Source organism: Primulina tabacum, chromosome 18, assembly GCF_025594145.1.
Source record: "Primulina tabacum isolate GXHZ01 chromosome 18, ASM2559414v2, whole genome shotgun sequence".
Classification (NCBI taxonomy): Eukaryota; Viridiplantae; Streptophyta; class Magnoliopsida; order Lamiales; family Gesneriaceae; genus Primulina; species Primulina tabacum.
Window position 1 is genome coordinate 11,138,503 of NC_134567.1, and position 72,089 is coordinate 11,210,591.

A 72,089-nucleotide genomic window follows, 5' to 3' on the forward strand; every position below is an offset into this window, starting at 1 on the left:
CATTATAGGTATTTATTTGTGGAAGTGAAATTATTGCTGCGGAACTGTTGGCTTTGAGGCATTGCCACAGGCTTGGTTGTCTCACTTTCGCAATCTTTTTTGTCCGTTAGTTGCAACCCAATGCCCTCTAAGTGTTGGTTATTCACGTCTTTGACCCTCTGTTTTTATCCGGTTTAGCCCAACAGAAACTCAACCGTAAAAAAACAACTGTTTTTGTTTTATTCCCTTTGTGTACGCATGCCCACAATAGCATCCGTGCATGTCCCACGAGAACGAATAAAAACTATAATTTCCATTTTGCATGTGTTTATCTTTCGTCGAATTTCAGTTTTAATTTAATTTTTTTTATTCTAGTTATATTTTTTGTTGAAAATGATGATTTGATAATATATGTCTTAGCGTTATATTGGTGTTACATTAATGTCATTTCAAAAAAACTAAAATTACCAACAATAAATAAAAATTAATGGACTGAAAATGAAATTTGACAACATATACGATCCAAATCATAAAATTCAAACATAATCGACCAAAAATACATTTTTTTTAATTTAAATTGTACTTTTCAATTTAATTAACGTTCGAAATTCTTTATGTAAAATAATAGTACTTTAAGCCAGGAAAGCTGAGCATATCAGCACCTACTCAAATGAACTAGGACTCTCAGCTCAGCTCGGTCAGTATGAGAATTCTTACATAATAAGTCATGGATCATGTCTTTCTCATTGCCCGATCACTTCGGAACAAAGGGCAAGGCATGAACATTCATCTCACCAAAAGGAGTAACCGAGCACTAAAAGCAAAGTCATCATTATATTTTTTTCTTATAAATACTCATATTTACTTGATCATAAAAGTATGAAATTCACGTAAATTTTTTCACAAACACTCAATATATTTTCTTTGTATTGCACTTCCTTAACATAAACATTTCATTGATTTGAGCGTCAGAGTGACAACGCTGGACTAACGCTCTTTACTTTTAAAATGTGCAGATCATTTAGCTCAGGTATCATTTGTCGGGCCTCCAGCATTCCTGAGAAAGAACACTTTTTTGGCCCGATAAATCATTCACTACTCAGCTCGTCCGATTTAGTCGACCATTATCGTTAATGTCACATGATTCAAATCTCACTCGTGTGAATAATCTAAATAGTTTAAATAATAAATTTTCCACTCGCATAATATTACAAAAATCGTCCAATTCAATTTCCTTCACTAAACTACATTGTCCAACAATACGTGTGTCAGTTTTACATTTATGCTTAAAATTTAATTGGACCTATTTCTACCATTTACGTTCTGAATTTGTTCATGATATTGACTATCACACCATCATTGTTATCTCTTTAAAAATTGTGCTAAATTCTTTGTTGGGTTATAGGTTTTCTTGTGTCCAAATCGCAGCGGAAGTTTAAAAATTTTATTTTGACATTCAAAATATTTGGACACTCGTATAATTTAAATTAAACATAAACATACAAAGGATGTTTAGTATATATCTTTAGTGAACAATTTTCACTTGGCTCCAACTACTCCGGTATAAGCAGACGTAACTCTTGTTGTATAATCCTAGGAATTTTCTTCGATCTACTAATCGGTCCACGATAAAATATTTATTACTTGTAGAGCCCAAAAATCAGTAAACGCAAAACTCATGCATTTATTTAAAATTTTAAATTATTTATTTAAGTTTAAAATGATTTTAACGACGCATGATCTATGAGTTTGCATTATTTTAAATTGTTTATGTTTATGTGATGTACGTTAAAAATGTTTCCTTGAGTTGCATGTTTCAGACGATTATCCGACGCGGGATCGAGGAAAAGAGACCGGCGACGAATTAGGCAATTTTTAAAATTTTGATATTTTATTTCAAGTCAAGAAAGTGTCATTTTAAATGATTTATTAAGTTTTTAGCAATTTAAAAGCCTACTTTAATTATTAGGCGATTTTAAGGTTTTAAAATTTGTTACAGTTTATAAACTGTGTAAATTATTTTAATTAAGGGATTTGTTAAATTAGTGTGGATTAACATTTAATTAGTTTGTTAATTACTAATTAAGAAAAAATTTATCCCCTAATTACCTAAACACATGCACACACACATTCACACAAACAAACACATTTCCTTGGCTTTCTTTTTAATTTTTTTTGAAGAAAACTTAGGGTTCCTAGAATTCTCTTCCTGCAGCCACCTTACCCCTCGATTTTCAGTGATTCACGTTGGGTTTTCTTCAAATAATAGCGCTGCAATTCACCCCGGATCAACCCTCGCATTCTCTCCGCTTCGGTATCGTCGTTTCGATAGTTTTTAAAGATCAAGGCATGTATATTCTATTGTTTCTACATCGATCTCGTCATATTATTTGTTGTGATGTTTATTGTGTGTACAAATTCATGTATGATATGCAAGAGTTTGAGAAAAATTGGTTGGATTAAGTTGGAAACGATTTTTAGATATCAAAACCAAATGTTGCTGTTATTTCGTGTACTGTTCATTTTAGATTGATTTTCTGGAAAAGTTTTCAACTAAACGTAGTAATTTTTGATACCTTCGATTTGACAGTAAATTCGTAATTTTTGGACGAGAAACGAGAGAGTTATGATCGTTTTCGTGAGACTGCTCAAACTGCGATTTTATGAAAACATGTTCTTGAGAATTGTTTGTTGCAGGCTTCGTTGGGAATCGTCTGGTGTTCCTTGCTGTGTAGTTGGTGTCATGTGGTGTGATCAATCTTTTTTCGATGTTTCGTTTCGAGTCGACATGGGTTTGGTGGCATTAGAAGGCATAGGGAAGGGAATGGGTAGAAGATGGATTTTTGGGGTTGAATTCGCGCAGGACTAGAGCCGTAGCGCTTCGCCCTAGGCAGCGCTACAGAGTAGCGCCTAGGAGCTAGTCTGGCACTGCAGCGCTGGTTCTTTGGTTTTTCGGGCTTCGAATTTAGGTGCTATTGTTTCCTTTGGGTAATACTACGTCGTTATGTCCTAGCATCGTAATAGTTAGTTTAGATGTTACGAAGTTTGATTGGGGAACTTTGAACTATGATTTAATCGATGTCCGCGTTTTCCATTGCTTGGCACATTTCTTACTCTATGTCAAGATTGTTTTGGGGTTCGAGTCATGGGTTAGTAAGTTGAATGAACGAGGTCAAGTCCCGAGTGTTTTAGAACGTCATAAGTCAATTGATATTTCGGGTGGTGATCACGACTATTACGTCTAAGTTATGAAAATCAAGTGTATGTAATTGTGTTAGTATGTGCAGCAGTGGCCCCAAGCGAGATCCAACGAATCCCTCAACGCCATGTAAGTATGTTCGATGTGCAAAAGAAAATGTTTTATTTTTGAGGTATGCTAAATGTCTTGTGACCAATTATGAACGGGTTTGGAAGTCGATGAACGTGGCCGGTGACCTTTCCATCCCAGTAAAGCATGATCGGGTTTAGATCAAGATTGAAAAGCGGTAAAGCTTGACCATGGACCAATCTACCCGGTAAAGCATGACCGGGGATCTCATGTATACGGTAGTGGACATTCCTACCAGCCCAATACTGTAGTTTAGTCTAATCAGACGTATTTATGTATGAGTCACTTTCTTTGAAACATATCTCTACGCAAAGATTTTACGATATGATGACACGTCTATGTTTATGCAAGTACGTTCAAGTTTAAGTATGTACGTTGTACTTTAAAGATGCATGTGGTTTTATTATGTATTACTTGTTATTTCTAGTTTATACGTTTAAAGTCTTTAGACTCACTAGACTTGATCGATCTAGGTGAGGACGAGTATAAGGAGAGGAGGGATGTATACCAATGAGCCGGCTCGGTCTGCGCAAGAGGCTAAACCCGAGGACCGCCTACGTTTTAAGAACTTATGCATGTTGATTCAAATACTCATATTTTCATGAGTTTTTTTACAATGTTTAAACGATCACCTTTTTGCAAACTTTGTTTGTAATTTTTTTACTTCAAATATTTTTAGACGAGCAGTTTATCTTTATCGCAATTTGAAAGTTATTCAAGAAAAATTTTATTTTTTCGTAAATTTTAAATTGTTTAAAAGTACGGTACGTTACAGTTGGTATCAGAGCAGTGTTCTTGTAAAGGATTATGCCTACTGCCAGTTGCGAGAAGCTCACGAAGTCACACCTCAAGTCTGTAAGTTTTAAAGTTTTAAATTCTTTTATGTAGTAAGTATCAAGTCATGATTTCATGATGAGCATGTATAATTTCAAATTACGTGTATCTTTTGACATTAATATTATGTTAATGCATGTTGGGTTTACGTGTTGGGTAAATGTTGGAACAGTATGCCTCCTAGACGCGTGGTTGCCCGTGGAGCAAGGATGAGAATAGAGAGCCTCAGGATGGGGAGAGGGCCACTCCTCCTCGTCCATCGCCAGATATGCAGGCTCAGATGCTTGCATGGATGACTCAGTTCTTCGCACAGTTGGCGGGGAACAATGCTGCAGTAGACACAGGGGCGAGGCCCAGACCAGATGCGGTTTATGAGAGGTTTGGGAGAATGGATCCGAAGGAATTCTCGGGAACTACTGACCCGATAATAGCTGAGGGATGAATTAAGTCCATCGAGGCAATTTTTGCGTTTATGGAGCTGCAGGATGAAGACAGGGTCAAGTGTGCCACATTTCAACTGACATGAGACGCCAAACTGTGGTGGGAGAGTGCATCAGTGTCAGTGAACTTGCAAACACTAACATGGAATGGTTTCAAGGAGGTGTTCTACTCCAAGTACTTCACTGAGGAAGCACGCTCCTTCATGACGTTGCGATAGGGATACAGCAGTGTGATAGAATTTTTCAGGAAGTTCGAGAGGGGGTGTAACTTTGTGCCCCTAATTGCGAATGATGCCCGGGAGAAGTTGAGGCATTTTATTGATGGTTTACGGTCGGTCTTGCGTCGTCGTGATGTGAGAGTTGCTGGTAATACTACTTATGCATTTGCCGTGTCGAGATCTTTGGCAGCAGAACAGGACCAAAGGGACATTGAGAATGACATGCAGGGCAATAGGCCTTATCAGGCACCACAGCAGAAACAACAGCGACATCAGTTTAAGAGGCCTTTCCAGGGACAGCAAGGGAAGATTCCATTTCAGGGACCGTCGAAAGGCAAGGGTCCTATTCCTCAGCAGAAAGCTCCACAGAAGCCTGGTGAGTACCCAGTATGCCCGAAGTGCCAACGCCAGCATCCGGGACAATGTTTATGGGGATCGAGAAAATGCTTCAAATGCGGAGCCAGCGATCATATGCTGAAGGACTGCTCACAGTTGAGGCAGCCGACCAAGGGGATAGTGTTCGCCATGCAGGTAGAGGAGGCGAACCCAGACACGACCATGTTGACTGGTAACCTATTTAATTCAACACCGTATTATTTTGCTATGAATGTTTCGAATATAATTTTGAATTATTAGTGTGCTAGCTAGTATTTTTGGTTACTTGTGTAGAGATTTTCTACTATGCTTGAGGCTACGTTCCGTATTTGAGATATAAGTTTTGTGTGCTGTGCTAATGTCTATCAGGAAATATTTTAATAAAGAGAGTAGCCACGAAGGCCTTGATAGATTCCGGGGCCACTCACTCTTTTATTTCGGAGACATTCGCTAATCATCTAGATGTCAAGTCTATTGGACTCGACGTGAGCTAATCAGTGATAGCCCCGTCAGGGGAAAAGTTATCAGCTACTAGCGTGGTCAGAGACATCGATCTTGAATTGCAGGGCCACCTAGTGTATGCCGATTTGATTGTGCTGCCAATACTAGAGTTTGATATTACCTTGGGAATGAACTGGCTGACGAAGAACAGATTTCTGAATGACTTTCAAAAAATGTCAGTGTTGGTAAGACCATTGGGCATTGAGCAGTTTCTCTTTGGGCCGGATAGATGGAGGATTTTCCCTCGCATGATCTCCTGCATGCAGGCACAGAGACTTATTCACAAGGGGTGTCAGGCTTTCTTGGCCAGCATTATTTCTGCACCTGACGTACCCACTCCGTCGGTATCTGATGTACCAATAGTCAGAGATTTTCCTGACGTTTTTCCTGATGACGTCACAGGCCTTCCACCAGAGAGAGAGGTGGAGTTTTCCATTGACCTTGTGCCAAGCACTGTACCAATTTCTAAGGTACCGTACCATTTAGCTCCAGCTGAGATGTTAGAGCTCAAACAACAGATCCAGGAGCTCCTAGATAAAGAATTTATCCCCCTAGTTTCTCACCATGGGGAGCACCAGTGATCTTCATAAAGAAGAAAGATGGGAGCATGAGGTTATGTATCGATTAACGAGAACTGAACAAGGTAAGGATAAAGAACAAATACCCACTACCAAAGATCGAGGACTTATTCGATCATTTGATAGATCTACAATCTGGGTATCATCAACTGAAGATAAAAGATGCAGATGTTCATAAGACAGCCTTCAGAACCAGATATGGGCATTACGAATTCTTAGTGATGCCGTTTGGACTGACGAATGTTCCAGCGATTTTTATGGAACTCATGAATCTAGTATTTCATCCCTACCTAGATCAATTCGTCATAGTGTTCATTGACGACATTCTTATTTACTCGAAGAGCCATGAGGAGCACAATAAGCATTTGGGTACAGTTTTGCAGGTCTTGCAGAGTCGCAAGTTGTTTGCAAAATTCAGTAAGTGTGGATTCTGGTTGGAGAAAGCAGCATTTTTGGGTCATATAATATCTAGCAGTGGCATTGAGGTGGATCCAGCTAATGTGGCAGCAGTTAAGGAATGGGTTGAGCCAAAGAATGCTTAAGAGATCCACAGTTTCCTAGGCTTAGCAGGCTACTGCAGGAAATTCATTCAGGGATTTTCTTCGATTGCGGTTCCACTCACTTCATTGACTAAGAAAAATGCTAAGTTTGTGTGGAACGATGATTGCCAGAAGAGCTTTGATACTTTGAAGCAAGCTCTTATCTCAACGCCAGTGTTAGCCATGCTAGCAGGGCAAGGCAATTTTGTGTTGTACACCGATGCTTCTAAGCTCGGGTTAGGCGCAATATTTATGCAGCATGGTCAGGTTATAGCTTATGCTTCCAGACAGTTGAAGATGCACGAGAAGAACTATCTGACTCACGATCCTGAGTTAGCTGTTGTTGTCTTTGCGTTGAAAATATGGAGACATTATTTCTACTACGATAAATGTCAGATATTCAATGAACACAAGAGCCTCAAATATTTCTTCACACAGAAAGAACTGAATATGAGACAAAGAAGGTGATCGGAGTTGGTAAAAGACTACGATTATGAAATTAGCTACCATCCAGGGAAAGCTAATGTTGTGGCAGATGCTTTGAGCAGAAAAGTTGCAGTCGTAGCACATATATTAGCACAGTGAACTCTTCAGTCAGAGATTCAGAGATTTGATCTAGAATTTTATCCTAAGGGCAGAGCTCCTAAGCGACAATCTGACAATCCAGTCTTCTTTGCTAAACCGAATCTGTAGAGGTCAGCCTTCGAATGAGGAGTTACAGAAATGGAGACTGAAGGATGAAGCCAAATGGAGTGTACTCTACACAGTGTCTGATGGTATTGTGAGATACAGAGGAAGGATATGGGTCCTAGTGTTGATTTGATCAGAGAGGATATTCTAACAGAGGCACATACATCTCCATTTTCCATCCATCCAGGAGGTACCAAGATGTACAAAGATTTGCAGGTTCTGTATTAGTGGCCAGAGATGAAGAGAGACATCCACCGATTTGAATATGAATGACTCACTTGTCAGCAAGTGAAAGCAGCGCATCAAAGGCCAGCAGCAATGCTTAAGCCACTCCCTATTCCTGAGTGGAAATGAGAGAATATCACCATGGATTTCGTTGTTGGTTTGCCGAGGTCAGTCAGAGGATCCAATGCCATTTGGGTTATAGTGGATCAACTTACTAACTCAGTCCATTTCTTACCGGTGAAGACGACTTTCTTCATGACTCACTATGCATAGCTCTATATCCAGGAGATAGTCCGGTTGCACTGGATCCCAGTTTCTATTGTGTCCGACAGGGACCCGAGGTTCACATCGTCCTTTTGGAAGAGTTTACATGCAGCTATGAGGAAGAAGTTGCTATTTAGTACTGCATTTCACCCTCAGACAGATGGCCAGTCTGAGCGAGTGATTCAGATTTTGGAAGATTCGCTGCGAGCTAGTGTGATCGATTTCCATGGGAATTGGGAATCAAAGCTACCTCTAGTGGAGTTTATCTACAACAACAGCTTCCAATCATCTATAGGTATGGCTCCCTACACGGCACTGTATGGAAGGAAGTGCAGATCTCCTGATTCATTGGGATGAAGTCGGTGAGAGATTAGAACTTGATCCTCAGATCGTTCAGTAGACTGTAGACGTGGTGGTCAAGATTCGAGACCGGATGAAGACCGCCCAGAGTCGTCAAAAGAGTTATGCCGACAAGAGAATGAGGAATCTTGAGTTTGTCCTAGGTGATAACATATTCGTAAAGATAATACCTATGAAGGATGTTATGAGGTTTGGGAAGAGAGGTAAGCTGAGTCCGAGATTTATTGGACCATTCGAAATAATTGACAGGGTTAGGACACTAGCTTATCATGTAGCCCTACCGCCGAATCTGGCCAGAGTACACAATGTATTCTACGTCTCGATGCTGAGGAAGTACATAGCAAATCCTTCTCATGTTTTGAGCTATGAGCCGTTCCAGCTTGCTCCGGATCTGTCGTATGAGGAGAAACCCGTCCAAATCCTAGACAGACAGAAGTGGAGACTGCTACTACTTAAATAATAATTCACCCAAGTGTAGGTTGTTTGCAAGTAATATATTTTGTAAGTACGAGATCGATCCTCAGAGAGGTTATTTTGAGTTTAAATTTATTAATTTATAGATTACCAAATGCAAGAATGAAGTTTACAAATTATAAATTTTGTCAAGGCTTGAGGATTTATTCTTGGTTTATGTAATATTGTTTAACTAAAAGTAAAACAAAAGAAACCACCATAAATAATGGTTCCAAGAAAATTAAACACACACATAATATAATATAGTTCCCACTATAGAAAATACCGAATTAACCGATATTTTATATATGGTACCTATGATTATAATTATAACTATATAAATAAATAATTGCATAAAGTAAATGTTAAATTAAATCATTATATTTCATTTAGAACAACCGGCAGAGCCACGCTATTGCCTAAATGAAATATATTGATTTAATAAGTTAGTTGCGGTAAAGTAAAAGTTAGTTGCGATAAAGTAAATGTTAGTTGCGAGAAAGTAAAAGTTAGTTGCGAGAAAGTAAAAGTTAGATGCGAAAAATAAAAGTTAGTTACGATAAAGTAAATGTTAGATTGTTAGATGTTAGTATTAAATCATAATATTTCATTTAGAACAACCGGCAGAGCCACGCTATCGTCTAAATGAAATATTATGATATTATTATATAAATATATATATATATAATAATAAGTGATGAAATATTTATTGTATCAAAATTAAACAACAAATCAAGATAACCACTTTAATGGTATCAAGCATTTGATGTAAATTGATAACAACAAATAATTCATTTTTATATCTACAATAAAAATAAGTTAGCTAAATGAAAAGAAATAAAGAAAGAATATACAAAATATAAACAATCTTACTTCACCAAGAATGCATCCTCTTCACCTTGACATAATAGATTTAGCTTGCCATAAGCTTACTTTTGATCAACACTAAAATATCACTCATAGTTGAGAACATGAAAGAAAATATATTGGAACTTAGAACTTTGATACACACTCACACTATATTTTACAATGAGATAGAATGATTCTCAAGCTAGCACAATGCCTCTATTTATAGGCCAAATGAGAGAAAGGGTCAAAATTTTTATTAATGCCATGTAGTTGCAATAGTATTCTTTGTCTCCTCCAAGTTCAATTCCATGTCCCTTCTTTCAATGCTTTGTTCCACGACTTTAATCACCGAATTTGACTCTACTCAAAACGGCAAACATGTGGGGAATTGTCTGTAGATGAATTTGGCCACTTGATTCACCTTATTTGGTTAAATATTGAAATAGTTATGATTTTTTTACTATATGCTGGTCATAGTAAAAGTAAATTTGTCATCCTTTTGATATTTGCACAATTTGATCATCTTAATGAACTTTTTAGGCAATCATGTCTTCTGCAAAATTGTAGATAATTTCTCAAGGATTCCAAACATGTTTGAGTCACCTCCATTTGAATTTTGTAGCTTGAGTTATCATTATTTTACCAACACGTAGAAAACCTGAAAATAAAACATATTTAGTAAGACAATTAAATAAAAACAAACAATACTAAAATAACATAATTTTATAATTTTAATGAAACTTAAATTTTAAAATACAGGTTTTAACATATAATAAATTATTAATTTTAAGTTTCATCACACCCCTACACTATCTTATTACTAGTCCCTTAGTAATAAAATTTATCGGAAAATCACAACCTAGATTCTTTATTCTTTTTATATATTCAAATACAAACATATTCATTAAAAACAAAATCATATACCGATTTATATATATATATTTTTTCGTTTAATATAATAATATATAATTAGATGTGTTTTTATTCTTATTCTTATTTTCACATAATATATAAAGTAACAATATATATATATATATAATTTTTTTTTAATTTCTAAATTTTTTATAATAATATAGTCAAAAAGATAATTCACATCACCCACCATAACATGTATAATATCAAGAATATTATTGTAAAAGCCTCAACTCCATATATTTTTTTTTTCAGGTCAAAATGTTTAAGGAATAGCTAGTTTTCACTCATGGAGTTAGAATGAATATTAACTCTCATTGAAAAACGCTAAGTATTAAAGCAGACAATTAATTAAACTAATATTGAAAACAAAATAGGAAAATTTACAAAGAATAAAATCCCCATTTTTTTTATTGTTTTTTTTTAAATAACGTGACTGCAAAATTTTACAATAACATAAAATTTTTAATCCAAACATTCTACCATAAATATATATATATATATTATATAAGATGTATATATATAAACATTTATATAACGGATACATCCGACTACCTTTGAAACTTATCTAGCACAAACCAATCTTTTTGTTTTTTTTTTTGAACACAATATTGATGTTTTTAGAACACATTGATAGTACATCAATCAAATCTAATAAAATTACAATGAATAAAGTATTTTGCAGTCCGTTATATATATACTTCTTTTTTTTTCTTTTTTCAATAAATATTTTTTTTAGGGTAGTTATATTTTTGTAATTAACCATTTTTTAATAATCAATAAAAGTTTATTAAATTTTTTATCCAAACATTCTACCATAATATATATATATATATATTATATAATATGTATATATATAAACATTTATATAACGGATACATCCGACTACCTTTGAAACTTATCTAGCACAAACAAATCTTTTTTTTTTTTGAACACAATATTGATGTTTTTAGAACACATTGATAGTACATCAATCAAATCTAATAAAATTACAATGAATAAAGTATTTTGCAGTCCGTTATATATATACTTCTTTTTTTTTTCTTTTTTCAATAAATATTTTTTTTAGGGGAGTTATATTCTTGTAATTAACCATTTTTTAATAATCAATAAAAGTTTATTAATTGTTTTCTCATTTCTCACCACTCACTCACAAAAGATGTGTGAGTATATATTATACTTTTACAAAAGAATTCTTTCAATTATACATGTTAACAACCATACAAACCATATCTTTTAACTATATTCTCATAAAAATTTTAGAAATTATTTTATTTGAAAACACATACAATTATATATATATGAACACATCTATTATATATTTTATATTAATTGATCAAAAAATATATATAAATTGGTACATATGAAAAACTAATTTTTTTTTTAGTCTGTATTTTGAATATAATGAATATTAAAATCTAGTGTATTGTGATTTTCCAATAATTATAAACTAATGCGTCTCAGGTGCATTTTACTGACACCTTACTCGACATTGAACTAAAAATTATTATTATTATTACTATATATAAGTATATATTTTAATTTTTATATAAAAAAACTAACAAAAGAAGAAGAAGAAATTATTCATACCTTAAAGAAAAACATTAAAACATACCGTTGAATCACAAGTTTAGCATAACATGAATTTTCTTTTCTTACTTTTGGATGTTGGCCAATTAAGTTGAGATAAAGATAGATCTGATTCATGACTAAATCCTTGCAGTAAATCAATAAGTTCACCTTCACTTATAGCAGAAACTAACATCCTTCGCGAAGCTAATGAAATAAATCCCTGTTCCACAACATCATCAAGAAACGATAACAGTTTATCATAATAATTGTTAACATTTAACAAATCAATTGGCTTATTGTGGATATTTAATTGTGCCCAACAAACAGTATGAAATATTTCTTCCAAAGTACCGAAACCTCTTGGCAAAGCAATGAAAGCATCTGAATGTTCAATCATTTGAGTAATTCGTTCATACATGTTGTCCACTTTCATTTCTTCTCCTATTGTTGGTCCTGTAAGATTGGCTAAGGAAATCGGAATAATGCCTAAAACTTCACTTCCACCTGCATGCGCAGCTTTTGCAACTTTTCCCATGAGGCCAACTTCACCACCACCATATACCAAATGAATCTTTTTTTACCAAGTGTTATTCCAAGATTTTCTGCTACTTCTTCATAAATTGAATCTTTTCCTGCACTAGATCCACAAAATACACAAATATTTTTGATTTTACTTACCGTGGACGTTGACATGTTGAGAAATATGTTTTTTTGTAATTTTTAGATCATAGCATATGAATTTATAAGCGTAACATGCCAAAAGTCAATATTTGAACATGAAATTATTATTATTAAAAGAAAATAAAAATGACAATATTAAAACAAATATATACAGCGTAGTTGTGATTGTGGCTCACATATTCCTCTGATTTTACGTTCAGTAACGGCTTCAACGCCTTCTATGAGTCGAAGATATGCTTCCCATCCAATTTTCTTATAAATTGGCAAACATGGTCTTTTAACGTCAGATTCCCAAGACGAAATTGTGTATATATATTTGCTTATCTAAATAGATATGCGTTACTACAGTAGGATCTTTGTAAGGCTGATTCCACCGTCCATATTGATATTCCTCCTGTTGAAATTGCCACCATAGTTTAAGAAGTACATTTTGCACGTACCCACTATAATGCGTATCAGAACATCTAGAAAATTATCCAAAGGCTCTTTACTCAGACCATTCTTAATGAATAAAATTTTATCTTCTCTATTCATTGATGTCATTCCAACATTTTTGCATTTTCCCTTACAAGTCCACCTTGCACATTTATGACATCCACCTATACGTTTAGCTCTTCGCTTTTTGGCATATGTGCTTTTACCAAATCCTGGCATATGTTTTATTATTAATTCACTTGTTTCCCCAACCAATCGGACTTTTGTTTCAATTATCAAACGGACATCATTCGATATGCCATATGACATCATCAACCTTAGCCGCTCACATCTAGCTTTATAAATTTTTTTCAACGCATTATCAGGTAAACAAGCAAAATATTTACGAAGATTCATAATACACACATCCATATTATTACTATTATATATATTTCAATTATTTTGGGAAAACTGAAGAAACCGACTTAAACAGTCACGGAGTACCGTTATCCGCCACTTAACCGGGAAATGAACTAGAATCTGCAAAACAAAATGAAAATATCAAACAACTATTGTGGATCATATAAAGGCATAAACTCATTATTAAGAATTTCATTTTCTATAAAAGGCTTAAGTCTTTGCCCATTAACTTTAAACACGTCATTATTTTTAGGATTTTCAATATCAACAGCACCATGAGGTTAAACAAATTTGACTATAAATGGTCCTGACCACCTCTATATTAGTTTACCTGAAAATAAATGCAAACGAGAATTATAAAGCAAAACTTTTTGTCCAATTTCAAATGACTTTCTCATAATATTTTTATCATGAAAGACTTTAGTTTTATCTTTATAAATCTTTGAATTTTCATATGCATCATTTCTTAATTCTTTAAGTTCATTTATTTGCAATTTTCTTAATTTAGATGCATCAATTAAATTAATATTAAATGCTTTAATTGCCCAATAAGCTTTATGTTCAAGTTCAACCGGTAAATGACAATGCTTACCAAAAACTAACCTATATGGTGACATTCCTAATGATGTTTTAAATGCAGTTCTATATGCCCATAATGCATCAGTTAATCATAAAGACCAATCTTTTCGATTTGGATTAACTGTTTTTTCTAAAATTTGTTTTATTTCTCTATTTGCAAGTTCAATTTGACCATTACTTTGAGGATGATATGTGGTAGAAACTTTATGTGTAATGCCATATTTTCTTAATAAAGAAGAAAATGATTTATTTATAAAATGACTTCCCCCATCACTAATTATTGCTCTAGGTATTCCAAATCGGCTCAAAATATTTTCTTTTAAAAATTTTATAACAACTTTATGATCATTAGTTCTACATGCAATTGCTTCAATCCATTTTGAAACATAATCAACAGCGACTAAAATGTACGTATATCCAAAAGATAATGGAAATGGACCCATAAAATCTATCCCCCAACTATCAAATATTTCAATAATTATGATTGGATTTAAAGGCATCATGTTTCGTTTCTGACAGTTTTAACAAGATTTGCAAAATAAATGCGTATCTTTGAATAAAGACGGCCAATAAAATCCACATTGTAAGATTTTTGTAGCTGTTTTATTGGATGAAAAATGACCTTCACATGCTTCAGAATGACAAAATTTAATAACATTACTTACTCCATTGTCGGGTATGCATCGTCGAAAAATTTGGTCAGGACAATACTTAAATAAGTAAGGATCATCCCAATAAAATTTTTTAACTTCTATCAAGAATTTATTCTTATCCTGTGAATTCCAATGAGAAGGCATTTTATTTGTCACAAGAAAATTTACAATGTTAGCAAATCAGGGCATAATAGTAGCATAAAATAACTGATCATCTTGAAAATTTTCATTTGTTGGTATTTCATTATGAGATGATTCAGTGATTATTCTAGATAAATGATTGGCTACAACATTTTTTTTTCTTTTTTTATTTTTAATTATAATATCAAATTCTTGTCACAATAAAATCCACAGTATTAATCTTGGCTTAGCATCTTGTTTATTTGATAAATATTTTATGGCAGAATGATCGGTGTAAACAATAGTAGTAGAACCAATTAAATAAGATCAAAACTTATCTAATGCAAATAATACTGAAAATAATTCTTTTTCAGTAGTTGAATAATTTATTTGGGCACTATTTAAGGTTCTACAAGCATAATAGATTGCATAAGGTTTTCCTTCTTTTCTTTGTCCTAACACAACTTCTATAGCATAATCACTTGCATCACACATTAATTCAAATGGTAAAGACCAATCTGGAGGTTGTAAAATAGGGGATGTAACTATAAGATTAATAATTTTTTTAAAAGCATTTTCACATTTCTGAGTCCATTCAAATTGTGTATCTTTTGTTAAAAGATTTGAAATTGGTTTAGATATTATGCTGAAATTTTTTATAAACCTTCTATAAAATCCTGCATGACCCAAGAATGATCGAACTTCTTTGACCGTTTTTGGTTGTGTTAAATTAGCAATAACATCAACTTTGGCTTTATCAACTTCAATTCATTTTTCAGATATCACATGTCCTAAAACAATCCCAGATTTAACCATATAATGACATTTTTTCCAATTTAAAACAAGATTTTTTTCTTCACATCTTTTTAATACTTCTTCTAGATTTTTAAGACAATTTTCAAATGAGTTTCCAAAAACAGTTATATCATCCATAAAAACTTCTACATATTTATCAATCATATCATTGAAAATACTTAACATGCATATTTGAAAAGTAGCCGGAGCATTACATAAACCAAATGGCATTCTTTTAAATGCAAAAGTTCCGAAAGGACAAGTAAAAGTAGTTTTTTCTTGATCTTCTAATGATATAGATATTTGATAATACCCCGAATACCCATCAAGAAAACAGTAATTAGAATTTCCTGCTACTTTTTCTAGAATTTGATCTAAAAATGGTAGTGGGAAATGATCTTTTCTAGTTACATCATTTAATTTTCTATAATCAATACACATACGCCAACTAGATGGAATCCTAGCTTGTAATAACTCTCCCTTTTCATTTTTTATAACAGTGATGCTGGACTTTTTAGGTACTACTTGTGTTGGACTTACCCATTTACTATCTGAAATTGGATAGATAATTCCAGCGTCTAATAGTTTTAATATTTCATTCTTAACAACTTCCTTCATATGTGGATTTAACCTTTTTTGTGGTTGTTGATATGTTTTAGCATTTTCTTCCAAGTGAATTTTATGTGTACAAATTAAAGGATTCATACCTTTTATATCTTTCAAAGTCCATCCAATTGCATTTTTATATTTTTTAAGTAATTTAATCAAATCTTCTTCTTGATTTGGCAAAAGAGTGGAAGAAATTACAACATGAAATGTTTTATTTTCACCAAGAAATATATATTTCAATTCTAATGGTAAAACTTTTAATTCAAGTTTTGTATTATCATCTTCTTTAAAATTATTTTTAGACTCAAAACTTTCTATTGAAAAAACTTCAGATTGTTGATTTAAGTTTTCTTCTTTTATATTTTCTTCCACAATTGTTTCAATTTTATTATCATATTCATTTTCATTAATACTTGGTTTTTTACATAAATTGAACACATTAAGTTCTAGAGTCATATTTCCAAAAGACAATTTCATTATTCCATTTCGACAATTAATTAAAACATTTGAAGTTGCTAGAAATGGTTGTCCCAATATTACTGGAATTTCATTATGTACTTCTATTGGTTGTGTATCCAAAACAATAAAATCTACAGGATATATGAATTTATCAACTTGAACCAACACATCTTCTACAATACCTCTAGGTATTTTGATTGACCTATCCGCCAGTAAGAGAGTAACAGAAGTGGGTTTTAATTATCCTATATTAAGTTTTTCATAAACTGAATAAGGAAGTAAAATTCACACTTGCTCCCAAATCCAACAAAGCTTTTTTAATTTTATTTTATCCAATAATACATGAAATTGTTGAACAACCAGGATCTTTATATTTTAAACTAGAATTATTTTGAAGAATATAACTTACTTCTTCAGCCAAGAATGCTTTTTTCTTCACATGCAATTTTCTCTTTACAGTACATAAGTCTTTTAAAAATTTTGCATAAGAAGGTACTTGTTTAATAGCATCTAATAATGAAATATTTATCTTCACTTGTTTAAAAACTTCATAGATATCAGAATCACTTTTTTGTTTTTTATGATTTGTTAATGCATGAGGAAATGATGGAGATTTATTTGACTTATTTACTATTTCAGATGATTTATCATTCACCATATTATTCTTAAAATTTAAGGTATCATCATTCTCAAAAGTATCAGGATTATCATCCTTACTCTTTGATTTTAAATGATCCTTGTTTTCATTACTATATGGATCATTAACTATTTTACCACTTCTAAGGGTAATAACAGATCTTATTTGATCAATTTTTTCATTTTTAATTCTTGATTTTGATTTTTAGGATTAGGTTGAGGTTGAGATGGAAATTTTCCTTTTTCATGAATATTAAGTGCAGATGCAAATTTTGCAAGAGTTTCTTTCAAATCACTCATAGATTGACTGTTTTGAATATTGATAGACTCTTGCTTTTGGATAAATGCATGAATTACATCTTCAAAGTTTTTTCTTGGAGGTGTAACATAAGGAATATAACCTTGATGATTTTGGTTATTTTGAAAATATTGTTGTGATGGTTGTGCATTATTATCATTCCTCCAACTAAAATTAGGATGATTTTTCCATCCAGGATTATATGATGGTGAAAAAGGATCTAGTATTGGTTTTTTATAACTGTTAACATAATTTTCTTGTTCATGGAGACATTCTTTAAATGAAGGTAATGTTGGACAATCTTTTGTAGCATGATCATGTGTATCACATATATGACAAACAATTTCTTGAATACTTTTTAATTGACCACTCTTTTCATTTCTAATGACTCAATTTTTCTTGCTAAAGATGCAAGTTTAGCTTGAATATATATATCATCTTTAAGATTATAGATACCACCCCCATTTGTTGAATTATTGTTTTTAGTTGTTGGTGGTTCTATTGTGCCTATATTATCCCAATTTTGAGCATTTTCTGCTAATGAATCCAAATATTCCATAGCTTCATTTGGGTTTTTATTTTCAAAAGTTCCATTACACATGAATTCTATCATTTGCCTATCTTTAGGTATTAGACCTTCATAAAAGTGAGAAACTATTCTCCATGTTTCAAAACCATGATGTGGGCATGTATTAAGTAATTCTTTATATCTATCCCAACATTGATAAAACGTTTCTCCTTTTTTTTGAGAAAAAGTTGTAATTTGTCTTTTAAAAGAGTTTGTTCTATGGGAAGGGAAATTTTTTTTGAGAAATTGTTGTTGCATTTCTTCCCATGATCTTATTGAACTTGATCTTAAATTTTGTAGCCATGTTTTAGCTTTATCTTTTAAAGGAAAAGGGAAAAGCTTTAATCGAACTATATCCATGCTACAATTTTGATCATTATAAGTGTTACAAACTTCCTCAAATTCTCTTAGATGCAAATATGGATTTTCAGAATCTAAGCCATGAAAATTTGGTAAAAGTTGAATAATTTGAGGTTTGAAGTTGAAATTAGATGCATCAGGAGGAAAAACTAAACAATATGGGGCACTAGTTCTAATAGGGTTCATATGGTGCCTAAGTGTTCTTAATTGATCATGTTCTTGATTATTATTATTATTATTATTATCATTATCTTGATTATTTGAATTATCATCCATGTTTAAATTATTTTCAGATACTCGAATAAGTCTACCATTTTTTTTTCGACTTTAAATATTCATACAAAAAAACAACACAATATTTATAAATAAAACACAATTAACAAATATAAACTTAATTTATACCTCCCCGGCAATGGCGCCAAAAACTTGCTGCTACTTAAATAATAATTCACCCAAGTGTAGGTTGTCTGCAAGTAATATATTTCGTAAGTACGAGATCGATCCTCAGAGAGGTTATTTTGAGTTTAAATTTATTAATTTATAGATTACCAAATGCAAGAATGAAGTTTACAAATTATAAATTTTGTCAAGGCTTGAGGATTTATTCTTGGTTTATGTAATATTGTTTAACTAAAAGTAAAACAAAAGAAACCACCATAAATAATGGTTCCAAGAAAATTAAACACACACATAATATAATATAGTTCCCACTATAGAAAATACCGAATTAACCGATATTTTATATATGGTACCTATGATTATAATTATAACTATATAAATAAATAATTGCATAAAGTAAATATTAAATTAAATCATTATATTTCATTTAGAACAACCGGCAGAGCCACGCTATTGCCTAAATGAAATATATTGATTTAATAAGTTAGTTGCGGTAAAGTAAAAGTTAGTTGCGATAAAGTAAATGTTAGTTGCGGAAAAGTAAAAGTTAGTTGCGAGAAAGTAAAAGTTAGATGCGAAAAATAAAAGTTAGTTGCGATAAAGTAAATGTTAGATTGTTAGAAGTTAGTATTAAATCATAATATTTCATTTAGAACAACCGGCAGAGCCACGCTATCGTCTAAATGAAATATTATGATATTATTATTATTATTATATATATATATATATAAAATAAGTGATGAAATATTTATTGTATCAAAATTAAACAACAAATCAAGATAACCACTTTAATGGTATCAAGCATTTGATGTAAATTGATAACAACAAATAATTCATTTTTATACCTACAATAAAAATAAGTTAGCTAAATGAAAAGAAATAAAGAAAGAATATACAAAATATAAACAATCTTACTTCACCAAGAATGCATCCTCTTCACCTTGACATAATAGATTTAGCTTGCCATAAGCTTACTTTTGATCAACACTAAAATATCACTCATAGTTGAGAACATGAAAGAAAATATATTGGAATTTAGAACTTTGATACACACTCACACTATATTTTACAATGAGATAGAATGATTCTCAAGGTAGCACAAGGCCTCTATTTATAGGCTAAATGAGAGAAAGGGTCAAAATTTTTATTAATGCCATGTAGTTGCAATAGTATTCTTTGTCTCCTCCAAGTTCAATTCCATGTCCCTTCTTTCAATGCTTTGTTCCACGACTTAATCACCGAATTTGACTCTGCTCAAAACGGAAAACATGTGGGGAATTGTCTGTAGATGAATTTGGCCACTTGGTTCACCTCATTTGGTTAAATATTGAAATAGTTATGATTTTTTTACTATATGCTGGTCATAGTAAAAGTAAATTTGTCATCCTTTTGATATTTGCACAATTTGATCATCTTAATGAACTTTTTAGGCAATCATGTCTTCTGCAAAGTTGTAGATAATTTCTCAAGGATTCCAAACATATTTGAGTCACCTCCATTTGAATTTTCTAGCTTGATTTATAATTATTTTACCAACACGTAGAAAACCTGAAAATAAAACATATTTAGTAAGACAATTAAATATAAACAAACAATACTAAAATAACATAATTTTATAATTTTAATGAAACTTAAATTTTAAAATACAGGTTTTAACATATAATAAATTATTAATTTTAAGTTTCATCAGAGACTTCAGAACAAAGTGACCAAGTTGGTCAAGGTCCGGTGGCTGAATCAATCAGTGGAGGAAGCCACTTGGGAGGCCGAGGCAGATATGATGAATCGCTATCCGGAATTGATTGGTAAGGTTTAATTTCGAGGACGAAATTTATTTAAGTAGAGGAGGAATTGTTGAGCCCAAAAATCAGTACACGTAAAGTCCATACATTTATTTAAATTGTTAAATTATTTATTTAAGTTTAAAATGATTTTAGCGACACATGATCTATGAATTTGTATTATTTTAAATTATTTATGTTTATGTGATCGACGTTAAAAAGGTTTCTTTGTGTTTCTTGTTTCAGGCGATTATTCGAGGCGGGATCGAGGAAAAGAGACCAACGACGAATTAGGCGATTTTTAAAAATGCGGTATTTTATTTCAAGTCAAGAAAGTGTCATTTTAAATGATTTATTAAGTTTTTAGCAATTTAAAAGTCTAATTTAATTATTAGGTAATTTTAAGATTTTAAATTTGTTCAAGTTTATAAATTGTGTAATTTATTTAAATTAAGGGATTTGTTAAATTAGTGTGGATTAAAATTTCATTAGTTTGTTAATTACTAATTAAGGAATATTTTATTCCCTAATAACCTAAACACATGCACACACACATACAAACAATCATGATACAAAACACACACAATTTCCTTGGCTTTATTTTTAATTTTTTTTGGAAGAAAACTTAGGGTTCCTAGAATTCTCTTCAAACAGCCACCTTGCCCCTCGATTTTCAGTGATTCACGTTGGGTTTTCTTCAAATAATCGCGCCGCAATTCGTCCCGGATCAACCCTCGCATTCTCTCCGCTTCGGTATCGTCGTTTCGATAGTTTTTAAAGATCAAGGCATGTATATTCTATTGTTTCTGCATCGATCTAGTCATATTATGTGTTGTGATGTTTATTATGTGTACAAATTCATGTATGATGTGCAGGAGTTTGAGCAAAATTGGTTGTATTAAGTTTGAAACGATTTTTAGATCTCAAAACCAAATGTTGCTGTCATTTCGTGTACTGTTCATTTTCGGTTTTTTTGGAAAAGTTTTCAAGATATAAAACGTAGTAATTTTTGATATCTTCAATTTGACTGTAAATTCGTAATTTTTGGAACAGAAACAAGTGAGTTATGATCATTTTTGTGGGACTGCTCAAACTGCGATATTATGAAAACATGTTCTTGATGTGTTCTTGAGAATTGTTTGTTGCAGGCTTCGTTGGGAATCGTCAGGTGTTCCTTGATGCGTAGGTGGTGTCATGTTGTGTGATCATTCGTCTTTCGATGTTTTGTTTCGAGTCGGCATGGGTTTGGTGGAATTAGAAGGCACAAGGAAGGGAATGGGTAGAAGATGGATTTTTGGGGTTGAATTCGCATAGGACTAGAGCCACAGCGCTGTACCAGGGGTGCTGCAGAGCTGCAGATTCGCCCCAACCAACGCCGCAGCGCTGCACTGCAGTGCCTAGGAGCTGGTTCTTGGGTTTTTCGGGCTTTGAATTTAGGTGCTATTGTTTCCTTTGGGTACTACTACGTCGTTTGTCCTAGCATCATAATAGTTAGTTTAGATGTTACGAAGTTTGATTGGGGAACTTTGAACTATGGTTTAAGCGAGGTCCATGTTTTCCATTGCTTGGGACATATCTTACTCCATGTCAAGATTGTTTCGGGGTTCGAGTCATGAGTTAGTATGTTGAATGAACGAGGTCAATTCATGATTGTTTTAAAACGTCATAAGTCAATTGTTACTTCGGGTGGTGATCAACACTATTACGTCTAAGTTATGGAAATCAAGTGCATGTAATTGTGTTAGTATGTGCAGCAGTGGCTCCAAGATAGATCCAACGAATCCCTCAACGCCATGTAAGTATGTTCGACGTGCAAAAGAAAATGTTTTATTTTTGAGGTTTGCTAAATGTCTTGTGACCAATTATGAACGAGTTTGGAAGTCGGTGAACGTGGCTGGTGACCTCTCCACCCTGGTAAAGCATGACCTGGTTTAGATCAGGATTTGAAAGCGGTAAAGCATGACCAGGGACCAATCCACCCGGTAAAGCATGACCGGAGATCTCATGTGTGCGGTAGTGGACATCCCAACCATCCCAGTACTGTAGTTTAGTCTGATCAGGCACATTTATGTATGAGTCACTTGCTTTGAAACATATCTCTACGCAAAATGATGATGCTATGTATATCCAAGTATGTATGATGCAAGCATGTTTATGAAAAATTTTACGATATGATGGCACATCTATGTTTATGCAAGTACGTTCAAGTTTAAGTATGTACGTTCTACTTTAAAGACGTTAGTGGTTTTATTATGTATTACTTGTTATTTTCATTTTATACGTATTGAGTCTTTAGAATCACTAGACTTGATCGATATAGGTGATGACGACTATGAAGAGACAGAGGGTCGAGACCAATGAGCCGGCTCGGTCTGCGTAGAACGCTAAACCCGAGGACCGCCTACGTTTAAGAACTTATGCATGTTGATTCAAATACTCTGATTTTCATGAGTTTGTTTACAATGTTTAAACGATAAGCTTTTTGAAAACTTTGTTTGTAATTGTTTTACTTCAAATATTTTTAGACGAGCAGTTTATCTTTATCGCGATTTGAAAGATTATTATTATTAAAGAAAAATTTTATTTTTTCGCAAATTTTAAATAGTTTAAAAGTACGGTACGTTGCAGTACTCTTTTAAATTGCACTATAAAAATAGAAGATATTTTGCGTAGAGATAGAACACTAAAAACCGACACAACTCTGAAATTTGGAGTAGCCTAATTTTTCTTTCTTTGAAAAGGGATTTCGAGAGCAGCTTTTTTTGAAATTAGGAAGAGGCAATCTCTATGTTAAGACTTTCGGATGCTATTTTTAAATAATAATCAAAATCATTATTTTATTTCTAGTCCATAATTTACTTAATTAATCTAATTAATTAAGTTAATTAAAGATTCTAAATTAATGCCATTTCATAGCCAATCTTGTTTTTAATACACATATTTATTTGAGAATATCATACATTATTAATAATTTTCTTTGTGCGCAAGTTTTATAAAATTATGGTATTATGAATATTTCCATATTACATAAATCAATACCATATTTTATAAAAACTTAATGAGCATATTTTAAATCAATTAAAATTTAATTTGGTTATTAAAGCCCATTTGAACTTTAATAAATTAACATGATGAGTTTATACTCTTACAAACCCATGGGTTTGTTATTATGATGCACACCATAATTTCGAGATCACCAATATCTAAATTTAGGCAGGTGCACTCCCTTTGACTGTCTTTAGCAGTCATGTTCTCAAAATTTCTATAAGCTTTTATAAACTTTATTTATAAGTTTATCGATTGATCATATCAAACTTATTTCTTATAAATTCAACTCATTGAATTTATTATCTCAACGAGAACAAGTAAAACCAGTACTTGTATGACCCTCAATGGTTCTGGGATACATCTAGCCATGGGTTCCTAACTCTTTGTCATTCATGACAATTTTCTTTATTCGGGCTTACCCTAATTTGCCCACATTCCATGTACCAACATTTGATCACGAGAATGTCAGAAACCATTTTCTGATTAAAGCCATCGAATCATGGTAAGAGCGTCTAGTAGCATCGTCCCATGATTCCCTAGGTATCACTGATAGTGCCTGCAAGAACCAGTCTGTTATTATTAATGCACAGTACGGTCCCTTCATGTCATGTATCCCGATCGAATCTGTAACCATTGGTTCATCAAGGGTTGCATATTATATTCGATAGCTGTGTGATATAATCATGAAACATTAATAGTGTCATTGCATGTACAACTAGAGAATTCTTTCTCTAATGTATATCTCATACTCTGGCCAGAGATTTCATGCACTATTATTTCGTTAGATCACATAGGATATCCACACTTATATATGAGCGGTGAATTCTCGACTACAATGCACTGACTCCTACATATGTAGCAATTGAACCCAACCTCGCCACCTTGTGACCCTCACGGAGTCGGTAAACAAGTCAAAGCACAATCCTAGTATGTAGAGCCTCAGTGTTGTCCCGGGTCGTAAGGACTAATCATGTATAATCACAACCATAAACTTTTCCTCTTGATGAATGATAACTACTTGGAAAGTCTGAGGGAGGGATGTTCGATACAATCATCATATGATTACCCATCTGCATGATTGGACATCTCTATGCCTTTACCATGAAACACGGTACACATCACATATGTTAGTCTCAAGTTTAAGATGCCTTTATCCTTATTTTTAGGCGACTGAATTGACTAAAACGAATTTAAAATATACAGTGTTTATAAATGAGTTTCAAGATCGAATTACGATTCATTTATATTAAAGTATAATCAAGGACTTTATCTATGTTTATTGCATGTGTATATAGATAAAGTAAAATGAAACCATAAAAAGTTAAATTATATTAAAATAAAGACTGTTTATTATACTTGAGTCAATAAATTCTCCAGCCAAATGTTGGCTTACAGGACATCTACTCTAACAATCTCCCATTTTCTCTAGAGCCAACTACCCATAAAATTTAATCTCATTTCTTTGCGATGTTTTTCAAACATTGGTCCTAGAAAGGGCTTTGTAAGTGGATCAACAACGTTATCTGCAGAGGCGACTCTTTCGACTGATATATCTCCTCTTCCCACAATCTCCCGGTTGATGTGGAATTTTCATAGTATATGTTTGGATCGCTGATGAGACCTTGGTTCCTTTGCTTGTTCAACGACACCAGTGTTGTCACAGTATAACGGAACTGGATCAACTCCATTAGGAATAACGCCCAACTCTTGGACGAAATTTCTCATCCAAACTGCCTCTTTGGCTGCAGCAGATGTAGCAATATATTCAGTTTTAGTGGTGGAATCCGCAACGGTGTCTTGATTGGAACTATTCCAAGAGATAGTCACACCATTGAGCATGAATAAAAAACCAGAGGTCGATTTAAAATCATCTATGTAACTTTGAAAGCTAGAATCACTGTAGCCTTCCAATTTGAATTCTCCACCCCCATAGACCATGAACAAGTTCTTTGTCCTCCTTAGGTACTTAAGAATATCTTTCACAGCCTTCCAATGCATTGGACCAGGGTTCGCCTGATGTCTGCTTGTAACATTGAAAGCGTAAGCAACATCAGGGCGTGTTGATTTCATACCATACATGATACTACCAATGGATGACGTATATGGAATATGTGTCATCATCTCTATCTTTTCATTAGTCTTGGGACACATTGCTTTAGATAGAGTAACATCATGACACATTGTTAAGTATCCTCTCTTGGACTCTTCCATAGAGAATCTCTTCAGAATGGTATCGATATAAGTCGTTTGGGTGAGCCCCACATCCTTTTTGTTCTATATCTATAGGTTTATATTCCCAATACATAGGATGCTTCACCCATGTCTTTCATGGATAATTTACTTACTAACCATAATTTAGTTGATTGCAGTAATCCTACATCATTCCCAATGAGCATGATATCATCAACATAAAGTATTAGGAATGTCACTGCACTCCCACTAACTTTCTTGTACATACATGGTTCCTCATGATTCTGGACAAAACCAAATTCCTTGATGGTGTTTTCAAATCTAAGGTTCCAACTTCTGGATGCTTGCTTGAGACCATATATTGATATCTGAAGTTTGCATACCTTATGCTCACTTTCCACTGATATATATCTGTAGAACCCAAATTCAGTACACGTAAAACCCATACATTATTTAATTGTTAAATTATTTAATCAAATTTAAAATGATTTTTTTGAGATGCATGATTTATGAAATTGCATTATTTTAAATTATTTATGTTTATGCGATGCACGTTAAAATGTTTTCTTGAGTTTCATTTTTCAGGCGATTATTCGATGCGGGATCGAGAAACAGAGACCGGCGACGATTTTTGGCAATTTTAAAATATGGTAGAGTTTAGCAATTGTGTATTTTATTTTTATTAAGGGAATTGTTAAATTAGTGTGGATAATATTGTTGGTAACATTTTAATTAAGCAAAATTTTATTCCCTTAATTATTAAAAACACACACACACACACACACCAAAACTCACGCACACACACTTTTTCCCTCACACACACTCACGTAAAACACACACACACATATTTCTTTGTGTTTCCTTCAATTTGTTTTGAAGAAATAATTTAGGGTTCTAAGAACTTCAGCAGCTGCCCCTCTCCTCTCTGATTTTTCCCAGCGATTTTGTTGGCTTTTCTTCAATAAAATCGTGCCACGTTCATCCCGGATCGTCTCTCGCATCCTTCTCGCTTCGGTGTCGTCGTTTCGGTAACTTTAAATATCAAAAGACACGTATATTCTTTCATTCTTGCATCGATCTTGTCATAATATAAATTTTGTTGTTTATTATGCGTGAAAATTCATGCATGTTGTGCAAAGTTTGAGCAGAAATTTGTTGGATCGATTTTGAAACGTTTTTGGATCTCAAAACTCGAAATTTGCTGTCATTTTATATACTGCGATTTTTCGGTCGATTTTCTGGAAAACCTTTCAACAAATAAAACGTAGAAATTTTTGATACCTTCGATTTGACAGTAAATTCGAATTGGATAAGAAATGAGTGAGTTATGATTGTTTTCGTGGTACTGCTGAAACAGCTTTTTTCTGAAAAATGCGTTCTTGATGTGCTCTTGAAGTTTTATTAGTACAGGCTTTGTTGGGGATCGACGGGTATTCGCTGCTGCGTTTAAGTATGTTGAGTATGATGTTGGGATGGTTGTTGGTGTGTTGGTTCGCTTCGATAGGCAATTGTCTCCAATAGAAGTCGTAGAATGCGTTTTAGTGTCAAATGTCGTGTTCACGGATTGGGTTGCGTTGTTTGTGATGCGTAGTTGTTTTGGGTTGTTTCTTTGAGTTTGAATAAGTGCCTTAGCATCCTAGGATGGGTCCTGAGGTGTTGGTTCACGGTCCTTATGATCGAGTGAGTAGGATTAAGTCACAAGTGTAGGGAATTCTGTTTGTTCACAATTCCAGCACCTACATGGAACATGGACCCGAAGCCGGACCCTTACACGGGGTCCGTGCCATTTTTCCTCCAAAATGAGAATTTTCAGCATCTACCCAGACCCTTACACGGGGTCCGTGTACCCCTTTAAAAAAAAATTTTAATTTTTTTTTATTTTTTTAGGGATTGTTTTGGTGTTTGATGTAATGATTTAGTACAATGATTAAACGAGGTCAAGTCCCGAGATATTTAGAACATCATAAGGAAATTTGTCATTATGGGTGTGAGCATGACTATACGTCTAAGTTATGCAAGATATGTATTCGAATTCATGTTAGTATGTGTAGCAGCGGCCCCAATCGAGATCCAACGAATCCCTCAACGCCCAGAAGTATGTTCGACGTGCGAAAGAAAATATTTTTATGTTTTTGAGGTATGCTAAATGTCTTGTGACCAAATTATGAACGAGTTTGGAAGTCGCTGAACGTGGCCGAGGACCTCTCCTCCTCGATAAAGCATGACAGGTTTGGTCAGGACTGGAAAGCAGTAAAGCATGACCAGGGACCAATCCACCCGGTAAAGCATGACCAGAGATCTCATGTATGTGTTAGTGGATTTTCCCTGCCAGGCCAGTACTGTGGTTTAGCCTGAGCAGACGCATTTGTGTATGGGTCACTTGGTTTGAAACATATCTCTACGCAAAATGATGTTATGTATGCTCAAGTATGTATGATGCAAGTATGTTTAAGAAAAGTTTTATGATGATGGCACATCTACGTCTATGATAATACGTTCAAGTTTCATGTATTTTTATGCTATTACGTTCAAGTTTCAAGTATGTAACCCTACTTTAAAGGTGCATGTGGTTTTATTATGTAGTACTTGCTATCTCCAGTTAATATATGTTGAGTTTTTAGACTCACTAGACTTGATCGATGCAGGTGAGGATGACCTTGAGGAGACGAGGGGTGGGGACCAATGAGCCGGCTTGGACTGCGTAGGAGGCTAAATCCGAGGACCGCCAATGTTTTAAGATTTGATGCATGACAATTTTAATACTCTCATTTTCATGAAGTGTTTTATGATGTTTAAACGATTATTACTTTTGGCAAACTTGGTTTTGGTTGTTTTTATTGCAAATATTTTTGGACGAGCAAGTTATTTTAATGCAAATTTGAAAGTTTATTTTGTATTTAAAATTTTTTTTATTTTTCCGCAAATTTTATAATAGTTAAAAGTACGGTACGTTACAGTTGGTATCAGAGCGGTGTTCTTGGAAAGGGTTATGCCTACTGCTAGTTGCGAGAAGCTCACGAAGTCACACCTCAAGTTTGTAAGTTTTAAAGTTTTAAATTCATTCGAGTAATATGTATCAGTCATGATTTCAGCATGTGCATGTTTGAGTTCAATTTAGGTGCATCTTATGATATTAGTATTGTAAGGTTTCGCTCATTTCAAAAAGTGCAGAAATATTTTTTTTTATAAAATAAAAGCTCGCATTTTCAAAATATCATTTAAAATAATCATCTTTATTTTACAATAAAAATATCACAGTTTAAAATGACCAGCATCAAACGTAAACGTAAAGGAGTAAAAATCGTAATAGAAAAATATAACATTTTAAAAAAATGAGTTTAAATTAATCAAACTCATCCAAAATCATACGTAAACATAAACGAGTAAAAATCTTAAAATCATCAACGTATGAAAATATTCATCTCCTCTCAATCTCATAAATCGTAATACGGAAAACATGTGGTCCTCGGGTCGTGTCACCTTACAAGGTCTGCCTACTCAGAGTTCGGCACCTCCAGTCTCCTCATCATTAAGCTAACCTGCATCACACACGCCTAGTGAGTCTAAAGACTCAACACACCTGCATCGTTAATAAAAAGTACATATACCTAGCACACAGCAGTGAAAAATATCATACTCAACATATCTTTCATGAAATTAAAAGCATAATGTAAACGTGTTGTATAAAATCATATCGTATTAAAGCATGTCATGTCATCATATACGTAAACGTGTCGTGTAAAATCATATGCCAACATAGCTTTCATGAACTTTAAAACATGAACGTAAACGTGTCATGTAAAATCATGACGTTTCAAAACAGCTCATCGTTAATCATCATTCATCATTCATCGTTTATCGTTTATCGTTCATCGTTCATCATTTATCGTTCATCATTTATCATTCATCCTTTATCGTTCATCGTTTATCATTGGTGAATTCAGTTCACTAGAAGTGACTATCGTACATCATTTACGATGGATCCATCATACATAGAACCGCGGTACCCGACGGCTGTCGGACATCAGTGACATGATCACCCATCCACTGTGCCTAGGCCTCATCATCAGCATTTACATATACGTCTTAACCATTTACATATACTTCGATAGCCACAACTAATTCCCGTCATTCAAAACATTATCATTTTCATCACTTATAAAATTCATGTATAAATGCAATTTCCTTTAAATTCAAGCATGCAACGTATATTTTTATAAAATCTTAAAAATCGTGAATCATGATGCGTGAACATTTAAAATATCATGAATTTGTGCTCAGGGCGCTGCCAGGACCAAAACCTCACCCCGGGTGCAAAATAATCATTTTGCCCTGGGGAACCCAAAAATTACCATTTACCCCTAGACGTAAAATTTCACGTTTTTTGACATTTTCTTAATTCCAGCGACTCTAACATGTCCCAAATAATTATTTAAGCTTACATGAATTTTCCTATATTTTTATTTCGCCTAAATCGATGACTTATAAATTAATCTTTAATTATAAAATATTAATACGTTTTAATCCCGAATTAAACCAAACCTTATCATAAAATTCCCAAATTAAAAATTTAGACTTCTAATAATTATTTGAACTTAAATATAATTTTTCATAATTTTATTAAGCTTAAATATAAGCGTTTCAATTTAATTCTTTAATTAACATTTCGTGCGGCGACTAAATCTCGGATAAATCCAAAACTCATTATTTTGATCCGAAGCTTACCAAACTCCTAAAAATCTCCCAAAACATATTTAAAAGCATCCTTAGATATAAACTCGAGCCCATTTCATAACTTAACCGAATTGTTTTAAAACTTAGACCGTGGTCCCGGTTTTAACCCGAACCGTCTCGAAACTTAACCGAATTTTACCAAACTTAAAACATGACTTAACAACACCATATCCTACCTGAATCCACCCAATTTGAACCCCTTAGAACCTTAAAAATCCTGCTGATATGCTGCTGTAAATTACAGCCCAAGCACACCTCATCCCTAGTGAGCTAACCCCCCCTTTATTTTGTTCCTAGCCTAGACCCGATGAACCAGCCATGGTTCGGCCTCCCCTAAACCAAATTAGGACTACTCTGGACCCCAAGAACCCACGCCAATCACCTCATGCAAGCCGCAGATCCCTACAACTCGCTATTCTCCCCAAACAACTAAATCAAAGCCAAGCTTCTACCCTCTCGATCCACAGCGCTTGGGATGGTTCCAGCATACATTGAACCCTTCCAAGACTTGTCTCAGACCTACCAAGGTCTGGTCTAAGACTCAGCAAGGTCCTTGCCGTGCTGGTCGAACCCTGCACCCTGAAACACTCAAGATCGAACCAACCGTGGAGAATTCTTCTCTCGTCCCTACACCAGTACACATCCAGCAACTTTCCTACCCCTCGTGACAGCAACTCAACATTACCAGCAGCCTATAGACACTCAAGAACAGCAGCCCCTTGCACCAAAAATTCAGAAAAACGTGAGTAGTGAAACAAAGATGCTAGTATTTGGACATAAACCGATGGATCTCCATGATATGCTTTGGATCGTGAATTCCACAAACAAATAAACATAATACAACATGTATATAACGTGTATGATGCAGCAATAAAAGTACATGGCGTACCTTGGATTTATTTGAACGAAAACATGGAGAAAACACGCGCCGAGGAGTCACCAGATGAGTTTCTTTTGCAAGGAATGGAGATGGCAATATTTCCTTGAGGTTGCTGTTGAGAAAACCGAGAGGATAATGAATTATGAATGGGGTGTCGGCTGGTGGTATTTTAATTGATGTAGGGTATCCAATAATGCCATATTTAAATGGCTAATAGTCAAGATAATGAACATTAGTTATTAATTAAAAAGTTTTAAAGAATTTGAACCCAATAAACTTAAAATTCGATGTATTAAATCCAAATATATTTCCGAAAAATATTTCGTGTTGGAAAGATTTTGAAAATATTAGCCGAACCCTCAAAAATTTCCCCGATTCGCTAAAATTTGCGTACCGATAAAAATTAAAATCTTGCGGTTAAAAATACACAATAAATCCCAATTCTTGAAAAATACCTTTAAAACATCTTAAATTAATATTTAAAAACAAATCATGTAATTAAAATAATTTTCCTGAAATTCTCCGGTCTCCGAGCCTCGTTCGAGCGCGAAATGAAACTTAAAAATCTTTAATGCATATACCTTTAAAATTTCGTGAAATAAATTCTATCATGCAATAGTAATGCATAAAATCCATAAAAATAATTAAACACAAATTAATAAAATAAATATGCATTTTATGCTTTAAAAGAATTTAATAAAATACCAAAGAAATTTAATAACTTGCATGCATGTGGTTTACGTGACCCTTCAAATTTTCGGGACGTTACAAGTATTATGTACTTGCATGTTGGTTTATGTGTTGGGTAAATGTTGGAACAGTATGCCTCCCAGACATAGGATTGCGTGTGAAGCAGGCGATGATAATAGAGAAGCCCAGGATGGGGAGAGGGTCACTCCTCCTCGTCCATCCCCATATATGCAGGCTCATATGCTTGCAGGGATGACCCAGTTTTTCGCATAGTTTGCGGGGAACTAGACTGCAGTAGACATAGGGGCGAGGCCCAGACGGGAGGCAGCCTATGAGATGTTTAAGAGGATGGATCCGAAGGAGTTCTCGGGGAGTACTGACTCGATGATAGCGAAAGGATGGATTAAGTCCATCGAGGTAATCTTTTCTTTTATGGAGCTGCAAGATGCAGATAGAGTTAGATGTGCCACCTTCTTGTTGACTGGAGACGCCAGGCTTTGGTGGGAAAGCGCTTCAGTGTCAGTGAAATTACAAACACTGACGTGGAATGGGTTCAAGGAGGTTTTCTACTTCAAGTACTTCACTGAAGAAGTACGCTCCCTACTGACCAGGGAGTTCATGTCGCTGCGACAGGGAGACAGCAGCGTGGAAGACTTTGTTAGGAAGTTTGAGAGGGGGTGTCACTTTGTGCCTCTGATTGCAAATGATGCCTGGGAGAAGCTGAGGCATTTTATGGATTTGTTGCTGCCGATCTTGCACCGTGATGTTCGAGTTTCTTGTCCTACGACTTATGCAGTTGCCGTGTCGAGAGCTTTGGTGGCAGAGCAGGACCAGAGAGACATTGAGGTCGATAGACAGGGCAAGAGGCCCTATCAGGCGCCTCAGCAGCAGCAGCAGCGACCTCTGTTTAAGAGGCCTTTCTTAAGGCAGCAAGGGAAGAGACCCTTTCAGGGACCACCAAAGGAAAGGGTCCTATTCCTCAACAGAAGGCTCCTCAGAGACCCGGTGAGTACCGAGTGTGCCCGAAGTGCAACCTCCAGCATCCGGGACAATGTTTATTTGGATTGGGAAAATGCTTCAAAGGCGGAGCCAGCGATCATATGCTGAAGGACTGCCCACAATGGAGGCAGCCGACCCAGGGTAGAGTGTTCGCCATGCATACAGAGGAGGCGAACCCAGACACGACCTTGTTGACTGGAAATATTTTCATAAAGAGAGTAGCCACGAAGGCCTTGATAGATTTAGGGGCCACTCACTCTTTTATTTCGGAGACGTTCGACGTCAAGTCTATTGGACTCGACGTGAGCTATTCACTGACAGTCCCATCAGGGGAAGAATTATCAGCCACTAACGTGGTCAGAGACATCGATCTCGAGCTGCAAAGCCACCTAGTGTATGCCGATCTAATCGTGCTGCCGATGCCAAAATTTGATATTATCTTGGGAATGGACTGGCTGACAAAGAACAGAGTTCTTATTGATTTCCGGAAAAGGTCAGTGTTGGTAAGACCTTTGGGCATGGAGCAGTTTCTCTTTGAGCCAGATAGATGGAGAAATTTTCCTCGCATGATCTCTTGCATGCAGGCACAAAGACTTATTCACAATGGGTGTCAGGCTTTCTTGGCCAGTATTATTTCTGCACCTGACGTTCCTACTTCGTCGATATCTGATGTACCAGTAGTCAGAGATTTTCCTGACGTCTTTCCAGATGTGATCACAGACCTTCCACCAGAGAGAGAGGTGGAGTTTTTCATTGACCTTGTGCCAGGCATTGTGCCAATCTCAAAGGCACCATACCGGTTAGCTCCAGCTGAGATGTTAGAACTCAAGCAGCAGATTCAGGAGCTCTTGGATAAAGAATTCATCCTCCCTAGTTTCTCACCATGGGGCACACCAGTACTCTTCGTAAAGAAGAAGGATGGAAGCATGAGGTTGTGTATCGATTACCGAGAACTAAACAAGGTAACGATCAAGAATAAATACCCACTACCCAGGATCGAGGACTTGTTTGATCAGTTGAAGGGAGCTACAGTGTTCTCTGAGATAGATCTTCGATCAGGGTATCATCAACTGTAAGTAAAAGATGTAGATGTTCATAAGACAGCCTTCAGAACTAGATATCGGCATTACGAGTTCTTAGTGATGCCATTCGGACTGACTAATGATCCAGCTATATTTATGGACCTCATGAACCGAGTATTCCAGCCCTACCTAGATCAGTTCATCATAGTGTTCATCGACGATATTTTGATTTACTCGAAGAGTCATGAGGAGCACCATCAACATTTCAGTACAGTTTTGCAGGTCTTGCAGAGTCGCAAATTATATTGTTTGCAAAATTCAGTAAGTGTGAATTTTTGTTGGAGAAGGTAGCATTTTTGGGTCATATAATATGTAGCAGTGGTATCGAGGTGGATCCAGCTAAGGTAGCAGCAGTTAAGGAATGAGTTGAACCGAAGAATGCTTTATAGATCCGCAGTTTTCTAGGCCTAGCAGGCTACTACAAGAAATTTATTCAGGGATTTTCTTCGATAGCAGTGCCACTCACTTAATTGATTAAAAAGAATGCTAAATTTGTATGGAGTGATGAGTGCCAGAAGAGCTTTGATACTTTGAATCAAGCTCTTACCACATCGTAAGTTTTAGCCATGCCATCAGGGCAAGGCAATTTTTTCTTGTACACCGATGCTTCTAAGCTCGGGTTAGGCACAATTTTGATGCATTATGGTCGGGTTATAACTTGTGCATACAGACTGTTGAAAGTGCATGAGAAGAACTACCCGACTCATGATCTTGAGTTAGCTGCCGTTGTCTTTGCGTTGAAGATATGGAGACATTATTTGTAGGGCGAGAAATGCCAGATATTTACTGATCACAAGAGTCTCAAGTATTTCTTCACGCAGAAAGAGCTGAATATGAGACAAAGATGGTGGTTCGAGTGAGTGAAAGACTACGATTGCAAAAGTAGCTACCACCCGCGAAAAGCTAATGTTGTAGTAGATGCCTTGAGCAGAAAAGTTGCAGTCGTAGCACAGATGTCATTGCAGAGATCTCTTCAGTCAGATATTCAGAGGTTTGATTTAGAAGTTTATCTTAAGGGCATGGCTCCTAAGTTGTCTAATCTGACAGTCTAGTCTTCATTGTTTGACCAAATCCGTAGAGGTCAGTCTTCAGTCGAGCAGTTACAGAAATGGAGGCTGAAGGATGAATCCAAGGTCAGTGTACTTTACACAGTGTCTGATGGTACTGTGAGGTACAGAGAAAGGATGTGGGTGCATAGTGTTGATTTGATCAGAGATGATATTTTGACAGAGGCACATGCATCTCCGTATTCCATTTATCCAGGAGGTACCAAGATGTACAAGAATTTGCAGATCCTCTATTGGTGGCCAGGTATGAAGCGAGACATCCGCCTATTTGTGTCTGAATGTCTCACTTGTCAGCAGGTGAAGGCAGAGCATCAGAGGCCAGCAGGTATGCTTAAGCCACTTCCTATCCCCGAGTGGAAGTGGGAGAATATCAGTAAGGACTTCGTTTTTGGTTTTCCGAGGTCAGTCAGAGGATCCAATGCCATTTGGGTTATAGTGGATCGACTTACTAAGTCGGAACACTTCTTGCCAGTGAAGACGACTTTCTCCATGACGCAGTATGCGGAGCTCTATATAAAGGAGATAGTTCGATTGCACGGAATCCCATTTTCTATTGTGTCCGACAGGGACCCGAGGTTTACATCGTCCTTTTGGAAGAGTGTGCGCGCAGCCATGTGGACGACGTTGCTATTCTGTACAACTTTCCACCCTCAGAGAGATGGCCAGTTTGCGAGAGTGATTCAAATTTTGGAGTATTTGTTGCGAGCCTGTGTGATCGATTTCCATGAGAATTGGGAATCGAAGCCACCTCTAGTGGAGTTTACCTACAACAACAGTTTTCAATCGTCTATAGGTATGGCTCCCTACGAGGCATTGTATGGGAGGAAGTGCATATCCCCGATTCATTGGGATGAAGTCGGTGAGAGATCAGAACTTGGTCCAGAGATTGTTCAGTAGACTACAGATGTGGTGGTCAAAATCCGAGACAGGATGAAGACTGCCCAGAGTCTTCAAAAGAGTTATGCTGACAAGTGGAAAAGGGATCTTGAGTTTGCCATAGGCGATCACGTTTTCGTAAAGATAGCACCTATGAAGGGTGTTATGAGGTTTGGGAAGAGAGGCAAGCTTAGTCCGAGATTTATGGAACTGTTCGAGATTCTTGACAGAGTTGGGACACTAGCTTATCATGTAGCCCTATCGCCGAATCTGGCCGGTGTACACAATGTATTCCACGTCTCTATGCTGAGGAAGTACCTAGCTAATCCTTCGAATGTTTTGAGCTATGGGCCGTTAAAGCTTGCTCTGGATCTATCGTATGAGAAAAGACTTGTCCAAATCCTAGACAGACAGGAGCGAAGACTTCAGAACAAGGTGACCAAGTTGGTCAAAGTCCGGTGGCTAAATCAATCAATGGAGGAGGCCACTTGGGAAACCGAAGCAGATATGAGGAGTCGCTATCCAGAACTGTTTGGTAAGTTTAATTTCGAGGACCAAATTTATATAAGTGGGGGAGGAACGGTAGAACCCAAATTCAGTACACGTAAAACCCATGCATTATTTAATTTTTAAATTATTTAATCAAATTTAAAATGATTTTTTTGAGATGCATGATTTATGAAATTGCATTATTTTAAATTATTTATGTTTATGCGATGCATGTTAAAATATTTTCTTGAGTTTCATTTTTCAGGCGATTATTCGATGCAGGATCGAGAAACAGAAATCGACGACGATTTTTGGCAATTTTAAAATATGATATTTTATTTTTAGTTAGTATTGGGGCATTTTAAATGATTTATTTAGTTTTTATCATTTTTAAAGCCTAGTTTAATTATTAACGGATTTTAAGATTTTAAAACTTTTAGAGTTTAGCAATTGTGTATTTTATTTTAATTAAGGAAATTGTTAAATTAGTGTTGATTAATATTATTAGTAACATTTTAAAGCAAAATTTTATTCCTTTGATTATTAAAAACACACACACACACACACACTTTTTCCTCCACACACACTCACGTAAAACAAACACAGACATATTTCTTTGTGTTTCCTTCCATTTGTTTTAAAGAAATAATTTTGGGTTCTAAAAACTTCAGCAGCCGCCCCTCTCCTCTCTGATTTTTCCCAGCGATTTCGTTGGCTTTTCTTCAATAAAATCGCGCCACGTTCGTTCTGGATCGTCTCTCGCATCTTTCCCGCTTCGGTGTCGTTGTTTCGGTAACTTTAAATATCAAAAGGCATGAATATTCTTTCATTCTTGCATCGATCTTGTCATATTATACATTTTGTTGTTTAGTATGCTTAAAAATTCATGTATGTTGTGCAAAGTTTGAGCAGAAATTTGTTGGATCGATTTTGAAACGTTTTTTTGAAAACTTTCAACATATAAAACGTAGAGCTTATCGATACCTTCGATTTTACCGTAAACTTGAAATATTTGGATAATAAATGAGTGAGTTATGATCGTTTTCGTGGGACTGCTCAAACTGCGTTTTTGTGAAAAATGCGTTCTTGATGTGTTCTTGAAGTTTTATTGTTGCAGGCTTTGTTGGGGATCGACGGGTGTTCGCTGCTGCGTTTAAGTATTTTGAGTATGATGTTGGGATGGTTGTTGGTGTGTCGGTTCGCATCGATAGGCACTTGTCTCCATTTGAAGTCGTAGAATGCGTTTTGGTGTCAAATGTCGTGTTAACAGATTGGGTTGTGTTGTTTGTGATGCTTAGTTGTTTTGGGGTGTTTGTTTGAGTTTGAATAAGTGCGTTAGCATCCTAGGATGGGTCTTGAGGTGTTGGTTCACGGTCCTTATGATCGAGTGAGTAGGATTAAGTCACAAGTGTTAGGAATTCTGTTTGTTCACAATTCCAGCACCTACACGGACCCGAACCCGGACCCTTACACTGTGTCCGTGCCCTTTTTCCTCCAAAATACGAATTTCTAGCATCTACCCAAATTTCCAGCATCTACCCGGACCCTAACATAAGAAAATTTGTCATTATGGGTGTGAGCATGACTATACGTAAAAGTTATGCAAGATATGTATTCGAATTCATGTTAATACGTGCAGCAGTGGCCCCAAGCGAGATCCAACGAATCCCTCAATGCCAAATAAGTATGTTCAACGTGCGAAAGAAAATATTTTTATGTTTTTGAGATATGCTAAATGTCTTGTGACCAAATTATGAACGGATTTTGAAGTCGGTGAACGTGGCCGAGGACCTCTCCACCCCGGTAAAGCATGACCGGGTTTAGATCAGGATTGGAAAGCGGTAAAGCATTACCAGAGACCAATCCACCCAGTAAAGCATGACCGGGGATCTCATGTATGTGGTAGTGGTTTTCCATGCCAGGCCAGTATTGTGGTTTGGTCTGATCAGGCGCATTTATGTATGGGTCACTTGCTTGGAAACATATCTCTACGCAAAATGATGTTATGTATGCTCAAGTATGTATGATGCAAGTATGTTTAAGAAAAGTTTTATGATGATGGCACGTCTACGTCTATGCTACAACGTTCACGTTTCAAGTATGTTTATGCTATTACGTTCAAGTTTCAAGTATGTAAGCCCTACTTTAAAGATGCATGTGGTTTTATTATGTAAAGTCCATAAATTTAATTCACGTAACCTGAATGCATGCAATCTAGGATTTTATTTTAAATTATGTGTTTAATTATATTTATTAATTTTATGCATAATTTACATAGTAGTAATTATTTCATAAAATTTTAAAATGCTCATGCATTAGGACTTCTAGATGCATTTCACACTCAAACGAGGAACGAGGACCGGACTGGAGAATTTTCAAGAAAACTATTTTTATTACACGAGTAATTTTTATTAATTAATATAAGATGTTTTAAAGGTATTTTTCAAGAATTGAGATTTATTGGGTATTTTTATCCGCAAAATTTTAATTTTTTTTACGGTACGTAAATTTTATCTCATCGGAGGAATTTTTGAAGGTTCGGTTAGTATTTTCAAAATCTTTCCAAAACGAAATATTTGTCGGGATTGCGTTTGGATTTAATGGGCCTACTTTTAATCTTATTGGGCTTAAAATCTTTTTTTTTTTTATTTTTAATTGAGGCTCATTAGTGCATTTTAATTAACCTAAACTACCATTAAATTAAACATAAACCTACCCTACATCTATTACTTTTCTCACCATCCGACAGCCCCTTACCCTTTCATTATTTGGATGGGTTCAGCTGCATTTGCCTCTTGAAATACAGCTGGTTTTCTTGATTTCCAATCATTCATGTAGATTCATTCAACCGACGTCTCTCCGTTGCTCTTCTCTTTAACCTTCTCGCATAAACGATCAACAGGCACGGTATGTATCTTCTTTTACGCATCATTCACGTCATATATGTGCTGTTTTGCATCTCTCACGTTTTTCATGAATGCTTGCAAGGGGCTGCCTTTGTTGGCTGTTAGAGGACAGATTATGCCATGATTTATAATATTTAAAAGCTGGAGTAAGGGCTCGGTCGTGCGGAAGGGCAGCTATGGGAGGTGTGATCGAGTAGGACTTGTATTGTGGGTAAACTGAGGTTTTAGTGCTTCCAATTATGTGTGGCTCGATCCCAGCCAAGAAGCCGACCTTTTGGGGTCTGTGACGGGGCTGGGTGAAGGCTGGAAGTTGCTGGTCTTGACCTTAAGTGGTTCGACGGGGTAGTACACGGTTGGTCGCGGGCGGTTCGAAGGTGGAGTGGTTTGAGTTGTGGCGCATGTCCGTGAGTTTGGGGGCTTAGGGCGTGGTTGGGTCGGTCCAAGAGGAGGTCCGTGAGCTGGTCTTGGTCCTAGGATGGTTTAGTCCAGGGCTGGTCCATCCCGGAGTCGAGCTAGGAAGGAAATAATCGAGCCTTGTTGGGTTAGTGTTGGGTTAGTGTTGGAAGCAAGTGTGCTGGAAATTTCCAGCAACATTTGAGTTTGTTTCCATGGGTCATAAGTGGTCTGGAACGGAGGATTTAGTGGCTGGTCAAGTGGGTTTAAGTCAAGATTTAAGTTAGAGAAATTTTGGTTAAGTTTCGAGTCGATTCGGGTTAAAACCGGGACCCGGTCCAAGTTTTAAAACAATTTGGTTAAGTTATGAAATGAGCTCGAGTTTACGTCTAGAAATGATTTTAAATATGTTTTGGGATATTTTTAGGAGTTTAGTAAGTTTCGGATCAAAATGATGAGTTTTGGATTTATCCGGGATTCAATCGCCGCACGAAACTTTAATTAAAGATTTAATTGAAACGCCTAGATTTAAGCTTAATAAAATTATGGAAAATTTTATTTAAGCTCAAATAATTATTAGAAGTCTAAATTTTTAATTTGGGAATTTTATGCTAAGGTTTGGTTTAATTCGGGATTAAAATGCATTAATATGTTATATTTATAGATTAATTTAAAAGTTATCGATTTAAGCCAAATAAAAAATATGGGAAAATTCATGTAGGCTTAAATAATTATTTGGGACATGTTAGAGTCAATGGAATTAAGAAAATGTTGAAAACGTGAAATTTTATGTCTAGGGGAAAAACGGTAAATTTTGGGTTCCAGGGGCAAAATGGTCATTTTGCACCCGGGGTGAGATTTTGGTCCTAACAGCGCCCTGAGCACAAATTATGATATTTTTAAATGTTCATGCATCACGTTTATGATATTTATGAAATTATGATAAATACGGTGCATGCTTGGTTTAAAGGAAAAATTACATATATGCATGATTTTATTAAGTGATGAATATGATGGCACGTTTTGAAGGAAGTGATTTAGTTGTGACTAATACGATGACATGATGATATGATTGGAGATATCGTGAGGGAAAAGACCCCAGAGGGAGCCCGTTTACGGGAGAAGGCCCCAGAGGGAGCCCGACGATCGTATTTTCATTGACATGATATGATGATATGATAGGCCAAGGCCCAGTTGACGGGTGAGAGTGTCGCTGGTGTCCCCGCCGCCCAGTACTGTGGTTACACGTAGATGGATCCATCGACTGACATAATGACATGATGATACGAAAGTCACAGCTAATGAACTGAATTCAATTAAAAAGAAAATGTATACGTATATGATGATATGAGATGACATGTTTTAATACGATATGATTTTACACGATACGATTACGTATATGATGACATGAGATGACATGCTTTGACACGACATGATTTTATACGACAGGTTTATGTTCATGTTTTTTTGTTCATGAAAGATATGTTGAGTATGATACTTTTCACTGCTGTGTGCCTGTATATGTACTTGTTATTCCTGGTACAGGTGTGCTGAGTCTTTAGACTCACTAGGCGTGTGTGATGCAGTTGAACTTCATGATGAGGAGACTGGAGGTGCCGAACTCTGAGTAGGCAGTCCCGGTACGGTGACGCGACCCAAGGACCACATGTTTTCCGCATTTGATTATGAGTGTTGTGAGGAGATGAATGTTTTTATATATTGATGATTTTAAGATTTTTATTTGTTCACGTTTACGTATGATTCTGGATAAGTTTATGATTCTGGATAAAATTGGTTATTTTAATCGGCACTATTTTTTTAAGATCATTTTTAAATATTATTTCGAAAATGTGAGCTTTTTTAAAAAAAAAAATTTGCACTCTAAAAATGAGTAGAAGTTACAGTTGGTATCAGAGCAAGGGGTCCTGTATAGGGTTGTGCCACCGCCAGCTTCTGCCGCTCAGTCTTCAAGCCTCAAGTCCGTAAGATTTATGTTTTAAATGATTGTCTGCTATCACCTGCATGTTTACATGATTTATACATTATGATAACTTACTGTTCATGTTTAACTGCTTTTATGTTGAAGAATTTTTTTTTTTAAAAAAAAAATACTAGATTAATTGCATGATGGGTTACGTTTATAAATTGAATTGTATTCAGATATGCCTCCCAGACGCGATCTCAATAATGATAGGCATGATGAGATTCCTGGAGGGGGCATAGGATCGCCACCGCCACCGCCACCGCCAGGGGACCCAGCCACTCGAGTTCTGGAGGGTAAGGCTAGGCTACTGGAGCAAGTTCAACAGGCTCCTAGACCTCAGGTTGATGTTTTTGAGCAGTTTCGTCGGCTCAACCCGAAGGAGTTCGGGGGCACTACTGATCCATTCATAGCAGAGGGATGGATCCGATCTCTGGAGCTACATTTTGAGTATCTGCAGATGGGGGATGGCGATCGGGCCAGGTGCGCCATCTATATGTTGAGAGACGATGCGTCTCTATGGTGGGAGGGAGCCTCTCATGCTGTGGACGTGGCTACCCTTACCTGGGACAGATTCAAGGAACTATTTTATTGGAAGTACTTTCCAGTTGACGTTAGGGGCCGCCTGACGAGAGAGTTTATGAGTCTTCGCTATGGCGACTCAGCTGTGGCGGAGTTTATCCGCAAGTTTGATCGGGGATGTCACTTTGTGCCTCTTATTGCCAGGGATGCCGGACAGAAGCTACGGCACTTCATGGATGGACTGAGACCTACCCTTCGTCGGGATGTGATGCTGATGAGGCCGATGAGTTACGATGAGGCCACTTTCTGTGCCTTCCAGGCAGAGCAGGCGCTTCGAGACATAGATTTTGAGCTGCAGCAGAAGCGGCACCAGCCTCAGTCCAGTTTCCAGCCACAGAAGAAACAGTTTATCGGGCAACCGATACAGCAGGGGCAACAGAAGCCCCAAAGGCAGATTAGGAGGCCACAACAGCAGTAGCAGAGAGTTCCTCAGGCGCCAGGAGCGCCTAAGCCAGATGACGGGAAGCCTTGCCCGCAGTGCGGTAAGTTTCATTTCGGTAAGTGCATGTGGGGAACCTTCAAATGCTTCGTGTGCGGACAGGAGGGCCATAAAGCAACAGATTGCCCTAGGAAAGAGGGCCCCACTACTGGCCGGGCTTATGTGATGCATGTCGAGGAGGCCGAGGCAGCGCCAGATTCGACACTGATTACCGGTGACCATATTGTTTAAGATTTTAAAATTTTCGCATGATTGCTTGGATTTAATGCTTGCTTGATGATTTACTTATTGAGATTGATAACATAGAAAGAATTAGGATGCATGTTCTACCTGATAGAGGCTATGTGCGAAATTTCTGTAATTTAGAGGATTTATTAGTAAAATTTTCAAAATTTTGTGAAGTTTGGGGTTAAATTCGAAAATAAGGTCAGGGTCGTGTTGCCATTTTCGATAATTTGAAGGATCTGGGTGCAATTTTTGAAACTTTAAGGGGTTAATTTGCAATTTTTGATTTTCTGAGGTTGAATTTCGAACTTCTGGGAGTTGATGCTTGAGTTAATACAGTGATTGTTCGAGGATTTTGGATTAAATGTCGATAAGAAGTTCCTTAAGTTCAACTCTATTAGATTTGATGGCATGTTTTGTCGCAGGGAGGATACATATTGCAGGTGTAGCCACGCATGCATTGCTAGATTCAGGGGCTACGTATTCGTTTGTATCCGAATCTTTCGTGAATCGACTAGGAATCATACCAGTGGCGATGAATTCAGGGTTCAGAGTATCGATTCCATCCGGAGAGCAGATGTTCACCTCCCAGTTAGTGAAAAGACTGGAGCTTCGATTACAGAAGTATGCGGTGCACGCAGATTTGATAGTGCTACCACTACCGGAATTCGACATCATATTGGGTATGGACTGGCTATCTTCTCACGGTGCAGTAATAGATTTTCGACAGAGGTCAGTTTATGTTACACCACCAAGTGGGAAGCCGTTTGTTTTTGAGGCATCTAGACATCAACAGATTCCACACGTCATTTCCTGCTTGTGTGCGATGAAGCTTATCAAGAGAGGATGTCAGGCATTCTTAGCCAGCATCGTATCAATGACGGAACCAGTCAGTCAGAGATTGGAGGATGTGGATGTTGTCAGGGAGTTCTCTAGTGTGTTCCCTGAAGATGTTTCAGGTATCCCACCAGACAGAAAGGTGGATTTTTCTATTGAGCTTATGCCAGGGACAGTGCCGATATCTAAGGCACCCTACCGATTAGTGCCTGCAGAGATGAAAGAGCTCAAGAATCAGATTCAGGATCTTCTGGATAAGGGTTTTATTCGCTAGTTTTTCTCCTTGGGGCGCTCCAGTGCTATTTGTTAAAAAGAAAGATGGCAACATGCGTCTATGTATTGACTATCGAGAGCTGAATAGAGTCACAGTTAAGAATAAATATCCACTGCCGAGGATCGAGGATTTATTTGATCAGCTTCAAGGAGCCTCAGTTTTTTCCAAGATAGACCTTCGATCCGGATACCATCAGCTGAAGGTAAGAGAGTCAGATGTGCATAAGACAGCTTTTCGGACGCGTTATGGGCACTATGAGTTTTTGGTGATGCCATTCGGGTTGACGAACGCGCCAGCGATTTTCATGGATCTCATGAATCGCGTGTTCCAGCCATTTTTGGATCAGTTCGTCATAGTCTTCATTGATGATATACTGATTTATTCGAAGAGCAGGGAGGAGCACAGTCATCATCTAAGGACGGTATTGCAGACTCTACATGATAGACGATTTTATGCCAAGTTCAGCAAGTGTGAGTTTTGGCTTGACAGGGTGGCATTTTTGGGTCACATTGTATCTCAGGATGGCATAGAGGTCGACCCCAGCAAAGTAACGGCGGTCAGAGATTGGCCAGTTCCGAAGAGCGTGACAGAGATCCGCAGTTTCTTGGGATTGGCAGGTTATTACAGGAAGTTCATCCAAGGCTTTTCTTCGATTGCAGTACCTTTGACCGCCCTGACGAAGAAGAATGCCAAATTTATCTGGAGATCTGAGTGTCAGGAGGGTTTTGACAGACTGAAGCAGGCCTTGACCACAGCGCCAGTCTAGCTATGCCATCAGGGCAGGGAGAGTTTGTGGTATATACAGATGCATCTAAGCTTGGTTTGGGCGTAGTTCTGATGCAGCAGGACAGAGTGATAGCCTATGCTTCCAGACAACTGAAGGTTCATGAGCAGAACTACCCGACTCATGACCTCGAGCTAGCAGCAGTGGTTTTCGCCCTGAAGATCTGGAGACATTATCTGTATGGGGAGAAGTGCGGGATTTTCACAGATCATAAAAGCCTAAAGTACTTCTTCACACAGAAGGAACTGAACATGCGACAGAGGAGATGGCTTGAGCTGGTAAAGGACTATGATTGTGATATTAGCTACCATCCGGGTAAGGCTAATGTGGTTGCAGACGCTTTGAGCAGGAAGAACACTGTGATTGCCCATGTGTCAGTGCAAAGACCGCTACAGACTGAGATTCAGAGATTTGAACTTGCATTTTATGCCAGGGGCGAGGCCCCGAATCTTGCTACTCTGACTGTACAGCGACTCTGAGAGACAGAATCCGCACAGGGCAGACTTCTGACGAGCAGTCACAGAAGTGGAGACAGAGAGACGAGGCCAAAGACCAGAAACATTATACAGTTATGGATGACATAGTCAGATATAGGGACCATCTATGGGTTCCTGACAGTGATTCTCTTCGAGCAGATATCTTGAGCGAAACCCACAGCACCCCGTACTCCATCCATCCAGGGAGTACGAAAATGTATAAGGATCTACAGACTCTGTATTGGTGGCCAGGCATGAAGAAAGATATTCTGAGGTTTGTATCCGAGTGTTTGACTTGTCAGCAGGTCAAGGCAGAGCATCAGAGACCTGTAGGGAAGCTAAGACCACTCCCTATTCCCGAGTGGAAATGGGAGAACATTACTATGGACTTTGTGACGGGGCTTCCGAGAACTACTGGAGGATTCAATGCCATCTGGGTGATTTTTGATCGCCTCACTAAATCAGCTCATTTCTTACCGATCAGGAAGACATTCACCATGACTCAGTACGCAGAGCTGTACATCAGAGAGATAGTTAGACTGCATGGAATTCCCATGTCCATCGTGTCAGACAGGGATACGAGATTCACATCTGCATTCTGGAGGAGTCTCCATCAAGCGTTGGGTACGAAGCTATTGTTTAGTACTGCTTTTCATCCTCAGACAGACGGTCAGTCAAAGAGGGTAATTCAGATTCTGGAGGACTTACTCCGAGCTTGCATGATCGACTTCCAAGGCAGCTGGGAACCGAAGTTATCTCTTGTGGAGTTCACATACAACAACAGTTATCAGGCATCGATAGGTATGGCTCCATACGAGGCTCTTTACGGGAGGAAGTGTAGGTCACCAGTTTATTGGGATGAGGTAGGAGAGCGAGCAGAATTGGGGCCGGATATTGTCAGACAGACAGCAGATTTAGTGGCCAGGATTCGGGACAGAATGATGACTGCACAAAGTCGCCAAAAGAGCTATGCTGATAAGAGACGGCGAGATCTTGAGTTCGCAGTAGGGGATCATGTGTTCTTGAAGGTAGCACCAATGAAGGGTGAGATGAGGTTTGGGAAGAAGGGCAAGCTCAGCCCTAGATTCATCGGACCATTCGAAATCCTAGAGAGAGTGGGGACACTTGCGTACAGAGTTGCCTTACCGCCAAATCTGGAGGGAGTTCATAACGTGTTCCACGTCTCTATGCTGCGGAAGTACATGTCAAATCCTTCACATGTGCTTAATTATGAGCCACTTCAGCTGACACCACATTTATCATTCGAGGAGAAAGCCACTCAGATTTTGGACAGACAGGAGAAGAGACTTCGGAACAAGGTGATTCAGATGGTCAAGGTCAAATGGCTGAATCATACCGAGGAGGAGGCTACGTGGGAGACCGAGACCGAGATGAGGAGTCGTTATCCAGAGTTATTCGGTACGTTTTAATTTCGAGGACGAAATTTTATTTAAGGGGCGAAAAGTTGTAAAGTCCAGAAATTTAATTCACGTAACCTGAATGCATGCAATCTAGGATTTTATTTTAAATTATGTGTTTAATTATTTTTATTAATTTTATGCATAATTAATACATAGTAGTAATTATTTCATAAAATTTTAAAATGCTCATGCATTAGGACTTCTATATGCATTTCACACTCAAACGAGGAACGAGGACCGGACCGGAGAATTTTCAAGAAAACTATTTTTATTACACGATTAATTTTTACTAATTAATATAAGATGTTTTAAAGGTATTTTTCAAGAATTGAGATTTATTGGGTATTTTTATCCGCAGAATTTTAATTTGTTTTACGGTACGTAAATTTTATCGAATCGGAGGAATTTTTGAAGGTTCGGTTAGTATTTTCAAAATCTTTCCAAAATTAAATATTTGTCGGGATTGCGTTTGGATTTAATGGGCCTAATTTTAATCTTATTGGGCTTAAAATCTTTTTTTTTTATTTTTAATTGAGGCTCATTAGTGTATTTTAATTAACCTAAACTACCATTAAATTAAACATAAACCTACCCTACTGTAAGGCCCGAGAATTTGATTACCGTAATCGAAAATGATTTGGGTATATTTACCGTAATCTGAGATTAATCTGGGATGATTTCTTGATTAATTGAAGTGATTATAGACGGAATGTAGTGGACCGGGAAAGACGAGAACAGACGTGAAACACTTGTGCGAGAGATGTCGAGACACACGCGCCGAGAAATGGTGTCTCGCGCATATGCGCCGAGTGATGTCGCGCATATGCGCGAGCAGTCCTGTAGCCAAAGTTTTGAGACAGAACCTTTGGCGCATATGCGCGGAGTTGAGGCGCGCATATGCGCCAGCAGTTGTGAAGCAGCGCATCGAGACCAGTAGGTCTCGCGCATATGCGCCGGTTGGGGTCGCGCATATGCGCGAGACATGCAGATTAAAAATCAGCCACGTTTCATTGGCATGCGATTTGATATATATATATATATATGTATACAACCGATTCCTTCTTCAGAATTAAGGTAAGAATCGAGAAATAAACTCTAAGGTAGGATTTCGATTTGGGATTGAAGACTTTGGAGATCTGTCCGTCAGAATTTGAATCCCACTTCAGTACTGTGTTCCTATTAACGCAGGCTACAACTGGACGTAAGTTTTGTTACGTTTAGACATGTTCTAAAATTATGATGTTGTTGGAATTGAATACCCGTCATATATGATGTTATTGACATGTTAGACATCATAGAATTGAAGTCAGATTAAGAAACGGACTGGTTATGTAATTGTTATGAATTTTGGAGTCGATTTGATTGAGAATCGATATCAGATTTGTATTGTTATTGAAATTATGAGTTGCATCGATATTGATTATGAGTTCTGGTATTATATCTGTGGTGTTGGAATTGACGGGATTATCGAGACTGTATTGTTATGCCGTCGAAACATCAGTTGATTGATATTGATCAGATTCGGTATTGATTGAGATGGTATTGTGATATCATATGTCAATGGGCATTGATCAGATTATGTTTTGATTTGAGTATTAATCAGAACAGGTTTTGAACTGAGTTATATATTGATATTGTATCTATTCGATTGTCATTATCAGATTGGGTATGGACAGAGTTGACTTCGATACTTCGTCTTCATCGGACCGAGAAGATAAAGGTATAAATTAATGTTGAGTTGGGATTGCACAACTCTAGTGAGGTTTGGCTCGAGTTTCCCTAAATCACATACTTTACCTTATTGTATTGATTTGATTGATGTACTTGTTCTCTTGATTTATAGACAGCAGGTATTAGACGAGTAACCTTGTGACAGAAGTGCCTGATAGTGGTGGGATCGCCACGGGCACATTGCACGATGTCACAAGATAGTGTATTGGCGATTGTGCCAAAGTCTGTCACCGGATGTTTGGCTATCGATGTGGATAGAATTATAACTTCTTCTATTACTGATGATCGATATTATATCGATGTGGATAGAATCGGAGCTTCTTCTATTACTGGTGATCGATACCATATCGATGTGGATAGAATTGGTATTTCTTCTATTACTCGTGATCGATACCCTATCGACGTGGATACAACTGGAGTCTTTTCTATTACTGTTGGTCGATATGGGAATGCTAACTTCTGGAAACCGGGATCCCTAGACTAGGATTGAGTCTAGTCTTAAATGTGGAGTCATGAGTCTAATTGACAGTTATATTGATTTATGTTGATTATGTTCCTGAATATGGTACATATTGATTTATGTTCCTGATGATGGTACATGTTTAGAATATGATTTATTCTTGATGTGGATTTATATTCTGATCTGAATACATGTTAGACATATCTGTTATATGCTTTTATATTATTTTTATGATTGCATGTATACATGATTTATACTGAGAATATAATTCTCACCGGAGTTATCCGGCTGTTGTCTTGTTTGTATGTGTGCATGACAACAGGTGGGATAGGATCAGGGTCAAGAAGAGAACGAGGCTGGACTAGATAGCGTGGAGATCCGGACTTCGAAGCAACTTAGGATTCAGCACTGATATATAGTTGAACCTAGTTGAATTCTTGTAGATAATACAAGATTTGTATATTTATGTTTAATATGTAATTTGAATTGAATTACATTACGTTTCCGCTTTGTATTTAAAAAAAAAAATTTAGACCCTGTTTATTATAATTATTTGAATTATTCCTAAAGACGATTAAGGAATGAATTGGTGTCCGGGTCCCCACAACAGGTGGTATCAGAGCATTAGGTTCCAGAACATTAGGTTCTAGAACTGTAGGTTCTTGAGACCGAGATAGAAGCTAGTGAGCGGGGTAGAATGTGTTTTCTTTCCTGCATGTGATTGCTTGCATGTGAATTACTTATAATGTGGATTACATTGTGTATGCTAGCATGATATTATGTTTACTGCTTTTAAATACATATTACCCGAATACCTGAGTCGATTTGGTAATATGTCTGATTTGAAAATAAATCAGAACCAATTCTCGATCAGAAGGTAAGCTGATCAGAAAGGGACTGAGATTGATTTATCTCATGTGATACTAACCCTTGTGGTAATCAGATATACCTCCAAGAAGAATTCGAGAATTGGGTAGTACTTCGATTGATCAGATGGATGAGACAGAAACTTTGATGGAAACACAGATGAAGAGGTTTCAATCGTTTCAACCGCCGATTTTGAGGGGTACTGAGATTTCCGAAGTGTGTGAGAATTGGTTAGATGATATAGAGATACTGTTTGATTCACTTGATTATCCAATCGAACAGAGAATTAAACTGGTGCCCAATCAGTTACACGAGGTCGCTAGGAGTTGGTGGATTACAACCAAAAGAGTATTAGAACAGCGTTGCTCAACGATTACGTGGAAAATTTTTAAATTCGAATTCTATCAAAGATTTGTACCTCTATCATACCGACAGGATAAAAGTGCAGAGTTTACAAATCTGAGACAGGGTCAGTTTAATGTTGATGAGTATTTGGCCCAGTTTTTCACCTTGCTACATTTTGCCCCTCAAGTGGCTAGAAATGATACAACTCTATTTGATCAATTTATCCAGGGATTGAATCCGGAGATACGCACATTGGTGAATGTGAAACAACCGAGTAATTTTGCTGATATTCTGAATCGAGCCAAAAGAGCAGAAACCGTTCTAAGGCGACAAAAGTAAGCTTCATATGTTCTTCAAACATCGATACCACAAAAACTGCCTTCCAGAATTGAGATTGACAGCAGCAGTGGTGGAAAGAAAGAGCAGTTGAAAGCTCGAAAGAAACAGTTCAAGAAGTTAGGGAGCGGTTCATCTAGCTCCAGTGGTTCTAGCCCAAGTTATACTGGAGTTTATTGCAGGACTTGCGGAGGGAAACATCCCATGGAGCAGTGCCAGGGAGTGACTGGTAGGTGCAATATCTGTAAACAGCAGGGACACTTTGCTAGAGTCTGTCCACAAAAAGGTTCCCGAAGATTTCAGGGAGCAGAAGCATCTGGTGGTAGTGATCGAGGAACAGACCCAGGACACACGTGATGATATAGTGGCAGGTAATAATCTTTTATGATTATGTTGCATATGTATTGATATATACTAATGCATTCCCTACGATTATCTTTGACTGAGTCGTATTGATATATGTTGTACCTGCTGGGTCTGTATTACTGTAGTATTGATCCTTGTACCTTTTGGGGAAAGGAATTGATATCAGTGAATTCTGTGATATATTGTGTACTGCAGTAAAAAGAGAATGAGATTGAATTAGATTGTATTGTACTTGTGTTATCTAATTTTGATTACATTATTGTTATTAACATACTAACAAGTACAGAACTATTATAGATTCTTGCCAGGAGATGGTAAGATTCGGACCTGAAATGGCCGATGAACGAATGATATACGGTAAGGATTCTCGATTTTGAATTCCTTGATATCCGTATTATGTATGATTCGATGATTATCGAAAAGAAGGGAGTAATTCCTTATGTATTCAGTTGATTACTGAAGTTGAGCCTATCTGGAAATGATTTGTCAGTAGCAGGAGAGGTGTTATAGTCGTTCCAGATGAAATCCGGGTTTGTCTTATATCAGGGAGAGCGACTTCAGCCTTGATTTGATATCAGGTATGGATTTCATTTTAGACTTCTGTACAGAATGATATTGATTGAATTGAAAGAATTGAAATGTCAGTTAGAAGATTTACTGCTTGAGAGTTAGAGTTACATCTGATTATGTGTTTCTCTGGGAAATACTTCAATTTGGTGTATGGGTTGATAAATCCTGTGTTCCGAAGTGTTCTGATGACCTTATGTTCGTTTTATCTATGATATTTTGATATATTCGCAGCGTATGATTGATTGAATCGAACAGTTGAAATTTGTATTGAATATTCTGGGAACTGAGATTGTTGTATACAGAATTGTTCGGCTATGAATTCAGATTGCAACAGATTATATTCGGAATCTGTGATATCTGAAGATAGTATACTGATTGATTGTAGCACGGTTGAGACAGTGATCCGATTGTTCAGAACTTGATTTCGATAGTCTGAACAATGTGTCAATCAGAATACCAGGTAGGTAAAGCTTTATTTTATATAATTAGCTGATTTGTTTGTGCCAGATATTTCGAATTATGAATGACATGTATTGTCAGATGTACACAGTAGTGGATTCAGTATTATTCTGGTAACAAGAAATGTGTGATAATACGAACGGACAGTTTTGATGTAAACAAATGAAATCAGTTATGTCAGAATTTGTATTGAAATGTCTAAATCGTTGACAGATGAAGACAGGAAGATAGAAACCAGGAAATTGGTTATACAGATTATCGATTCTTGAATAGAAATATGAGTACATTTCTATGGATCTGGTGATAGACTTACCGAAATCGTGCCAGAATGTACCAGGATGTGGTTATAATTGAACGATTGTTCAAATCTGCATATGTATATAGTACAGGATGACGTACAGATATGACTAGACGACTGAGAGGTAAGTCAGAAAAAGGGGTCAGATGGTATTGAATGCCAGAGTTAATTATATCATACCGTGATTTTTGGTTGATTTAGTACTGTTGGCAGAATGTATAGCATGATTTTTTATCTATGGTTTATAGATTGACGGATAGTCGAAGCGAACTATCTAGATACTGGAGGATATCCAAAAACTGTAGTGCTGGATTTTAGCACTAGTGACTTGAGATCTTGTCACTTTATGAATTATTGTATAATGATAGCTATCAAACGAGTATTGAGATAGCTACAGACGAGACATTGTACAGTGAGTACTGCAGATTTCCGCTGAATGGGAATGATATTACGATGATATCTGAGATTGAATTTGATAAAAGCAGAAATCTTATAAAGAAAATGAAGCTGATTCAGAAAAGAATGAACACCAGCTTCGAATGAACCGATTTGATATGCCGACGACGGATGGTGACGATTGGTATTTAAAGCCAAAGATTGAGTAAATCCTTGACTGGGATAAACAGATTTGATAACAGCTGATGATATGGATTTGGTATGAGCTGTTGATTGGTATATACGGATGTTGTATAGTCATTATTTGCAAGTAATTTTATCAGAATGGTTGGATAGAATGAATTTGCTGAAGTAACCTCTATTATACATTCCTTCTTTATCTGATTTGATTGCTTGTGATTTCGAGGACGAAATCATATCTTAGAGGGGGAGAAATGTAAGGCCCGAGAATTTGATTACCGTAATCGGAAATGATTTGGGTATATTTACCGTAATCTGAGATTAATCTGGGATGATTTCTTGATTAATTGAAGTGATTATAGACGGAACAGAGTGGATCGGGAAAGACGAGAACAGACGCGAAACACTTGTGCGAGAGATGCCGAGACACACGCGCCGAGAAATGGTGTCTCGCGCATATGCACCGAGTGATGTCGCGCATATGCGCGAGTAGTCCTGTAGCCAAAGTTTTGAGACAGAACCTTTGGCGCATATGCGGGGAGTTGAGGCGCGCATATGCGCCAGCAGTTGTGAAGCAGCGCATCGAGACCAGTAGGTCTCGCGCATATGCGCCGGTTGGGGTCGCGCATATGCGCGAGACATGCAGATTAAAAATCAGCCACGTTTCATTGGCATGCGATTTGATATATATATATATATATACGTATACAACCGAGTGAGGATGCAGATTAAAACTCAACCAATGTTGAGTTGGGATTGCACAACTCCAGTGAGGTTTGGCTCGAGTTTCCCTAAATCACATACTTTACCTTATTGTATTGATTTGATTGATGTACTTGTTCTCTTGATTTATAGACAGCAGGTATTAGACGAGTAACCTTGTGACAGAAGTGCCCGATAGTGGTGGGATCGCCACGGGCACATTGCACGATGTCACAAGATAGTGTATTGGCGATTGTGCCAAAGTCTGTCACCGGATGTTTGGCTATCGATGTGGATAGAATTATAACTTCTTCTATTAATGATGATCGATATTATATCGATGTGGATAGAATCGGAGCTTCTTCTATTGCTGGTGATCGGTACCGTATCGATGTGGATAGAATCATAAATTCTTCTATTACTGGTGATCGATATTATATCGATGTGGATAGAATCGGAGTTCTTTCTATTACTGGTGATCGATACTATACCGATGTGGATAGAATACGAGCTTCTTCTATTACTGGTGATCGATACCATATCGATGTGGATAGAATTGGTATTTCTTCTATTACTCGTGATCGATACCCTATCGACGTGGATAGAACTGGAGTCTTTTCTATTACTGTTGGTCGATATGGGAATGCTAACTTCTGGAAACCGGGATCCCTAGACTAGGATTGAGTCTAGTCTTAAATGTGGAGTCATGAGTCTAATTGACAGTTATATTGATTTATGTTGATTATGTTCCTGAATATGGTACATATTCCACAATACGTTTCCGCTTTGTATTTTTAAAAAAAAAAATTTAGACCCTGTTTATTATAATTGTTTGAATTATTCCTAAAGACGATTAAGGAATGAATTAGCGTCCGGGTCCCCACACCTACATCTATTACTTTTCTCACCATCCGACAGCCCCTTACCCTTTCATTATTTGGATGGGTTTAGCTGCATTTGCCTCTTGAAATACAGCTGGTTTTCTTGATTTCCAATAATTCATGTAGATTCATTCAACCGACGTCTCTCCGTTGATCTCTTGCATGCAGGCACAAAGACTTATTCACAATGGGTGTCAGGCTTTCTTGGCCAGTATTATTTCTGCACCTGACGTTCCTACTTCGTCGATATCTGATGTACCAGTAGTCAGAGATTTTCCTGACGTCTTTCCAGATGTGATCACAGACCTTCCACCAGAGAGAGAGGTGGAGTTTTTCATTGACCTTGTGCCAGGCATTGTGCCAATCTCAAAGGCACCATACCGGTTAGCTCCAGCTGAGATGTTAGAACTCAAGCAGCAGATTCAGGAGCTCTTGGATAAAGAATTCATCCTCCCTAGTTTCTCACCATGGGGCACACCAGTACTCTTCGTAAAGAAGAAGGATGGAAGCATGAGGTTGTGTATCGATTACCGAGAACTAAACAAGGTAACGATCAAGAATAAATACCCACTACCCAGGATCGAGGACTTGTTTGATCAGTTGAAGGGAGCTACAGTGTTCTCTGAGATAGATCTTCGATCAGGGTATCATCAACTGTAAGTAAAAGATGTAGATGTTCATAAGACAGCCTTCAGAACTAGATATCGGCATTACGAGTTCTTAGTGATGCCATTCGGACTGACTAATGCTCCAGCTATATTTATGGACCTCATGAACCGAGTATTCCAGCCCTACCTAGATCAGTTCATCATAGTGTTCATCGACGATATTTTGATTTACTCGAAGAGTCATGAGGAGCACCATCAGCATTTCAGTACAGTTTTGCAGGTCTTGCAGAGTCGCAAATTATATTGTTTGCAAAATTCAGTAAGTGTGAATTTTTGTTGGAGAAGGTAGCGTTTTTGGGTCATATAATATGTAGCAGTGGTATCGAGGTGGATCCAGCTAAGGTAGCAGCAGTTAAGGAATGAGTTGAACCGAAGAATGCTTTATAGATCCGCAGTTTTCTAGGCCTAGCAGGCTACTACAAGAAATTTATTCAGGGATTTTCTTCGATAGCAGTGCCACTCACTTAATTGATTAAAAAGAATGCTAAATTTGTATGGAGTGATGAGTGCCAGAAGAGCTTTGATACTTTGAATCAAGCTCTTACCACATCGTAAGTTTTAGCCATGCCATCAGGGCAAGGCAATTTTTTCTTGTACACCGATGCTTCTAAGCTCGGGTTAGGCACAATTTTGATGCATTATGGTCGGTTTATAACTTGTGCATACAGACTGTTGAAAGTGCATGAGAAGAACTACCCGACTCATGATCTTGAGTTAGCTGCCGTTGTCTTTGCGTTGAAGATATGGAGACATTATTTGTAGGGCGAGAAATGCCAGATATTTACTGATCACAAGAGTCTCAAGTATTTCTTCACGCAGAAAGAGCTGAATATGAGACAAAGATGGTGGTTCGAGTGAGTGAAAGACTACGATTGCAAAAGTAGCTACCACCCGCGAAAAGCTAATGTTGTAGTAGATGCCTTGAGCAGAAAAGTTGCAGTCGTAGCACAGATGTCATTGCAGAGATCTCTTCAGTCAGATATTCAGAGGTTTGATTTAGAAGTTTATCTTAAGGGCATGGCTCCTAAGTTGTCTAATCTGACAGTCTAGTCTTCATTGTTTGACCAAATCCGTAGAGGTCAGTCTTCAGTCGAGCAGTTACAGAAATGGAGGCTGAAGGATGAATCCAAGGTCAGTGTACTTTACACAGTGTCTGATGGTACTGTGAGGTACAGAGAAAGGATGTGGGTGCATAGTGTTGATTTGATCAGAGATGATATTTTGACAGAGGCACATGCATCTCCGTATTCCATTTATCCAGGAGGTGCCAAGATGTACAAGAATTTGCAGATCCTCTATTGGTGGCCAGGTATGAAGCGAGACATCCGCCTATTTGTGTCTGAATGTCTCACTTGTCAGCAGGTGAAGGCAGAGCATCAGAGGCCAGCAGGTATGCTTAAGCCACTTCCTATCCCCGAGTGGAAGTGGGAGAATATCAGTAAGGACTTCGTTTTTGGTTTTCCGAGGTCAGTCAGAGGATCCAATGCCATTTGGGTTATAGTGGATCGACTTACTAAGTCGGAACACTTCTTGCCAGTGAAGACGACTTTCTCCATGACGCAGTATGCGGAGCTCTATATAAAGGAGATAGTTCGATTGCACGGAATCCCATTTTCTATTGTGTCCGACAGGGACCCGAGGTTTACATCGTCCTTTTGGAAGAGTGTGCACGCAGCCATGTGGACGACGTTGCTATTCTGTACAACTTTCCACCCTCAGAGAGATGGCCAGTTTGCGAGAGTGATTCAAATTTTGGAGTATTTGTTGCGAGCCTGTGTGATCGATTTCCATGAGAATTGGGAATCGAAGCCACCTCTAGTGGAGTTTACCTACAACAACAGTTTTCAATCGTCTATAGGTATGGCTCCCTACGAGGCATTGTATGGGAGGAAGTGCATATCCCCGATTCATTGGGATGAAGTCGGTGAGAGATCAGAACTTGGTCCAGAGATTGTTCAGTAGACTACAGATGTGGTGGTCAAAATCCGAGACAAGATGAAGACTGCCCAGAGTCTTCAAAAGAGTTATGCTGACAAGTGGAAAAGGGATCTTGAGTTTGCCGTAGGCGATCACGTTTTCGTAAAGATAGCACCTATGAAGGGTGTTATGAGGTTTGGGAAGAGAGGCAAGCTTAGTCCGAGATTTATGGAACTGTTCGAGATTCTTGACAGAGTTGGGACACTAGCTTATCATGTAGCCCTATCGCCGAATCTGGCCGGTGTACACAATGTATTCCACGTCTCGATGCTGAGGAAGTACCTAGCTAATCCTTCGAATGTTTTGAGCTATGGGCCGTTAAAGCTTGCTCTGGATCTATCGTATGAGAAAAGACTTGTCCAAATCCTAGACAGACAGGAGCGAAGACTTCAGAACAAGGTGACCAAGTTGGTCAAAGTCCGGTGGCTAAATCAATCAATGGAGGAGGCCACTTGGGAAACCGAAGCAGATATGAGGAGTCGCTATCCAGAACTGTTTGGTAAGTTTAATTTCGAGGACCAAATTTATATAAGTGGGGGAGGAACGGTAGAACCCAAATTCAGTACACGTAAAACCCATGCATTATTTAATTTTTAAATTATTTAATCAAATTTAAAATGATTTTTTTGAGATGCATGATTTATGAAATTGCATTATTTTAAATTATTTATGTTTATGCGATGCATGTTAAAATATTTTCTTGAGTTTCATTTTTCAGGCGATTATTCGATGCAGGATCGAGAAACAGAAATCGACGACGATTTTTGGCAATTTTAAAATATGATATTTTATTTTTAGTTAGTATTGGGGCATTTTAAATGATTTATTTAGTTTTTATCATTTTTAAAGCCTAGTTTAATTATTAACGGATTTTAAGATTTTAAAACTTTTAGAGTTTAGCAATTGTGTATTTTATTTTAATTAAGGAAATTGTTAAATTAGTGTTGATTAATATTATTAGTAACATTTTAAAGCAAAATTTTATTCCTTTGATTATTAAAAACACACACACACACACACTTTTTCCTCCACACACACTCACGTAAAACAAACACAGACATATTTCTTTGTGTTTCCTTCCATTTGTTTTAAAGAAATAATTTTGGGTTCTAAAAACTTCAGCAGCCGCCCCTCTCCTCTCTGATTTTTCCCAGCGATTTCGTTGGCTTTTCTTCAATAAAATCGCGCCACGTTCGTTCTGGATCGTCTCTCGCATCTTTCCCGCTTCGGTGTCGTTGTTTCGGTAACTTTAAATATCAAAAGGCATGAATATTCTTTCATTCTTGCATCGATCTTGTCATATTATACATTTTGTTGTTTAGTATGCTTAAAAATTCATGTATGTTGTGCAAAGTTTGAGCAGAAATTTGTTGGATCGATTTTGAAACGTTTTTTGAAAACTTTCAACATATAAAACGCAGAGCTTATCGATACCTTCGATTTTACCGTAAACTTGAAATATTTGGATAATAAATGAGTGAGTTATGATCGTTTTCGTGGGACTGCTCAAACTGCGTTTTTGTGAAAAATGCGTTCTTGATGTGTTCTTGAAGTTTTATTGTTGCAGGCTTTGTTGGGGATCGACGGGTGTTCGCTGCTGCGTTTAAGTATTTTGAGTATGATGTTGGGATGGTTGTTGGTGTGTCGGTTCGCATCGATAGGCACTTGTCTCCATTTGAAGTCGTAGAATGCGTTTTGGTGTCAAATGTCGTGTTAACAGATTGGGTTGTGTTGTTTGTGATGCTTAGTTGTTTTGGGGTGTTTGTTTGAGTTTGAATAAGTGCGTTAGCATCCTAGGATGGGTCTTGAGGTGTTGGTTCACGGTCCTTATGATCGAGTGAGTAGGATTAAGTCACAAGTGTTAGGAATTCTGTTTGTTCACAATTCCAGCACCTACACGGACCCGAACCCGGACCCTTACACTGTGTCCGTGCCCTTTTTCCTCCAAAATACGAATTTCTAGCATCTACCCAAATTTCCAGCATCTACCCGGACCCTAACATAAGAAAATTTGTCATTATGGGTGTGAGCATGACTATACGTAAAAGTTATGCAAGATATGTATTCGAATTCATGTTAATACGTGCAGCAGTGGCCCCAAGCGAGATCCAACGAATCCCTCAATGCCAAATAAGTATGTTCAACGTGCGAAAGAAAATATTTTTATGTTTTTGAGATATGCTAAATGTCTTGTGACCAAATTATGAACGGATTTTGAAGTCGGTGAACGTGGCCGAGGACCTCTCCACCCCGGTAAAGCATGACCGGGTTTAGATCAGGATTGGAAAGCGGTAAAGCATTACCAGAGACCAATCCACCCAGTAAAGCATGACCGGGGATCTCATGTATGTGGTAGTGGTTTTCCATGCCAGGCCAGTATTGTGGTTTGGTCTGATCAGGCGCATTTATGTATGGGTCACTTGCTTGGAAACATATCTCTACGCAAAATGATGTTATGTATGCTCAAGTATGTATGATGCAAGTATGTTTAAGAAAAGTTTTATGATGATGGCACGTCTACGTCTATGCTACAACGTTCACGTTTCAAGTATGTTTATGCTATTACGTTCAAGTTTCAAGTATGTAAGCCCTACTTTAAAGATGCATGTGGTTTTATTATGTAAAGTCCATAAATTTAATTCACGTAACCTGAATGCATGCAATCTAGGATTTTATTTTAAATTATGTGTTTAATTATATTTATTAATTTTATGCATAATTTACATAGTAGTAATTATTTCATAAAATTTTAAAATGCTCATGCATTAGGACTTCTAGATGCATTTCACACTCAAACGAGGAACGGGGACCGGACTGGAGAATTTTCAAGAAAACTATTTTTATTACACGAGTAATTTTTATTAATTAATATAAGATGTTTTAAAGGTATTTTTCAAGAATTGAGATTTATTGGGTTTTTTTATCCGCAAAATTTTAATTTTTTTTACGGTACGTAAATTTTATCTCATCGGAGGAATTTTTGAAGGTTCGGTTAGTATTTTCAAAATCTTTCCAAAACGAAATATTTGTCGGGATTGCGTTTGGATTTAATGGGCCTACTTTTAATCTTATTGGGCTTAAAATCTTTTTTTTTTATTTTTAATTGAGGCTCATTAGTGCATTTTAATTAACCTAAACTACCATTAAATTAAACATAAACCTACCCTACATCTATTACTTTTCTCACCATCCGACAGCCCCTTACCCTTTCATTATTTGGATGGGTTCAGCTGCATTTGCCTCTTGAAATACAGCTGGTTTTCTTGATTTCCAATCATTCATGTAGATTCATTCAACCGACGTCTCTCCGTTGCTCTTCTCTTTAACCTTCTCGCATAAACGATCAACAGGCACGGTATGTATCTTCTTTTACGCATCATTCACGTCATATATGTGCTGTTTTGCATCTCTCACGTTTTTCATGAATGCTTGCAAGGGGCTGCCTTTGTTGGCTGTTAGAGGACAGATTATGCCATGATTTATAATATTTAAAAGCTGGAGTAAGGGCTCGGTCGTGCGGAAGGGCAGCTATGGGAGGTGTGATCGAGTAGGACTTGTATTGTGGGTAAACTGAGGTTTTAGTGCTTCCAATTATGTGTGGCTCGATCCCAGCCAAGAAGCCGACCTTTTGGGGTCTGTGACGGGGCTGGGTGAAGGCTGGAAGTTGCTGGTCTTGACCTTAAGTGGTTCGACGGGGTAGTACACGGTTGGTCGCGGGCGGTTCGAAGGTGGAGTGGTTTGAGTTGTGGCGCATGTCCGTGAGTTTGGGGGCTTAGGGCGTGGTTGGGTCGGTCCAAGAGGAGGTCCGTGAGCTGGTCTTGGTCCTAGGATGGTTTAGTCCAGGGCTGGTCCATCCCGGAGTCGAGCTAGGAAGGAAATAATCGAGCCTTGTTGGGTTAGTGTTGGGTTAGTGTTGGAAGCAAGTGTGCTGGAAATTTCCAGCAACATTTGAGTTTGTTTCCATGGGTCATAAGTGGTCTGGAACGGAGGATTTAGTGGCTGGTCAAGTGGGTTTAAGTCAAGATTTAAGTTAGAGAAATTTTGGTTAAGTTTCGAGTCGATTCGGGTTAAAACCGGGACCCGGTCCAAGTTTTAAAACAATTTGGTTAAGTTATGAAATGAGCTCGAGTTTACGTCTAGAAATGATTTTAAATATGTTTTGGGATATTTTTAGGAGTTTAGTAAGTTTCGGATCAAAATGATGAGTTTTGGATTTATCCGGGATTCAATCGCCGCACGAAACTTTAATTAAAGATTTAATTGAAACGCCTAGATTTAATCTTAATAAAATTATGGAAAATTTTATTTAAGCTCAAATAATTATTAGAAGTCTAAATTTTTAATTTGGGAATTTTATGCTAAGGTTTGGTTTAATTCGGGATTAAAATGCATTAATATGTTATATTTATAGATTAATTTAAAAGTTATCGATTTAAGCCAAATAAAAAATATGGGAAAATTCATGTAGGCTTAAATAATTATTTGGGACATGTTAGAGTCAATGGAATTAAGAAAATGTTGAAAACGTGAAATTTTATGTCTAGGGGAAAAACGGTAAATTTTGGGTTCCAGGGGCAAAATGGTCATTTTGCACCCGGGGTGAGATTTTGGTCCTAACAGCGCCCTGAGCACAAATTATGATATTTTTAAATGTTCATGCATCACGTTTATGATATTTATGAAATTATGATAAATACGGTGCATGCTTGGTTTAAAGGAAAAATTACATATATGCATTATTTTATTAAGTGATGAATATGATGACACGTTTTGAAGAAAGTGATTTAGTTGTGACTAATACGAAGACATGATGATATGATTGGAGATATCGTGAGGGAAAAGGCCCCAGAAGGAGCCCGTTTATGGGAGAAGGCCCCAGAGGGAGCCCGACGATCGTATTTCCATTGACATGATATGATAGGACAAGGCCCAGTTGACGGGTGAGAGTGTCGCTGGTGTCCCCGCCGCCCAGTACTGTGGTTACACGTAGATGGATCCATCGACTGACATGATGACATGATGATACGAAAGTCACTGCTAATGAAATGAATTCAATCAAAAAGAAAATGTATACGTATATGATGACATGAGATGACATGTTTTAATACGATATGATTTTACACGATACGATTACGTATATGATAACATGAGATGACATGCTTTGACACGACATGATTTTATACGACATGTTTATGTTCATGTTTTTAAGTTCATAAAAGATTTGTTGAGTATGATACTTTTCACTGCTGTGTGCCTGTATATGTACTTGTTATTCCTGGTACAGGTGTGCTGAGTCTTTAGACTCACTAGGCGTGTGTGATGCATGTGAACTTCATGATGAGGAGACTGGAGGTGCCGAACTCTGAGTAGGCAGTCCTGGTACGGTGACGCGACCCGAGGATCACATGTTTTCCGCATTTGATTATGAGTGTTGTGAGGAGATGAATGTTTTTATATATTGATGATTTTAATATTTTTATTTGTTCACGTTTACGTATGATTCTTGATAAGTTTATGATTCTGGATAAAATTGGTTATTTTAATCGGCACTATTTTTTTAAGATCATTTTTAAATATTATTTCGAAAATGTGAGCTTTAAAAAAAAAAAATTTGCACTTTAAAAATGAGTAGAAGTTACATATTATGTAGTACTTGCTATCTCCAGTTAATACATGTTGAGTCTTTAGACTCACTAGATTTGATCGATGCAGGTGAGGATGACCTCGAGAAGACGAGGGGTGGGGACCAATGAGCCGGCTTAGACTGCGCAGGAGGCTAAACCCTAGGACCGCCAATGTTTTAAGATTTGATGCATGACAATTTTAATACTCTCATTTTCAGGAAGTGTTTTATGATGTTTGAACAATTATTACTTTTGGCAAACTTGGTTTTGTTTGTTTTTATTGCAAATGTTTTGGAACGAGCAAGTTATTTTTATGCAAATTTGAAAGTTTATTTTGTATTTAAGAAAATTTTTAATTTTCCGCAAATTTTAAAATAGTTAAAATTACGGTGCGTTACAATATCCCTCATTTGAGACATATAAATATCTTCTTTAATGTCTCCACTGAGGAATGTCGTCTTCATATCCATTTTCCATATCTCATAGTCATACCATGCTGCTATGGTGTAGATCCCAAAAATCAGTACACAAATACCCATGCATTTATTAAAATTTTAAATTATTTATTTAATTTTAAAATGATTTTAACGATGCATGATTTATGATTTGCATTCTTTTTAATTATTACATGTTTATTTGATGCACGTTAAAACGTTTTCTTGACGGGATCGAGAAAAGAGACCGATGACGATTTAGGAGATTTATGAGTAATGTGATATTTTATTTCAAGTCAAGAAAATAGGTATTTTAAATGATCTATGAAATTTTAAGCATTTTAAAGCCTCATTTAATTTAGTAGGTGATTTTAAGATTTTAAACTTTTCAAAAAAATAATAATTTGAATATTTAGGGATTTTAAATCTTGAAAATTTGACACGTGTATTTTATTAAAATTAGGGGTTCTAGTAAAGTCAGTGTTGGATTAATAGTATTCGATTAGTATTTTAATTTACCTGCTAATTGGTTATTAGCTATTTTTTATTAGTCTAACCCTAATTAACCCCATAATCAAACACACACTCATCGGCTTGCGCACACACACACTTTGTGATTCTTCTCTTTGAAAGAAAAACTAGGGTTCCTACGTTTCTCCAGCAGCCAACCCTTTTCCCCTATGATTTTTCAGAGTAGCAAGAACGTGCCACAAGTAGTCCCGGATCGGTTCTCGCCTCGCTTCGATATTCGTCGTATCGTGAGAATAAATCATCAAGGCATGTATAATCTTTCATTTTTCCACATCGATCTTGTCATATATTTTTGATGCATATTGTATGTAAAAATCCGTATATGTTATGTAAAGTTTGAGTGATGGTGCTTGGAACGATTTTGGAACAATTTTTAGATCTAAAAAACCAAATCTGCTGTCATTTCGAATTCTGCAAATTTTCAATCGGTTTTCTGGAAATGTTTTCAACATATGATTTGTAGTACTCTGTAATATCTTAAATGCAATAGCAAATTCGTAATTGTATGATAAGAAACGACGGAGACATGATTTTTATCGTAAAATCTAACAAGTTGTGAAATTTCTGTGTCACAAAACCCGTCACCCTATGTTATTTCAAATTTTGAAACTTATAGGTTGGTTTTCTGGAAATGTTTTGAACATATGATTTGTATTACTCTGGTTTATCTTCGATTTGATAGTAAATTCATAGTTTCCTGGTAAGAAACGAGGGAGATATGATTTTTATCGTAAATTCGCACAAGCTGTGAAATTTTTGTGTCACAAAACCCGTCACCCTATGTTATTTCGAATTCTTAGACTTACAAGTTGGTTTTCTAGAAATGTTTTCAACATATGATTTGTATTATTCTGTGTTGTCTTCGATTCAATAGAAAATTCGTAATTTTCTGATAAGAAATGAGATAGATATGATTTTTATCGTAAAATCGCTCAATCTGTAAAAATTTGTGCATGTTCTTCACTTTTTCTCAAGTTTTTGTTGCATTCTTTGTTGGGATCTCTTGTATCTTTACTGCTATGGTCAGGGCATCCAGAGTGTTCCAACGAAGCCCTGGACATTTTTAAGTATGTTCGACGTTCAAAAAGAAATGCTTTATGTTTTTGAGGTATGCGAATTGTTTGTTGACCAACTATGTTATGGGTTTTGAAGCCGGAGAACGTGTCCAGGGACGTAAAGCATGACCGGGTTTGGATTAGGATTGGGAAGCGATAAAGCATGACCAGGGACCAATCCATCCGGTAAAGCATGACCCAAGATCTTATGTAAATGATTTATGTTTTTGAGGTATGCGAATTGTTTGTTGACCAACTATGTTATGGGTTTTGAAGCCGGAGAACGTGTCCAGGGACGTAAAGCATGACCGAGTTTGGATTAGGATTGGGAAGCGGTAAAGCATGACCAGGGACCAATCCACCCGGTAAAGAATGACCCAAGATCTTATGTATGTGGGAGTGGACATTCAGACGAAAGGCTGCGATGATCCCTGCCAGCCCAGTACTGTGGTTTAGTCTGATCAGGCGCATTATGTTATGGGCCACTTGCTTCGAGACGTATCTCTTTGCAAAATGATGATTTTTATGCATGTTTAAGTATGTATGATGTAGCACGTTTATGAAATGATAGCACGTCTATGTTTATGTAAGTATGTTCAGAGTTTAAGTATGTATGTGCTACTTTATAATGCATGTTGTCTTATTATGTATTACTTGCTATTCTCAGTTTATACATGTTGTGTCTTTAGACTCAATAGACTTGATCGATGCAGTTGAGGACGACTACGAGGAGGCGAGAAGTGGGGATCAGTGAGTTGGCTCGGACTGTGCGGAGGCCTAATCCGATGACCGTTTAAGTTTTCAAGAATTTTATGCATGTTAAATTCATTTGTTCTGATTTTAATGAAATTAATTTATGTTGTTTAAACAAGAACTTTTTGCAAGCTCGTTTTGATTGTGACATTGATGACACAGAAATAGTTTGTACTCGCTTATATTTGAAATATTTAGTCAAGCATTTTATTTATATTGCATTTTGAGAGATTATTACTTGTTAAATTTTTTTTTTAAAATTTTCCGTAAATTTTAAGTAGTTTTAAAGTACGGTACGTTACATATGGCTAGTAGTATTCTAATGGACTTAAATATAGCTACTGGTGAAAAAGTTTTTTAATAGTCAAATCCTTGCCTTTGAGTATAACCTTTTGCTACCAGTCTTGCTTTGAAGGTTAATACCTTCATATCCACCCCAAGCTTTCTTTTGTAGATCCATTTGCATCCTATGGGAACGATTCTCTCAGGTGGATCAACTAATGTCCAGACTTGGTTTGAATACATAGAGTTCATCTCAGATTGCATGACTTCAAGCCATTTGGATGAATCAATATCAAATATTGCTTCTTTAAAGTTCATTGGATCACATCCAACTCAAGGCTCATCATGACCTTGTTCATGAAGAAGTGTATATCTAGTAGGTGGTCTAATAATCCTATCAAACCTTCTAGGTGCATGCACTTCAAATACTGGTTGTTGGGGATTATGTTCAACTTTTACAGGGATTACTTGAATTTCTTCAAGTTCTATCATCACACATTTTCTATCTAATAGAAAATTTTTCTCTAGGAAGGTGTCATTTATTGAAACAAACACTTTTGCTTCATTGGGATGATATAAATAATATCCAACAGAATTCTTTGGATATCCTACAAAGTAGCACAAAATTGATCGACTATCCAATTTGTCTCCCATTGTCTGCTTCACGTAAGCAGGACATCCCCATATTCTCAAGTAAGAATATTTGGGAGTTTACCCATCCATATCTCATATGGTGTTTTATCCACTGCTTTTGTATGGACATTATTCAACAACATTGCCGTAGTTTCAAGCGCAAAGCCCCAAAACGATGTAGAAAATTCAATGAAACCCACATAGATCGAACCATGTCCATCAAAGTTCGATTGCGATGTTCAGAAACAACATTCAAATGTGGTATTGCTGGTGGAGTCCACTGTGAGAGAATTCCATTCTCTTTTAGAAAATCCAAGAATTCAGTACTCAAGTATTCTCCTCCTCGATCAGATCGAAAGGTCTTAATACTTCTTTCTAGTTGTTTTTCCACTTCTCATCTGAATTCTTTGAACTTTTCAAATACTTCAGATTTGTGTCTCATCAAATAGACATACTCATACCTCGAGTAATCATCAGTAAAGGTAATGAAGTACGTTTGCCCATATTTTGTGCTAACACTTAGCGGGCCACAAACGTTTATGTGGATCAAATCCAGTAGATCATGTGCACGTTCCATGTTTCCCTTAAAATGAGCCTTGGTCGTTTTTCCTTTTAGACATGACTCACAAGTAGGTAAAGAATTTATATCTGACAAGTCAAACATACTTTCTCCCACTAGTTTGTGCATCTTCTTTGGGAATTGTTCTTTTGATTGTTGTTGAAATCCTATTTACTTGGAAATTCACTTATCATTTCCAGAACATTTCTGGCGCATATAATTTCCTATGTCCGATCTTCTTGCAGTGAAATAAATATGTTCTCACTTATCCGGCTTTGTTGGCCCTTTAAGTGTCCTTCAGACTTTGTCTCTTATTGGGTTTGTTTTTCTTGTGAGGGGCACAATATTTCTTTCCCTTACCTTGTGGGCCATTTTTTGTCATGAAGAGCGGCCCATTAGAAAAACAACATTTTTGATTTTTATGGTGATCTCATAAGTCGTAAGCGTATTGACTAGCTCTTCAAGTGAAACGTGCACTACTCGTTTTCTTAAAATATTACTAGATTTTTTCCCATCTATCCGGCCGATACATACATACATACATATATATATATAGATATACATATATGTATATATATATATACACTTTAAAATATTTTGACACCATTTTAAAATATAACAACCAACTATGTTTGAAAATTTAAAGGAAAAAGTTCAAAACATAAAATCGTCACGTGTTTACCAAACTTAACTTGGCAATATTTCAAAAGCATCCTAACTCTGACATCCTCTCCAAAACCTCTCAAAAGCATAATAAAAGTCGTAAAAATCTTTATCATATTCTTAAACGTAAATCATAATCATAATACGGAAAATCTACCGCTGGTCCTCGGGTCGTGTGCACCTTCAGTCCAGCAAGATCAACCATTGAAAACTCCTTCAACATGAGGACCAGCGCTAGATTTTCCGCATTATGATTATGATTTACGTTTAAGATTATGATAAAGAGTCCACCTCCATCTACATTATCATGCTCACCTGCACCCATCACACCTAGTGAGTCTAATGACTCAGCAAACCATAATCTTGATAACAAGTAATATATATACAATCAAATGCAACAGTGAAAATACTTTTACTTAACATAACTTTTCACAAACATAAATATAAAAATTTTCCTTTAATCATTTCATCATAAAAATTTTCCTTTTATTGAATTCAGATCGTTAATTGTGACTTTCGTTTCATTATAAGGTTGATGGATCCATCTAGATATATCCACACTACTGGGCGGCGGAGACATCAGAGACACTCTCACCCGTCAACTGAGCCTTGACCTATCATCATCATCATATGAAAATACGATCGTCGGGCTCCCTCTGGGCCTTCTCCCATACACGAGCTCCCTCTAGGGCCTTTTCCGAAAAATGGGTTCCCTCTAGGGCCTTCTCCTGTAAACGGGCTCCCTCTAGGATCTTTTCCCTCAAGATATCCCCAATCATATCATCATAGCATCATAATAATCACAATTACTTTACCTCCTCCAACGTTTCATATCTCACTTATAAAAATCATGCATATAAATATCATTTTCCTTTTTAAAACCAAGCATGCAACATATCCTTTAGTTTCAACATTTTATCATAAAATTCCTTAAAAATTTAAAATAAGTATTTTATCATATATTATAGCATTCGGGGCACTGCCATGACGTTTACTATTTTACAAGTGTAAAATGACCGTTTTACCCCTAGACGTAAAATTTCTCGATTTTGATTTTTTTTATTTTCATTGACTCTAGACCATCCCAAATAATTATTTAGGCTTAAATTATATTTCTTATATTTTTATTTAATTTAAATCAGAGGCTTTTTATTTATTTTTTAATTATAAATTTGTAGGGCGTTTAATTCCCGAATTAATTCAAACTTTAATATAAAGTTCCCAAATTTTAAACATAGAATTTTTATATTTAAATTACCCTCGTGAACAATGATTCAACCCCCGTAGAACCACGTTCGAACCCTTAGCCAAATAAAACCTAAAAATCGACCCTAACCCTAACCCTTGAGCCATCTTCCGTTTTTCCTCGAGCCGCACCCGAGCCAACCCCTTCCCAGACCACATATGGACTCTACTGACCAGCCATGACCCTTTAACCAGCCCCTAACCTACTTCAATCCTCCTGCACGTAACAAGAAGCTGTGCGAGTCCTTGAACCTAGCGCCCAAGACTCCTAACTCTTCTAGGATTCCTCGCCCAGGCCATCACCCGAGCCCTCACCCTTTGGACCAACCCTAGAACTCTCCGTGACCTAGCCTAGACCAGTCCTGACCACCCTGGCTGAGCCATATCCCATCGCACCAGCTGTTCTCTTGGGTAGGCTTGGGAAGCGTCTCATCGTGCATGGGCTCTTCTCTAGCCGTCGAGCTTAAGTCCTAGCATGGCTAGGACTCCTCCACACACCCAACCACGTCCAGTACAGTCCTGGTCAAGCCCTGGCCGAGCCATGAGCCGTGTTTCCCTTATAACCAAACCCTTGACATCACAACACACAATAATGGTTCCAGCTTGTTATGGCTTCATGATGCTACAAAATCGTGCATCCTAGGACCCTTAAACTTGTGTAAAATCCTCCATCTATGATCTTTAATCATGAAAGCCCCTTCACGCAAGTATATAACAAGTTTTGGGACAAACATTCTTACCTTAATCACATGTATATGCATAAAATGAAAATTTCCATAAAACAATCATGTTTTTCATGCAAAAAAAAAAAAAATCAAACATATATTAGGGTGTGATAGATGAGGAAAGAAAGAATTATGGCGTGCATTTTCTTATATTACGCACGAAAACGAAGCGATGATGCGAAGACGACGACGAATGACCTTGGCTGAAATTCCTATACAAAACCGATGCTTCCTCTATGTTGAAACTCGTGTGTGCGTGTGTTTGAGGGGATGAAAAGAGTCCTTATGTGTTCGAGGTGTGGGGCGTGTGTTTAAGGGTTTGGGGTAGGGGTTTACTAGCTTATTTATTGATAGTAAAACTTGTATGCAAGCTTGGGCCCATTATTGTGGTATGCTAGGCCCAATAAGCCCATTAGTACATTTTAAAAATATTTCGTTTAGAAAAGTTCGTGAAAATATTAGCCGAGTTGTTAAAAAGTTCATATTTTTGTTGAAAATCGAATACCGTTAAAATTTACGTCTCGGCGTCTAAAATCACCTCATAAGTCATATTTGGAGTCAATGGCAGAGGTTCGTGATTTAATGCATGTGAAGAGTTCGACATGTACTTCCGCAACATCGAGATATGAAATACATTGTATACTCTAGATATCATCGGTGGCAGTGCCACTCTATAGGCTAGTACTCCAATCCTCTCCAAAATCTCAAATGGTCCTATGAATCTTGGACTAAGTTTGTCTTTCTTGCCAAATCGCATAACCTCCTTCATAGATGCTATTTTCACAAATACGTGGTCTCTCACCACAAACTCTAGGTCTCTTTGTCGCTTGTCGGCATAGCTCTTTTGTCGACTTTGTGCAGTCTTCATTCTATCTCGAATTTTGACCACTAGCTCCGCTGTTTCCTTGATCAAGTCCGGACCAAACTCTACTCTTTCACCAACCTCGTCCCAATGTATAGGTGATCTACATTTCCTCCCATATAGTGCCTCATAAGGAGTCATCCATATAGATGATTGATAGCTATTATTGTAGGTAAACTCCACTAGAGGCAACTTCAGTTCTCAAATTTCGTTGAAAATCAATGACAAAAGATCGAAGTAGATCCTCTAAGATTTGAATAACTCTTTCAGACTGACCCATCGGTTTGAGGGTGGAATGCTATACTGAAAAACAATTTAGTCCCCGTCGCTGCATGCAGAATCTTCCAGAAAAACGATGTAAACCTTGGATCTCTGTCAGAAACAATAGATACGGGAATACCATGCATACGAACTATCTCTCGAATATACAACTCTGTGTCATGGTGAATGTCGTCTTGATAGATAGAAAATGCACTTATTTTGTAAGACGATCCACTATCGCCCATATATCATTAAACCACTTGATAGTCTTCGGTAATCCCACAACAAAGTCCATGGTAATATTTTTCCATTTCCAATCTAGAATAGGAAGTGGCTTAAGCTTTCCTACTAGACTCTGATGCTCGGCTTTAACTTGCTGACATGTCAAACATTCAGATAAAAATCGCAGGATATCACGCTTCATGCACGGCCACCAATATAACAACTGCAGATCTTTGTACATCTTCGTGCTTCAAGGATGAATGGAATATGGCGAGTCACGAGCTTCCTTCATAATGAGCTCCCTCAAAAAGTCGTCACTAGGAACCCATAAACGATCTCGATAACGAACTATACCATCCACCTCAAGATAAAGTTTCCGACCCTTGGCTTCATCTCTCACTCTCCACTTTTGCAATTGCTCATCATTAGACTGTCCCTCATGGATTCTATCTCTCATAGTCAAATGTACTGACAAGTTGGCAAGATTAGGGGCCTCGCCCCTAGAAAATACTGTAAGCCCAAATCGCTGAATGTCGGACTGCAGAGGTCTTTGAAGTGATAATTGAGTAATAACTGCTGCCTTTCAACTCAATGCGTCCGCCACTTCATTAGCTTTTCCCGGATAGTAGCTAATCTCACAGTCGTAGTCTTTTACGAACTCTAGCCATCTTCGCTGTCTCATATTCAACTCGTTTTTTGTGAAGAAGCATTTCAAAATTTTATGGTCGGTGAAAATCTTGCA

At 36.9% G+C, this 72,089-nt stretch overlaps 1 long non-coding RNA gene and 1 other non-coding gene across 2 annotated transcripts; one reads left to right on the plus strand and one right to left on the minus strand.

Annotated features, from left to right (window-relative positions):
* Positions 1–18,452: 18,452 nt before the first annotated feature.
* Positions 18,453–18,563, plus strand: LOC142534007 (small nucleolar RNA R71). The gene has a single exon (XR_012816879.1). It is a non-coding gene; the product is annotated as a small nucleolar RNA R71 (small nucleolar RNA).
* Positions 18,564–29,431: 10,868 nt separating this feature from the next.
* Positions 29,432–31,886, minus strand: LOC142533286 (uncharacterized). Its single transcript, XR_012816717.1, has 2 exons — positions 31,751–31,886; positions 29,432–29,666 (listed from the first exon to the last, which is right to left on the minus strand). It is a non-coding gene; the product is annotated as an uncharacterized LOC142533286 (long non-coding RNA).
* Between the last annotated feature and the right edge of the window lie 40,203 nt (positions 31,887–72,089).